The sequence below is a fragment of the Frieseomelitta varia genome, unplaced genomic scaffold (genome assembly GCF_011392965.1).
Source record: "Frieseomelitta varia isolate USP_RPSP 00005682 unplaced genomic scaffold, Fvar_1.2 scaffold_236, whole genome shotgun sequence".
In the NCBI taxonomy this organism is placed as follows: Eukaryota; Metazoa; Arthropoda; class Insecta; order Hymenoptera; family Apidae; genus Frieseomelitta; species Frieseomelitta varia.
Genome location: NW_025109964.1, coordinates 503,195 through 575,283, shown reverse-complemented (window position 1 = coordinate 575,283; position 72,089 = coordinate 503,195). Strand labels below are relative to the sequence as shown.

Here is a 72,089-nt window from a genome sequence, read left to right as displayed (position 1 = left end):
TGAATTGCTGTGAATATGAATTGTTCAAACTATGAAATAATGCTTGGAAGTCATGATTGAATTGCTATAAATAAATAGTTAATTTGTTAAATAATATACAAAATATCATCAAAGTGCATTATTTTACAATTTGAATAATTCATTTGAAACAGTTAAGTTATTTATTTCTACATTTCTAGACACTATTTTATAATTTCCATAATTTATATTACGATTAAACAATTATATTAATTATTTCATTCAATAAGTCAACGTCATTTCTCTTAAGTACATTGTTCAAGATTCTTATAAATTATTAGTTAAATATTTTAAATAACACTTGGAAATATTAAAGAAGGGAATTTATTGTTTAATTGTTTAATTGCAAATAAATTATTGGAAATGTTAAACAATGTTTAAACAATTAGAATGTTCAGAAATATTATTTGAAAATTCACTTGGAATGTTTGATCGATGTACACGCGATGAAGGTTCAACTTATAATGACCTTTTTCGCTGCTCAACCATCAGATAAAGGTAAAGTCAGCGATGCACAACAGGTGGTAGTCTTTGTCAGTACTTCCAAAAACACTGTTTCTATTACAGTAATCAATAGTTTTACAGTTTTTATGTTTTATTTAGTTAAAATTTTTCAATTTATATTGTTTTATAGCCCCCGTTAATCTTAGGCAACAATAAATACTGTAATTTTAAGGGTGTGCGAGAACTTGAAAATATCGGGAACCCGATGGTCGGGACGAGTCGGAAAGAGGTCTAGTCAGGGCGAATCGGGTTTCTCAAAAAAGTCGAGATTCCCGAAAATTTCGAGAAGCCAGCTACCGTTTCTCGAGCTACTCTACAATGCTGTATAGCAGCCTACAAAATATATAAATACACAGTTCAATTTCTTCTGCCAGTGAAGTTATTGGAAAAACGGACTCTAAGAATCGTGTGACCTGATGTAAACGAACGTGTGCCTGCGTGCTTAGTACTTGGACACTATGTACGCTGTTGAGCAGTATCGCTGAGAAATTCGGGAAGCTCAGACGTATATTTCAAAATGTGTGTGAATTTAATAAAGATTAAAAATCTTTAAAAAGAATGTCGGAAGTAGTGCAGAAGATATCGTGTAAAAGAAGAAGGTAAACAGAAGCTCTGTTTGGGAACATTTTCAGGAAAAAGATGATATAAAGGTGGAAAGGATTACGCCATTTGTAGCATATGCATACAAACATAAGTACATGTACTAGAAAAGAAACTAAATGGATATAAAATTTGTCGAACGTACAAATTGATACGCGAAAGATTGTCAAACCAAAAGATATAACAGAAGGAATTGTTCAAATGACGGTTCTAGATCTGAGACCTTTCGATATAGTTGAAGGCGTGAGCTTTAACGAATTATTTATTCTTGTTACCAATTCTTTCCCAAATTCCAACTTTGTCGGGAACCCTGATTCTTTCGAGAATTTCGGCTCTTTCGAGAATCTCGAAATTTCCAGGTACTCGTTCCGATCCAGAAGAAATTTCGTGTTCCCGACCCGACCCGATATTCCGGGTTCTCGCACACCTCTATCGAATAGCTGGAACTTGCATTTATTTATTCTGGCGCCAAAGGAGCGCGAAACACACTGTCTTTTTGCCACAAAAACCAAATTTAATTATACGTACGCGAGTCGAGGCGTCGACTGAATTTGAAAATCGCAAGAATTGCGCGTCGTTTCCCGAGAAATTCTTCCTGCTCCTCCTTTCTTCTCGATTGCTCGGGAAGTAGTTGCACTGGTCGAGCCGGCGGAAGTCCCAGGGCAATCCAAACAGTCGGAAGTAACATTTGTTTGCCGACCAGTCGGACATGGTGTAAACGAGCGGCTCGTGGCGCTCGTTCGCCGGCAACAAAAATTTAATTAGAGAGACGCGATTCACTTTACAGCCGTGGGCGGCCTTTTCTTTTTCGCCGGATAATGAAGTAACGCCGGCAGCTAGGCACTTGTGGTTACTGTCTAAGGGTTGGAAAGGAGGGCGGAAAGTTCAACCGGGGTATACCTAACAACATTCCTCTATTTTTCCTTTTCTGCTAAGCGAACGAACTGCCGCTTTTTCGTCGGCTGCTCCATCGATTTGTTCCTTCACTTTTCTCTCTTCTTTCGTCTCGCTTCTCATCTTCTTCGTTTCTTCCCTCTGTTCTTTGATCTTCAGCTGGCCGAATCTTTCGTCTTTCTTTTTCCTCTGTCGTGTGTCCTTCCTCCTGTTTTTTTCCCCGATTTTCTTGGCTCTGGCCTTGTAAATACATTTCCGCATGGAAAGCGGCACTTTCAAACTTCGCGACCCTTTTCCAAGGCATTTGTCTTTTATCCTTGTAAATGCGGTTGCTTGTCACGTGCTTCGCTTGTCTTTGCTCGTCTCGCGTCATGCTGCCTCCTACTGCCTCGGAAGAATACAGACATTCACTCGTCTATCTCGTGGTACATACTGGGTTAACGTTGCTTCGGTTTTTTGGAACTGTTTTCAACAATGATGGCTTTTTGCTATGCTATCTTCGACGTACCTTGCGCTCCCTCCCTTGAATTTCGTACCGGTTTATTATGGTTTTCGACCCAAATGTATATTCGACGTTACGTACACCGAAGGAGAGAAGTTCCGTGAAATTGAAATTCTGTTTCATCAACTTTTACTGTTAATTTCATTAAATATTTGATTTGAATTACTAGTTCTATTTTAAACTGTGTTTTTCAATTGTCATTAAACTACGAATTTTTATGCATTTGTGAAAGACTTGGAAGAAATACACATTGGACAAAATACTGATGTAAATAATATATGTAATATATGTAATACAATATATTCAAAGTACAATCTTATAATATTTAGTAAGTAAAATAATCTCCTATCTAGATTCTATTTTTTTCAATTATCTTCACGAAAGTATAATATCAGATAGACATCCGCATTCTAATTATCACATCCTGAATAAAACTAAACGTATCGTGTGAGATTACAGTTCATTGGAAGTGGAAATTCACAGGAATAATTTGAATGCAAAGTATTCTTTTTCTCGTATCACCGGGTATAGAAAATTCATTATTTCTCTCATGTGTTATTCCAATCTTGGAGGGAAATGCGGTTTACTAACCGTGGATTTGTTACACAGGAAAGGTGGAAGAACAAACAAAATCTTGAGATTCCTTCTAATTAAAAATTTTTCCCTTTAACCCGTGAAGCACTGTTAGCCAACTCATGGATAAGTTTCGTACGATCAGCTTCATTTTCTTCCTTTTTCGCCTCTCTTCTTTCTGAACGCGTGATCGTCGTCGTCTTTTACGGTCGGCCCTTATATTTTCCAAGCCGCTTTATAATAGGTAGCGCCGAGTAATTAGGTACGTACGTGCCCATCGAACGTTGATCCTCACGATCGTCTTTCTCTTCTTTGCCTGGAACACATTTTCGAGCTGATTTTACCGGCGGTGAATGTTTCTCTCCTCTTTATTACAGCGGTGAATTTTTGTCGTCAAAGCTGGCAAAGCTTTTCCCTTGTTCACGGAGCTTCTCTGTTTCGCGTCTTCGCATCGGCGGGTTTAATACTGCTCCGGGGTTAACGGGCTGGGAAAATATTTCTTTCTAAAGGCACGGATGCGTTTCGCAAAAAAAAAAAAAAACCCGCTTTTTAGGCTTCTGTTTTGTCCCGTTTCTCGGATCATGCGACGCAAACGTTTAATTGTCAAACCCACGATGCTCCACTTTCCTCGATTATTTTACGCAAAAATGTAGAACGTTCGTAGAACTGTACTCCTATCTGGATGTGTGCGTGGAAGCATTGTCAGGTCCTTGTACCTAGGACGACGAGTTAACTCGTTAAATAATTTTAAAGATTTCCTCATTTTTCTTCTCGTTAGAGGATTAAGTTAGAAAAGTTAGAAAAAGGAAAACGGAAAACCAAGATTTTTTTATTAATTTTGGCGTCTTGTTACTATCTCTTAAAATTCCTGTCTGATTGTGTAATATGAATTATTGTCTATATGAATTATCGTGTGTGTACATTCTTCAAGAAATTAATTCGAGCGATGGTGAGAATAAGAGACTTAACGTTCTTAATGTATATGGAAACATAGGTTTTTTTGTCAAGTAGAGTATTTCTAAATGAAATATTTTATGGTGAGAACAATTTTTGTAAACTTTCTTTAAAAGTAGGACAGTATCCTCGTTAATAAGTTTAAACAAGAAAAAGAAATAGTAGTTTCGATTATAGAGTTTCTGTTGAAACTACTTGATCTCTCAACTCGTTCATTTCGGCTCATTAAGATGAATACGACTGCTTTTTATTTATTGTAATAATGTAGAAATGATATCGATGCGTTGAAATAAAGTCGTTCATAGACCATTCGACACAGAAGGAATAAATTTCAAAATTCTCAAAGTTTTCTTCGATTTTATTACGGTAGGCGGTTGACCCGGGGCAATTCCCTGTTCGTTTTTGTACGTGATCTTTGTGCAAATGTTGGAGCACAATGGTTCGGCAAACGGTGGAATAATTTTTGAATTCGTAAGAGTAAACTTCGCGGGAAGTTTCTCCTTCGGCGTTTTTTCATTTGATATGCAATACGTGTCTTGTGTAAATTTCCAGAGACGAATATTTCCCTCGGTCCTTTTCTTCTTTTTCTTTTTTTTTTTTTTAACAGTTCTCGTGCACTTTTTACGTTTTGAATAGTCGAGAAATGTTACATTGAAAAGAAAAAAGAAAAAATATTGGCAAAATTGTAGCTACGTAGTAAGTTGTGCAGCGTAGTTTTAAACGTTCGAATAACCAGTGTGCGTGTAAATCAGCTATCGCACAATGATTGTTCAGAATCAACAGAGACACTAGTTTTTGCAGATCTGGCTGCGGCATTTCGACGTCAATGTTCTCGCGGTTCAGTTCTATCTTTCATTTTCGAGGAAATTGTGAGACCAGACCTAATTACTTTGTTCTCCGTTGTGCAGGTAAAAGATAAATTCCTACCGCATTGTCCTGGAGTGATATGGGTCAAGGATAACTCTCTCTCTCTCTCTCTCTCTTTCTCTCTCGATGTAATAAAATATTCCATGCTTTCCTCTTATCGCTAGAATCGTCCACGAATTACAAAATCTTTGCTCGTAGAAATTCACAAAATCTCGTTCAGCCACTGCTTTTTATTGGAATTTCTGCGTACCGATCGATGGAAATTGATTTCGATTTTGACTCTACGTCGTCGTAGAAAAGAAAATGGAAGATGGAACGGGGCATCTGGCCGTGATGTCTTTCCTGGTTTCCAGTCGTCCATTCGTGGAACAATCGTGAGGAGAGATCTCATTACCTCTTACCCGGATATAACATCGTTCTCCTTTGACGCCATCGTTCGATGGGTTCACTTGGCGCAACCTCATAAATGATGAAAATAGGTCAGGGATAAAGTTATTTCAACGTTCGTAAGAGGATCGTTGCTTCCTTTGTGTCGCCGATATTGCACTCTTAATAACTTATGTCGCGAAATTCCAGCTTAATTTCCTTCGACTTCCTGCGAATAAGTTCACCCCGTTAGGGACCTATCGATGCCTTGAAACGTGTCGGACATTGGAAATTAACTGATATTAAAATACTTCAGTTATTCAATTCAATCATTGTTACACTATGGTCATTGTTCAATCATAGTTATATTATATTCATACAAAGTAATATAATACGTGTAATAATATTTCGCAGAACGTAGATGACTTTACATCCAAAGGCAAGTTGCGAAGAAAGGGTAAAATCTGTTCGTTTGAGGCTTCGTTTTCGAGAAGATTTAAATTTAAAAATTTACCAAGTACTGAGCGAGTCGATTCTTAATTAAACATTCAGATTCAATTTTCTTGAAAATGAAACCTTAAGCGGAAAATTTTATTCTACGTTGTTCGCTTGTTCTCGCGAACAGAATAGCTTCGTAGAAAATATTCATGTTGCCTGTCCAGTCCGGAATTAGCCAAATTCAAGTACGTGAGAAATTTTTGAACTTACTTTTGATGAAATGAAAAAATTTTGTTCTTCCTTTTTTGTACTCATTTTTATACCTCCGGTATAATGTGATGTTACCACAATATGACATCAAATAAGAATCAAATGAGAATTTGAAGAATCTTCAATGAAGATTTAAGTAAATTAAGAGGAGACATTTGATACTCAATGAAATTTAATTTTCTCCGTTTATTTTAGCTAGACGATCAGAATTTGAGAATTTTTGGAGAGTTTCGACTGATTTTCACGTCGACAGCTAATTTTCGGCTAAAGTTATAATCTAAATATTGAGTTATAGAGATATCGAGGTAGAAAGCGTTATATCACGCTTCGAGGTAATAAAACCACTAATTGTTTGAGGAGAAGCTTCATGTCGCACTATATTCGGGCACAGACTACTGAAGCAGCTGCGGTGGTGCGCCTAATCGAGTGTGTGAAATACGTGTACGAAAACGTAGCAAATTTTATCGTGTTGACTCTACCGACACGTAATTCTAAATATGCCTGTCGATCTATTTTCGATTAACATCTCTGTTAAAAAAGAAATATTAAAAAGAAGACTAACGTGTATTTTCTTAACTAATCTTATACTTTCTTAACTAATATTTTCTTTTTTTTTTTCGTGTTGCAGGTGAGTCTGAGCAGTTTTCGGGGTGCAACAACGTCGAAATCGTCACACATTTCGCGCCACGTACCACACGAAAACATGCAGGTAGGAAATGCATTAATAACTTATCATGCATAGGTAACTCGAACGAGAAGAAAGTTTAGCGAAAATCGTAAACGAAAATTGCTATCCGATTACTCACACACCGCGAATACATATTTATAAGGGTTTTTCCACGCGTATGTGTTTCGAAAATGTACTGCCTAGGTTAGAGAAATCATATGAACATTAGCTCGCGAAAGTAGTATAATTCAAGAAAGACAACTCTTGATCTTGGATGGGATCTCGTTGCTTGTTCGTTGGCTGAGATTTTTACGAGTGAAGAAAGGTAGGGTGGTAATGTTGGTAACTGGTCAAGCCGCATTGTGTTCTCCATTGCGGTAGGCGCATACGCGTACAAATCTCCATGTATGTGTGCCGTGCAAGTCGCGTTTTCTATGTGTGTATGTATACCGGGTACAACGATCGGAACGATAGCATCGTATGAGAAATGGCGCTATTAAATTTGACTGCAGTTGCATCGTGTGGCTTTACACTTCCTCTTGCGGCATACGCAACAAATCAGAAACACGGTTGGTCAATGCACTTACGTGTTTCCATGGAATGTGCGTTACGATTTTATTATTTAACACAGGAAAATGTCGAATTACGTATTGCATATATTTCGAGAAAGAAACTATACGATCGAGTATTTATACGACTTTACACTCTTCTGGGCTGGTCATTTTTGTTATTTCTTTGGAAATTTAACAACGTAGTCATATTTAGAAGGTTCTTGGAGAAATATAGAAGATTTCTCGTTTATTAATATAGTTGTTCAATTTTTATCGTTATATATTTATTATGTAGCAATTCGTTATTTATAAGAATTTTCTATGGATCTTTTTTTTCCATTTTTTGAAAATAGAAAACTGAAACTGAAAAAAGAATCGTGGCCTAGTTTGCGAGACGAAGTTTGTAACATAATTTTCATTGTATCAAATTATTCGATACAATGAAACTTAATTTGTAGGATCACTCTTTACTCGAGAACTTCATTTAGATTAGATCTTTGACTCGATACACTTGATAACGATTTAATGATGAATTGTTCTTAATGTTATATCATTTTAGAATTAGTTTAGAATTTCTTTCTACCAAAATACGTCAAATATCCCTTCATGAGCAACCACTTTCTCACTTCTCATAGCTAACGTTTTCAAACTGAAGAAATGGAATAAAAAATAATTTTTTTATTAGTGCTTTCTCGTGAATTACCCTCGAATGCAGATATATGTACGTTGCAGTAGTCGTAGAAAGTGAGATGCATAGCCTTGATTTCGAGGGAACGATAATGCTGGTCTCTCCCGTGACAAGAGGAAACAGCGAGGAAGTTCGCTCAGTTATAGATACGAATAAGGTCGTAAAAAGGAAACTAGGAAACGTAACACTGGGATATTTCCAATTCACTTTTCGATTTGCTTCAGTTTCCTGTAGCAGCGATAACAATCGACGTCAAAGATTTGGTTTTGTCATCTTTGCGAAACGATATCTCATTGGAAGAACGATGATTTGCCAAGTCAGCAGAGATCCTCGCCTTTATTCGTTCAAAGAATCGATAAATTTTCCTCCTATTTTTCTCCCTTCATATTCTCGACTCCCCTATCTATTTTCTTTTCGAACTATTTGTCTGAGAGAATGATTTAGAAGATACTTGATTCTAAATTATTTTTAACAGATTGAGCTTGCTGTAGAACGAATTTAAGTCCAATGAAAATTTAATCTTCAGCTGATAAAATCATTTTTGTTGGAACAACCACTTTCGTTAATTTTGTGTAATGTAGTTTGAAATATAAAGTCCAAAAGCGTAATATATACATTTTGGTATCATTCATATTTTTCGAGATATTTGAGCATTTCTTTCTAGTTAAATACTCTACAAGGATTTTATTTGTAAAATTTAAAAACCTATTTAAAAATCATTTTAGACCAATGGATCTGTAAAAATTTCATATTCTATTTTCATATTCTACACATGTAGATTGTATTGTTACACGTAAATTTTTTTGCCAAAGAAATCCATTATTTTTATAAAAAAAATTCGTTCTGAAGGCGAGTCAAAATTGGAAATTACTGTTATAATTTGAAATCACTATTAAAATTTGTGACGTTGTTTAAATGAGCGTTATCACTTATCATGTGGGAATTTCATTTAGGCCAGAACTTTGTATCTTCGATTTAACGCAGTTAATTTGCGGGAAATGGGGTGAGAGGTGTAGAAATTGCAGGGTGCGCCAGCTCGTTAAGTTAAATACACGCGTGTAAACGTGAAACGCTTGTAGCGAGACGCAATTGGTGTTCCTTTGACGCGTTGCATCCTCATGTTCATGAATATTTATCTCTTCTGTTTCTTACGAACGTTGTAAACAAACACCCATGGTTCTTTTATTTCTCAGTTTCAATTTTTCTATTTTCAGGATTTCGTAAACGTCAAAAATCAAACGATATCTCGTCGACAGAATACATATATAAAATAAATTCAATTTAATCGGCAATTCTCTTTTCGCAGAGACAGGAACGATATGTAAGAAGTTTCGAAAGCTTCGAATCGGAACGGTCAACAGAACGAAATAGTTAATCTGGAAGAATTCCAATAATTTTGCCAAAGACAGAATTCCTTTTAACTTGGCCAATTTTTGTGCTACGTTTCATTAAGTTTTCATATTCCAGTTCGATGCATTCTCGATGGTACCTGTAGTTCTTGAATAGAAATTGAAATAAATTCTCAATGAATTAAAGACGAAGATCATCAGGATATTATATAGTTTAAAATTATAGGTTTAGTATTAAATTTTCCACGATTAGTCCCTGTGACTGTCATAATCTCTTATAATTTTTAATCCTGAAGAGTTTACTATCTGACGAGTGAAAGGAGGATTGGTAATTACTTCTCGTCAATTGTTGAATCATTGTTTAGTCAACTCGAAGATGTTCTCCACAGTCTTCTTTTACGAAACTGTTTTAACCAAATAGTTTGGTTGCTCGAAAGTGTAAGTGTCGCGATTCGCGTTGAATTTACATCGCAGCTTTAGACAAGGGGCTACCCGCTCGATGCAGCGCGAGTGTGGCGCGTTGCAGAATTTTTCGCGAAGTTCGAAAGCGCATGATGATAAACGTATTTTTGAACGCGTGGAAAGGGGCAAAGTGGTGCTAAGCAAGCGCGCGACAAAGACGAGAGAAACGAGAGAAGGCGGCAAGTGTTTCGTGTGAAACGAATTTAAGAGCTTCAACTTTCTTGAGTTTGGTTGTAGTTGCCGCGGCTACAGAGCGAAACTTGAATAAGTTAGCAACTTTATTATAACGCCGTGACTAAAGCAACGCGATTCTACGGCAGTTAAATAACCAGGCTAGTTAACTCGCCTCCTTAAATGAGCGAGCTACATTCGATCTAGAAATCAGAAATTATCGTCGTTACCTCTTATTGTTCTACGTTTCTGCGACAATTAGTGCATGATCGAGCGAGCATTCTGCGTCGTTTAATTCTTGCTACTGTGGAAACTTGCGTACGAAAATTTATCATACGAGACACGATAGATTCCCAGTTTTCTGTTCATGTGTGTTGCCTTTGTCTTTCATATATAGATTAGATTTTACGAGGCTAAAGTTAAAATTAAATCTATTTAATTAATGGTTTATTGATATATTGAAATTTGTAGGAAATCATTGGTTAGTATATTAAATGTTATACGATTTTGTTTAACCCTTCCGCTACTGTTATATAGAGATTTATATGTTCCAAGCTACGGTTGTTTTCCGGTTTAAAAGAAGAATACGTAGAGCCATTTGCAGAAATATCAAAATTGACCCAAAATTGAATTCTTAAAGTTCTTTCTGTTTTTAAAATTTCAACTTTCGAGTTTGACGATTCAATAGAATGTTTCGGTCATTATTCCCGTAGAAGTATCGTTGCAACGAAAAGATATTACGCCTTAGAAAATTTTGGATCAAGTAACTATAAAAAGAGTTCTAAACTAATAAATTACACTTCGATTAAAAACAAAAAAAAAGAATTTCTAATATCTATAAACAGTAACGAATTTAATAACGAAAGGGTCAAGGATTGGCAGATGATTCTGGCAATGAAATGGAAAATCCCGATGGTGAATGAAGTAATCTCGGTGTTGGATCGGTTAATTTCGCGTGCAGCAGGTTCGCTGAATTAATTTCAGGTGTCTCTCACCTGTCGTGTCACTGTTCCCATAGGTGGTCCTTTTGCTTTGTGTTGAAGCGTCCGATGACAATACGCCTACTTAGTTATGCCGCGGTACGAGACTCCGTTCGTTTGTAGTTGGTAGCCAAAGGAGGTATTGCGATACCGATTACGGGTTCATGGTTCATTGGTGTGGGAACAGTCTGTTCGTTTACCATAATTCACGAGCATCGGTGTTGCAGCAATTACACCAACGTTAATTTCGTTTGTGTCCCATTATACCACTGTTCCGTGGATTAGATTAATAGTTTAGAGAATTACGAATAAACTCCGCGATTTATGTGGTAAAATCTTTACACGCGAAATCTTTTTACAAATATTTTTAGACGGGTATTACAGTGATTCTCGATGAAGGGTGTGATCGAGCATGGATTCAGTGCCGATCAAAAATTTGATTTAATATTTCGCGCATTAATTTCTTCATATTTTTTGTCTACGCAACAACAGACATGTTCATTTTCTAAATACAATAGTATACTGCCAAGTATCCTAGCCAAGGAAATTAAATTTTTGACTGACAGTGTACGTATCCTTTTACAGGAGGAATTCATTTGTTATCAGAGCCTAAATCTGTTTTATCACTTATAGATTAGTTAAAAGTATAAAATATAAACGATCTGCATCATGTTTGAGCTTTTTATAAACTTCCAGCCAATTGCAACAAACAAACTCGCGATTGCTATTCTGGAATGTACGTTGCGAGACATTCTTATCGCTTCACATTCCATGAGGACTAAAATAATCTTTAATTCGGATCCATTTTTAAAAAAGAATTTCGTTTGAATTCACGTCACAGCCTAAAACTACATATCAAAATTACGTAATTAAGGCAGATAGGAGAATTTACGTTGGACAGTTGCATCAGCGGCGTCAACGGGACATCACATCAATAATAAGTTTCTGCGATTAACGTTATTTTCATACGTTTGAGGTTTAATCACGAATATCTCTCTAGACTAATACCGAAACGTTCCCTGATACATATTTGATTTAACGTTGGAGCACGGTAAGCACGCCGCACCTGCACTCCCACTGCACTGCTGTATCGCTGCAGCTTTCTGTACAAATTACTCTCCGCCAGGATGTAAATGGTACCGACGTATTACGCGTAAATCATAAGCATCGCCACTGAGCGCGGTAAAGAGTGTCCTATTCATTTATATTATAGTCAGGATGCGGCGCGGTTGAGCCTTGGTCGTGCGAGAAGCCATCCAAATAAAACATCCAAGAACGAAAAAAACTCGTGAAAAACGAATCTTCCATACGTGCACGTAGCTATGCCATGCAGGATGTCACAAAATATGCTAATATTAGCATTTATAGGATCGATTTGAGACATTAATCAATTCGTTGACGAGTTTTCCTTTCTATCTCACTCACGTGAGAAATTTGAAAGCTCTGTTTGCAGCGGCTAAAGTTTTCGGCCAGAATACGATTTCAATCTAAATTATGCAATAAAATGTTTCTTTCCAGAAGTTTTCACAACATTGTTTAATATTCTTTAAGATGCTTTCATATATATGTGTGTGTATATGAAACAGGATTTTCAGAAACTCAGAATAAAATTATTCCTTAGACCACTTTATATTTTTTACGTCATTCGCTTTTGCTCGTGCAAGTTAAATTTGAAATCATTTAAGAATAGCTGGTGGAGTGATTAAGATTGAAAATATTTTGATATTTGTGACATTGCAAGAAACAACATTTTTAAAGGATATGGATGGAAAGGAAAATATAAAAATAAGATTGATTAACTGAATTTTAAAACTGTACTTTCATAAAGAATCTAACGTTCCTTCTCATGGATCTTTATTCTCCGTAGTGTGAACGATGAAATTGTTTAAAAAAGGGAATAATCAATGTCGAGTTGAAAATTGATCTGATAGAATATATCCCCTGTATACTTACATATTTTGTGATATTCTGTACACAGTCCGTTCTTTGCGCATTTTGCTTAATGATACCACGACTGAATGGTACATTAGTCCGAGCAATGCTTTCTCTTTTTCAATTAACAGGCAGAAATAAATGGTAGTGAGACCAGGAGAAACTCGTTACTCGCGTTGCGTAAAAATAGGTGTTCTCTGAACAGGGGTTTATGTTGTAGCGATGGTCATTCGTTGCCAAACAAATTGTACAAGGGTTAGAGGGTGGCGACTGTAACAAAAGGGAGGGCGAGCTGGAGAATATCGTTCTAAAGTGCCGTGGATGCAATTTGCTAGCCACGAGGCACCCGTGTGCTATTTACTTCGAAACAATTTAGGTTCTGGCCACCGTGGTGCAGTTCGTACACGTCATTGTCAGACTAAAGCCACGTTGAATCTCGTTACCTACCGTCCTGGGAGATTTTTGCCTCTCCTAGTTTTTTCTCCGTCGTCTTTGCGATCTTTTCTCTGCAAGACTATGGTTCTGTAAAACCACCATCGCGAGATTTTTCTCTGTAGTTTCAGCGTATCCTGAATCATTCTTACGAGTCTTTCATTGACCTTTGAATATATAATGTACAACGTTGAATGTCCCTGAATAATTTTGTACAGTCCTTCGTGGCCATAGAAAATCCTCTTCTTGTGTCAAATGGCTTTAATACGATCTTAAACGATCATTTTTCAGACGAAATTTATTTTCTCGTAATCTGAAAATTACATCTTGCTGCTTTTCATTCACGTTTATTCTCAAATGTTTTCTTATTTATTTCTTTTGTAAGTATCTGCTCGTTGTTGTAATAAATTCGATGATAAATTATTCAGACAGTTACTGGAGAAGAATAAAATGTTATACAAAACAACACAAATTTCATTAACATGTACAAGTTACAAACTATTTATTTCAAACATATATTCAACAAAAATTAGATGCAACGTTTTAAGAATATAATAATTGTTAAAGATGATAGATGTTTAAATATTTATGTGATGTCTATCGTATAAAATATAATTTCTTATAATTTCTATTTTAAATTTATTTCAAATCTGACCGATATTATCACGACAGTCATGTTTTGTCACTGCAATGTTTATGAAATTTCAAAACATTCTATATAACGTGTAACGTCTGTACCATTTTCAGTGAGTAACTGCATTTGCTGTCTTTCTGCGATATTACTTCGTCAGATATATCACTAACGTCATTGAGAATCAGTCTAAAAAGTCAATTCGCCGGTTGGGCGAAAAATGTAATTTTTCCCGATATTCCTTGAACGAATTGCGAATGATAAGATTGTGCGATTTCCTCTGACCGTCTACTTTCGTGTTTTACAACCCCATCGTTTTTATTTCTGACTTACGAGCAGAATGCAAGCTGACTCATTTATGAGGGAAAGGAGAGCGGCTCGGTGAAATGTCGAACCGTCTAGGCGCGCAACGACTGGCAGGAAATCGATTTCATCTTACGAGACCTTTAAATATCGTTTCGTTTCTTCCGTTATTTCTGCGTGGATCCGAGAGATTTTCGCTGCTCTAGAGATCCCTCAGTGAAAACAAGATTGGGGAGGTGGAGGCGATCGCGTAACACCTCACGAACGAAGGAAAAATAGAAAAATCATTCGAAAAACGTACGCTGATATCCTGAAAAATATTTGCCTTTTATTACCATTTCTATAAATCAATGTTCCAAAGATATTTATTTTCGAAGCGAAAAATATTAGTTCCTTTTTATTTTATTTTATTTTGTTTTCTCTCTTTTTTCTCTATATTGTTTTGTTTTTTATCGCGCTATTATTGTTTTAGAGAGATTCGAGCGGGACTCATATTGAATTTCGCATATCTGCAATGTCGTATATCGATGTCATTCGAGTTCGATTTGTTTTTTTCACCATATCGTGGAAGCTCATTACATTGTATTCACGCTGGCGCCTAAACAAATTGACAACGTGTATTTACCGAGTTACACTGTGTATTATTCCCCATTCTGACGAAATCATATATCCATCGGCTTATTAATAGAATCACGAGATTCGCGCAGATAATCGGTAATTTCTCAGATTCGTCGTTTTGCAATTGAATATAAACGTAACGTATTACAAATGTACTCAACGTTGATGCTCGATGACGAAAAAGTTATTTAAATAACACGAAAGATAATTGTCATCGATATTAATGAACGATCAATTGGATGATTTTTTACGAATTATTCTGACCATTGAATCGGAGAAATTTAACCGGGCCACATGTATCATTATAAAATCGAATGTATCGATGAAGGTTCCGTTGTTTGTTCGTAGAAAACTAGAAACAAAAGAGGTCAGAAAAAAGAACGATTGGTTGAATATACTGATCGGAATTTTCGCTATTATAAATCAAACGATAGAGCGTGTGTTTACGTGATTTTATCTTGTCGATAATGATGACGTTGAACATTCGACGTGCGACGTATGAAATTACAATATTGATTTATTAATATTATAATTTATATCGCTCACGAATATGGAATTCTCCCTAATTCGAATGTATTCTTGACTCTCGAATGGTATTGTTGGGCCATATCAATATCTGTAGTAATTTGTTATTAAAATTTTGAGTGTATGTATGTTTCCATCTGATAGATAATAGTAACAAAGTTAAATTAGATTAAAAATTCGTAAGTTAAGCAATGTAAAGCTAATAACCATAATTGTTACGGTTTTCGATACTTAACTCGAGTTAACTAAGAGTTCTACAATCATAAAATTAATGATAAATAGACAAAATTCATTCGGATTTGGTCAACGTTAGTTCTTTGTAAATGCAACTATGACAATTTTTAATGGAAATAATTTAACGACTTAAGAAAATGATAAATCCACAGCTAAAGAAATTATGCAGAAGATATTAAGAAATAAAATATTACATTAGGATGATTAAAGAGTAGTCCCCCGTTGAGTTTTAACGATATCGTTAAACACATAGACACTCTGATATTCACATTTTCTACTTTTCATGCGTAAAACCGTGTCGTTAATTAAGAATAGAGCTCGGCGTTTAGTCGCTCAGACGCTCAGGTATTCAGATCCAGGCACGCGGATAAAACTTTTCGACGATTACGAGTTTCATTCGAGGATGCCCGAAATCTATGCTAATTCGGGGGGATAAAATATTTGCTTCGACCGATTGCATGTACCCGAGTCCGCTTCGAAGCTCGTGACTATACAATAGCACCGGTTGATTTATGCCACGCGTCTGACTCAGTAGGGACAAATTCTACGCTCGCCATCGTTGTATTACAGTTGCAGTTCGGTGAAATTTTATGGATTACGTTGCCCTTGTAGCTGCCCGTTCGATCGTGCAGGTAAGATCGATGCGTTCACCGTCTCATAAACCTTCAGATCTGAATAAAAAATTGATGACGATTTTTCTTTCGAACATATTCACCGAAAAGATGTATTACAAAGCAGGAATATTTATTTTGCCAACCTGTAATCAAATCAATCGTTACTTGATATTTGGAGGAATTTAAGAAATATTGAATTTAATGAACATTAAATAGATATAAATCATTAATGCTTTAATAATTCTTTAAATAAAGAATTGGTGACATGGTTGAGTCGGTTTTTTTTTCAAACATTCACCGAAGAGACGCATTGCGATTTGAAATTATTCTCTTCGACGTGTAGTTCAATAACACCACGCATCGGTAAATAATCACATGAAACGTTATATACGAAATATTTGGGGGCATTTGAGAAATATTAAGAGACTTTTGAAAGGAAAATGATTTCTGCAAGTTTCTTGGGGAATGTCTATGGAGAATGTCCATGGAGTTGAGAGAGATTTTGCAAACTCTGCTCTCGACTTCACCGCATTTACTTGGGTGGCTTGGGTCGCTGTTCGACTCCCTTCCGTCCCCGCTGTTAGCCGTATAGATCGCTGTATTCATTATTCTGGCGCTAAATCGTTTGTGAATAATGGACTCCATGAATCTTTTCTCGGTTCGTGGCTGCAGCGAGGAACTCGTGTGCCCACGTAAGTCCTCTCGCATCTAAGGAGCACCTAATAAATAACACAGACGATGAAGATTTCTTTCAACGCCGAGAGATTCATGAAACCGGCATTGAAATTAAACGTAACTCCGAAACATTTATTTCTGCTGTGTTTGAAACTTGTTAAATCGCGAGGAACGAAACCACGCGCGATTGACCTCAATGGGTTAGGCAATCTCGACTTCGTGTGAAATTTATGTCTCTTTTTTTAGAATTTGTTTCCTGTGAAAGAACGAAATGAGAGGAAAGCCTTGTAAGCCTTGAATAATTTTCTTTTTCACAAAATTGCTGACTTGCAATCAACAAAAAATCAAATATTTTTAATGTTCACGTTTACCAGCGAAGGATTTTCAAAAAATACTGATTTCTAAATTGCACGACTTTCGAACAAAAAATTTCTTTTCTTTTGGGGTTTCTTTAAAGGATTCTTTATAAAAATGTCTGTAACAAAAAACAATTTTAAGCTCGAATTCAAATTTCATTTCTTTGTAAGAAAAAATGACAGAAGAGTGCTCAAGATGGTTCAGCCGCTTAATATGAAACAAAGCTTTTGCACGATTTTACGTGCGACGGAAATATGAAATTTCGGTATTTTTCATCATACTTGCGTGCATTCCAGCTGGTTTTTGATGTTCTCGCGAATATTTTTTCGGTTTATTCCGTTTATTCCGTTTTATGTCGTTGAGAGTCGATGTCAACGCGGAGAATCGGGAAATGTCAAACGATAGTTTTGTCGTCGACGGAAGATATAATCGCGGATGCTTTGTGAAAGTCACGCGATTATGTCCGCGAAGAATCGCAAGTTTTCTTTTTTTTCTTTTTTCTTTTTTTTGGAAATGCTCCAGGCGTATACGTGAAACTGACGCGAATAGTCGGCCAGCATTGTTGCCAGAGTTCTTTGTATCGGATACAAAAGGCAACCGGATAAAGTACTCGATACATTTGGTTCCGCCGGTCCGAAATCAAGAGGGAAAAGTAAGAATTATCCCGGGAAACCGTTTCTCTGTTGAAATAATTGTTTTCGTGTGATGCCTCGGTCAGTCGATCCGCAGATGCTTCTCAAGAGATATTCGATTTTTCGCTTCAGATACTTGCAATGCGTTTGTCCTGTCTCTCGATAGACAAGATACACACTGTACAAAAATAAGATAAATAAAATTGAAAACCCAATTGAAAAAATTTTACTATCTACCATACAGTATCTATACTACAGATGCCGAGTATTAAAAACAAAAAATATTCTAAAACTTTCGAGCAAGAGTGGATGTATTTTGTAGCGGCGTTTGGAGTTTGGCTTTTAAAGTGAACGCAACGATGAAAAAATCCGTAGAGAGATAAAATGACCGACGACCTTTATTCGGGAAAGAAATATTACTATTGCTAGAGTTGATGGAAGAAGTATGTAAAATAATTTATGGCAGGTGTATATAGAGGAAAGAAAGTGGGAAAGAACCGTAAAGAGACAAAGAACGCCGACAGAAATTCGAAGTCCATGAATACATTCGCCGCAAAGATTGGAAATAAGTAAAAAAGCTACGTAGAATAATTTTTCTCGCCTACCTTTTTCTGTCACCGTTTCGTGCGAATGGAAGCGGAGAACAGAGCAACGCGCTTTCTAACGGCACTACGAAACAGTGAAAAAGGAATAACACACATGAGTGTCACTGTAAATTGCAATACTATAGAAATAAATTCTCGAGAAATTATTTTACGGTGCTAAAAACGATGACAGAGATGTACAAATTCATTCATTGCGTGCGAGCGTATAAATGGCCGTTCATGCTGTTTCGCCTTTAATAAAAAATGGAATTGATGGTTGTCCCGGTAACCACGAGTAACAACCTATGGCGAACAGCAATATGGTACTATAATACAGATGATATGATCCCAGATCCACATAAAACAACGAACAAACAATGTACGAACGTACAATAATATTTTAAAGACTGCCTGAAGTTGGCGAGCTTTCGAATCTGGCAGATTCCTTGGCCATAAATTTAAAAGAAATAGGGTACAACTATATCGCGTGGGTGAGCCTTCCATCTAAGGCCCGCCGTGTACTGATCTCTTAAGCCCTCGAGGCTGTAACGTTCACCAATCTCTGGACTGTTTTCTTTTGTTATTCCCTCGCTGCATCATCCAAGAATATCTTCCGGCGGGAAATAACTGAATAACGTCTATAAATAAAGCGCGTAATCCCGCTCGATTACCGAGCGCCGCGCCTCAGGATCATAGAGCCTGTCTTTGATGCACGTGGAGATCTTCGGAACTCGAACTCGAAGTTTCTGGGATCGCGAGACCAGCCACAAATCACTCTGGAATCCTGAAATCTTGAACTTCAACACCGTGGTTGCTTCCCCGATTCTGCGGTTGTTTGAAGTGTCTGCCATTGCTTCGAGCTAGTTTGCAGTTAGTCTCGCAACATTGAGGCTCATCTTGTTAGTCCCAGTTTCCCACGGCTGATTTTTATGGACATCACGCTGCTAGGGGTTTGCGCCGATTGATTGCTTTTTTGTGTTTCGTTAGGTTGTGCGCTATTTGTAGATATGTATTTGTATTTGTTCGCGTTTATTGGGCTCGATCGTGTAATTATCGTGTTATTCTGATGTGAAATTGGATTTTTCATGAAATTCTATATTATCTGCATCCAATTTTGATTGTGCAATGCCACCGATGTGCAATCGTATTGTATTGTCCGAGGAAACTGAGAAACCGTGGTCATACTGATCAGTCATTCTGATTAACTCTGTAAATCGAAACGAAGGAAAAGGACCAACAATTGTGAATATTGCCTTCTTCATTTATCTCGGAATGAATCATGGTTATTCACACCGTCGCTGATAAATTCGCGAAATCCTAGTCATCGTAAATCGGAGTCAACTGCAGATGAGTGAATCTTGGATTCATAGATACGGTCCTATTATTACTTGTATGTACAACGTTGGCACTTTCTACCTGTTCAAAAATATCTGATCCAAAGTTTGCGTTGCTCTAGGTTCTCGATTACTCCGAGCTGCGCTACAGAGGCTTGAAAGAAAATTATTCTTCTAAATTTTTTGACGAGTCGACGAGTTCAAACTCTCGGTCACGCGGCGAATGTTTTTCCATCTTTGTTCCGGGATATTTTCCACTTGCTAGAAGTTGGTGACACGCCAGGGAGACAGAAATTACGTGTTTGCGACATTCGTCATACACTGCGATTGGCTAGGAGAAAGAATGCGGCGACCCGGAGTTCTTTCATTCCAACTTTCTTCCCGGTTCTCCTCCTTTCCCGGTTTTCTCAGTTTAATCTCTGCGCGACGAGGGCCGCGCCGCGTGCCAGCAGAACTATGGGAAAAAATGGCAATGCGGATGAATAGCACGCTCTCATACGTCGAATCCGGCGTCTTTGCGGTTTACTTTTCCTCGAGGTGTACAGCCAATACTTGGCACTGCGTCACCGCCGTTTCACCACAAGTAAATATTTCATGCTCTCGAACAATCCTCGATTAACTGTATCGCGCGAAATTCTCGTCGCATTGGCAAGCGTCAAAGCTAATCGCAATGCCGAGTTTAGAACAGAATCTCGTATAGCGTAAAATTTCCATCGAACATGAAATTCCACCGTTTTGAATTCCCGATTCCCGTGATTTCGACTGAATATTGTTTAATCGAATAATCATTTGAATATACTAGTGTTAAATCGATCAATTTGCAACTTTTCGTAAAAATATTTTACATTTATAATACCATACGATTTTAGAGATTTTTCGTAAAATCGAGCTTGTTTTACCAGAGATGTTCGGAAATCTCGCTGATGAATTAGAAGCGCAGAGAAATAACACAAATGGTGCTTGTTAAAATTCACGGAGAAAATTTTAGATTATGCGTGTAGATATCACTTCATAAGAAATATAAATAATTAAGGAACAATGAAATTGAGAATTTTGTAAAAAGTGAAGTTGGCTTCTGAAAAATTTACTTTCATTTCTTTGATGTAATTTTATATTTAGCGTTCGCACACATAAACACATAAAATGATTTCGTTTAATTATCTACTTTAAATGTTTACGTATTTTATAATGATACAAAGATACCGACACTGCAGTATTTCTTCCTACGCTTTTAACCAATTATCTAGCCACATTTCTTATGCAATCCGAGCTAATTCGGTCCATGATTTAAGACGGCCTTTCAAAACAACACCGCGTTCACGCTTTTGCTACCGATGTTTTCTTTTACTACGTAATCCATCAAACGTCTACCCACCAGAAAACAATAATCTTTAGGTCTTACGAAAATCTGTAGTTGGTTGAGTAAGGAGTATTTGAGTTATTATATGCACTATATAGAACATTTATTTCAAGATATTACAAGAAATTGCAAATATATGTGCTCAGAAAGATAGTCAGACACTCACAAATCCTTTTCATAAATATTTTTGATTATATCAATCAAATTTGAAATAGAAATGACAAGATATTTGATCTTTTGACAGAGAAATTAATTTTCGCGTTCACAAAGAATAACTCATTTCGCAAAATCTATTGTACTGTATAACGAGATTTAATATTCACATTTAACATTTTCTTATATGCTTAAGACCAATCTTTCACTAATGTGCAATACATATCTTGTAACTCTTCTGCATATACATTCCAAAGACTGGTTTCGAAGTTTAGAACTATAATCGTAATAATTGTCTCTCAGTGAAATCTCAAAGTGTTTTATACGACGCTTGATTTTCATATAAAAATTCTTCTATGATAGGTGTTTGAATATTTTCAATATCGTTTCTCACACGAGGAGAAAGAGAGAGAGAGAGAGAGAGAGAGAAAAACTCGTTTATTTCCTCGTTTCTATACTTCATTGTATAATCACCTCTGGGACATCGTTTCCTGGATTTTCTTTCGAAAGATGCTTAAAGGAAAAAAAAAAAGGAGAAGAAAAGAAAAAAAGAAGATAAGAGCAACGTACATCGCATTTTCCGCCCATCTTGCCTCGTTTCTAACCGCTTTTTCGAGGCCCCAATCCCCCAGTCTCGTTCTCGTTTCGGAATATCTCGTTTCACGCGATCCACCCCCTTCTTCCTCCGCCGTATTTCACCTCCCCAGCGAACCTCTTGAGGTAGATACTTCTGCCTAATCTGGAGTGTGGATCGATAGGGAGGGACAGCGGCGGGCCTCGAAGTCCGCCTTTCAAGGATTTCATTCAAAGATTTCGACGACCTCAACTGCTGACCGAAATAGCGCGCGGAAGCTACCTGAGAACGACGCGACACGAGTGCACTGGTCGAAAAGGATTCGAACGTATCTCGCCTCGAATAAAGACGTTGCTTTCTCGAGCTTTCCTCCAGCCGCAAAGAGAGATTGTGTGACGTGTGCGCGAAAGGAAAAGAAGAGCGAAGTCGACTGCACGGCGCTGAAGAGCGTCGGCGGGTGGAAATCGCCGGTGAATAAGGGGAAGGGAGACGGAGGAAGCAACGCGGAAGAACGGTCGAAGATAATCAGCTGAAAGTGTGGCCCGACTTGCGAAAATAATGGGGCGAGTTGGCGAGCGAGGCTGACGCTCGGATTTCAAGCGTAAGCGGTGGGAATTTCACCTGTTCGCCCCGGGAACGATCGTATCTTTCGGACTTTTCCGCGAGAGGCGCCGGAGTTTTCTCGAGATCGAGGATGAGGGAAGGAAGGAGAGAAGCGTCGAATAAGATTGTTTGGGAAAGAGGCGGTACAGAGGTATGGAACGGAAGGCGGTTTTCTGAAAATGTCGAAATATTCAGAGTGTTCGGGACAAGTAATTCGAGTAGAATCAGCGAAATAGAAACAAGTACGAATAATAACGAAAAATGTTACTTTCTTAATATATTTCGGATTTTTGACAGGGAGGGACGTCTATTGCGACGCGACGATCGCGACGAAGTGTTATAGTGACGCTATAGTATGGGTCATGTAATTTTTATCATAATGTAATCATTGAAAAATATATTATGTACATTTGTACAAGCTCTGTCCGAGGAATAACTGAACTTTTTCAAGATATCAAAAAATAAATAATTTTTTTGCGGAAGATAGGTTATTTTATTCGAGAAACGAGCTCCTTCTATAAAAATTTCGTAGACGTTAGTTAGAAACGCTTTTCGTAGCTATTTTGATTCTTTGTAGTGAGAAACATGACGAATATGATGAAACATATATAACAGAATTTAATTTGTTTCTTTGTGAGAAAAATCAGTAATAGTAGACGCACAATATGAAGCTCATTTTATAATTTGTATACAAAAATTAGAGTCGCTATATAATATATTCTAAATAACTAAAATACTATAAAATTTGGACGAAAAACGAATTAATGATGCAATGATTCTTCGATGACAAAATTTTGTTATATATATTGCTATTAATTTCTCTCTCTCTCCTTTTCTAGGAAGCTTGGTTATTTTTATAGCTAGACTTTTAATATCTTTTACTTTTTACAGATTTATAGTTGGTAATTAGCTCTTTGTAGTCAAACAAAGATATCTAAAAATCAGATATCAGATATAATGCAACAATTTCTAATAAAACCTGCTCGAACATTGATGAAAATTACTAGTGAAAGTAACCGGTCTGCAAGGAAGTAATTACCAATGGATAATCGAATTGGAAGTTTAATCGACGTATCCCGTGATATTGATTTATCGGGTTTTTCTGCCTTTGAATGAAATTTGACGGGAGTTGATCGAATTGGGGGAACGGAAAGTGAAACGAGGAAAGAAAAAACCGCTGAAAACGGTGAAAGAGACGTCGATCGTTTAAAAATCTAGGACGCAGCCACAGCATCACTATTCGCTCGAACGTTATAGCTTGTCCACGTTTTATGACGTGTCTTGCTTCATTGAGTATAAAATCTTCCTGTAGCCTCGTCATTGTGTATCTCTGGTCAAAATAGACGAATACGTATAAACAGGATACACGTACATATATAGCATTTATTACATCAATGATTAAACTACGCTTACAAAAATAATCGAACGTCTATAGAAACTTTTTGTATATACGTGTCGTATATTATGCATGCACGTTAAAATAAAACATAAAATAAATATTCAAAATACAATAATTGTTAAAATATTCAATAGGTGGAACAAACTATTGCCTAGATCCTATTTTTTAAGTTATTTTCATAAAGAAAATATCACTTTTGTGATAAAAGTCCACAGTTAATATTAACAAAATTTCAGAATGTTTTATATAACACACATAATAGGTAAATGTACAAAGTACATAAATAATTTTGTGAGCCTCCGTAGCTGGTTTTCTTGTGCAAGTATACAATATACGATTAAATTCGTTAAAATTTCTTCGTTATCAAACATTCTATCTCGACGCGTCATGAAATTCACGTTTTCCTTTAGTAGAGTAAGGGGCATCGCGTGTGTACGACAATTCGTTCGGTTCGTTTCGTTTCTAACCAGGAGAAAATTAATCTCGAAAATTCGAGCATTTCGCGATATTGGCATTCGAGTGGAGCAATCGGTCAGAGAGCGTGATCGATCGTTACCGACCAACGCGAAACGGCGAAAGTTGAACGCTATTTGCTCCGTTGGATCCGGAAAACTTCGTAATTTTTCGCACAGATCGGGAGGGGAGTGGGTGGATGGAGGAGGAGGAGGGAGGAACCGGCGTCTCTGGGTAGCCACACGTGTAACGAAACTTAAGATACCACTTTGCTCGACGTCTCACCGCCCCGATGTCAAGAGAATTTTCCCCGGTTGGAAGCTCGCGCGCGGGGCATACGAATTTCCGGGATTTATAAAAAATTCATGTCGACCTTTTTTAGAAGTTCGTGTCGAGAATAACGGGAAGTTCCGCTTCGCGTCCGCGGACGTACAAACGTGCGAAAAAATGTATTCGCCGGTACTTTTATTTTCGTTGCCTCCTCGCCCGATCCTCCACCGCCAGTTTTCGCGGCAACTTTCCGTGACACTCTCCCTCCTTTTTTTTTTTTTACCCAAGAACGAAGCTTTTTAACGAAAGAGCGAATTTCCCGTGAAGCGTGCCTCCGTCCAGATACTAACTCGATTCCTGCCGCGCCGCCGAGCAGATTTCGAGAGAATCGAGATTAAACGTACCTACATCGACGCGGAACGTAGGATCGTTAATTATCCTGACGTATTGTCGGCGATTCTCTCGAGCTGGAGAGCGTGTTCCGTAAAATTGTCCTTAACTGATTTGCGCATTAACGAGCGTTATCCCGATAACTCGTGGAACACGCCGCGATTCCGTTCGATAAGCTTGTAATGATACCCTCCTCTGTTCACCGTTATCTTTCATAATGGAATCTATCTTTGGCGTTATCATCGCTCTTTCTTTTTTCTTTCTTTCTTTCTTTACCCACGACAATGGATGCACTCCATTAAGGTAGATTAAATTTTTCAATGAAATCGGAAACTTGGTCGATCCTGTCTCTCTCTCTCTCTCTCTCTCCCTCTCTCTCCTTATTGTTCCAAGTGCGTCGTTCGAACGGCGCATTTGCGAAATCACGCGCAACCGCGAACAAAGACGCGTAAATCGCGGCGAACCACTTTAGGCGATATGCTCGATCGTTGTCCCTTTCCCGACAACGTAATTAAAGGCAGTCTTCGGCGGCCATTAAGGCGCGGGAATCCTCGAAATTTCAATGCCGCTTTTATCGCGTGCGCGTTCGACTTCCGTTCGAAAGACGCGAGGCCTTTTCGTCGTTCGAGCAGCCGCGATAATAACGACGAAGCGATATAACATCGTTTCTTGCTCATCTCATCTCACAATTTTCAATTCAAGATCGGCGGACTTTTGGATTTTTGGGAGAACTGTACACCAATAGCCGACGATAGTTTTTCATTTGTAGTAGAATCAGTAGCAATCAAACTAGCGTTGAAAAGTTACCTTTACCCGTCGTTGTTAATAAATCGCAAAGCCATCTGCACTGTTTTAAACGCACTCCAGACACGCCGTATTGAGAAACGGTCGTCAAGGGATTCAATTTTCAACGGTTTAAAAATATTCTCGCGCGAAATTTAGAGCCGTGTATATTTCCTCGTTGAAGGGATCTCGATAGAGACACTGGATGGGGGTCGGTTTATAACGGAGCACCTTTCGTTAGTCGATTCGCGAATTACGATCGTTCAGTTCTCGTAAATTTAATCTTCGGGACTTGCCGCTGTCTTTTTTACCGGGGCGCTGTAAAAATCTACGATCGCCGATAAATACTCGCGGGAAGAGATTTTCAAAGTTTCGATGCGGCCGAGCATATCAGGGACATTTAATGTTGAAAAACTTCTCTGAAAGCAAAGTTCGAGAGACGAAAGTGGCTAAGTGCGCACACCCAGGGGGATTATTGAACATTTCTAAGAATTTTTAACTTGTATTCGTACTGCAGAAATCGAAGAATACATTGCAAATAAATACAGTAGAGTCTTTCATGTTAGAATCCCCATTATCCGAAAAGTCTAACGTTCTACTATTCACTTTGTCATTCAAACAGTCAACAATATTTCTTACTAACAAATGTTTTTTTCTTGTATTAAATTGTTTTATATGTATCACTACATACGTTTGACGGAATTTTCGTTATTACGAAAAGAATTTATTAAAATATGAGATGATTTTGCTAACAACAAATGAATAATATTGTGTTTAATTCCGTGACGAGTCAATATTTCATTTCTGACAATGAGCAACATAAGACATAAACGTAAATTTTTCCATTATCTGAAATAACAAAGACTATCTCTTCTTACGTGTGAAGCACAAAAAAAAAAAAAAAAAAAAATAGATATCGAAACAAACAACTTGCAATTTAATGTCAGAAAAGTGGTTGTTCTCTATTATTCGAAAATTTCATTAGCGTCTTTTGTCCTCCTGTTAATTCGGTTATGCGAGGCTCTGCTGCGCGTGAGACACGAGTAGTTGTATAGTAAATATACGATTCAATTGTGAGTGCAGGGATTGAAAAAGTCGTATGACGCGAAACCGCGATACGGAAAGATAGCAACGCACCTCGGGTTATGATATGTGGCTCTTTCTGAAATCTGGACACGGAGTGGCCGCGTTTGGTGAATAGAGTTGAGTAGACTCTTGGCCCAAGGGCTTCGAGTGATTTCGTAGCCGAGCGGAAAGTTAAACGTGTTTCTGCAATCTACAGACTCAGTTCGAAACACGAACACCCGCAGTTCTATTGAAACTTCTCTTTGAAATACCATATGCAATTTGTATAATCTGTACTCGTCGAACGCAACGAACAATTTTCCCTTCTTTTTTGTCCCCCCCCCCCCCAAACCTCCTTTCTTTCTTTCTTTTCAGCTTTGCAATTTCGTTCGAATCGAACGAACTGCGTTAGCTTAATGAGTTGTTCTCCTTTCGTTTTCATTTTTGTTTTTCGTTCTTCGCGGTAACAAGTGACGGCAAAGTAGAGACCCGAGGAATATACGCCGAGTAAAAATTCGAAAACTGAAAGGCTCACTGCCTTTTACCTTATTGTTTTCTCCCGTAGAATTACCGTCTGTTAAACGAGTGCTCGAGAGTTCTAGAGACAAGCAAAGCTCTCGAGGTGCAAGTGGCGAACCGTGGAGTCTCTTCAGACTCCATCCAGCAGAGAACCACGGTGCTTTCATCAGTTCAGAGCTCTCTAAAGTCGCCGAATCTTTCCCTCTCGCCGTTGTATCAGCCTGGTCAGGTTGTTCTCCGCGAGCTCTGTCATCTTCAAGCAATATTAGGACGACTCGTCGAGCTTATTTCGCAAGCACGAGTCGAGATTCAATGTCAGAAAATTTCCTTTGCTCTGAGAGATACTCGAAGGTCGACTAACACCTTCTCGCTTCTCATTTTCATTCTAAACATCTCGAGAGATATTTCCTATTTTTCTGTCCTTTGTTTTTAAGGTAGGCGAACTGATATTTTTGTTAACCTATTTGCGAAGAGACTAGAACTGGAGTTGGTTATTTTTTCTGTCGGAATTAAAAAATTCCTGAAGAAACGTCTAAAAATACGTGACCTACTTACGATCTAACGAAAGATTCGAAGTCTTACTCTTAAAGTTTGTAATTCTTTCTCGTTTCATCTGAAATTTCAATTAAACGTCAAAGCTTAGTTCATTCGATCAATTAAAACTTTTTATCACCGGTGGTGGTCATTGTAATCGTCCTACAATGAGTTATCGTCGGGATAAAGGAATTCAAATGTAGTTCTCGATCAAACGATCGTGAAAAAAAAGAGCGTGGATTAACTCTCATTGAAAATACTGCAGAATTTTCAATTCCTAAGGGCGCAGCCAATTCGAATTCGGGAGCGAAGTGATTAAAGGGAAACATCGCGTTTGTTTTTCACGAAAACTGAATTTCGTGCAATGGGGTTGCGCAACTTGATTTGCCAAACACGTATCGAATGCGATTCTTCCTCGATTGTTCGTCGAACGAGGCGGGATAATACCGAGCGTTCGTTTATGAAATATCAAGCTGCAAATCCGCGAATCCTTCGCTGTAACACTATCCCCTCCATCCGCGAATTGTTACGGATACTTTGTTTCGCCGAAGTTCTGTCACTCCGAAAGTTATTGTTCGTTTAATGGCCACTTCAGCCACCATCGATATATTTGTTTCCCTGGATTTCCAACTGCAAACGCGCCCGTAATTATTCCCGGTAGGCATTGCACCGGGAAACGGGCGGTGGGTTTGGAGGTTTACCTGACGTTTGTCCTGTTTTTGAACCCTTTGCTGTTACGCTGATCGATCGTGACCGACGTTCGACGCGTTATCGCTGCGACTCGGTGCGTTTGATACCCGCAAAAATAAAACGCGGGGGCTGTCTTTCTGTTTGACGCGAGACACTTTAGAGATCTGCACGGACACAGTAAACAGAATCGTTACATTCGCGGGTCTATGCATGTTATGCATATTCATGGGTCACAGTGATAGTACACAGTCGATTAACATTCAATCTGTATAGGTCTGCGGTTTGTACTATCGCTCTGTAATCAATCTCTATTGATGATTATGTAGACAGCGTTTAAGCCTACAATGCTTCTAATTGTCCAACTTATTCTCGCGTGTTCTTGAAAAAGTAATTCACATCGGCTTTTCGTAACATTGTGTAACTTGAGCCTTACATATTCATGTGTCTGAATTTCGAAAAGTTTATTTTGCGTACTTGTTGTTTCATCGTGTTTCCTCAGTACGACATCATTGTGCCGTAGATTTTCACGCATTTGTAGAAGATTCAGAAGGTGTAGAAATGCACGTGATCTAAGAAAATATATACAAAACGTCGAAAATCCAGTAGTTTCTGCAATATTCGATGCACGAAGTTTAAAGTTTTCAAATTTACATAAAATTTCGCAAATTAATCGTTAGAAAACTATCAAGAACAAGTGAAGTTGTTCGTGACAACTGTTTCAAATCGGAATAAACACGGCTATTCAATACTCTTTTCCTCTCGCAAGCAAATGAAATTCTAGTTACAGAATGTAGAGCGTTAACAAACTGCGAAAGCAGAATAGTTCGTATCACTTGGCGCGATCTTTCGAGGCTCGATTTTACAAATTTTTAAATAGAGTTGCTTGGCACAGAAATTGCAAACTCTGAGAGACGAGAGAGAGACGGAAAATGGGACGAGCTAGCTTCCGTTCGCATTTTTATCCTGGCTTTCGCTCCCCGCTAAAAAATTCTGTTCGAGTACCAACTGTGGCGCGAGCCACTGTCCATGAAAATTTCAAAACAATCCCCGCTGCGTAGATCGGGAAATCGAACGTTCGAACGATGGGATGATCAAATATAGATCGAGAGAATTTTCGTCGTTTAAAATTCGCCCCCCGTTCGATCAGCTTCCGATGATGTAGAGGAAGAGGATGTCTGCGCTCGAGTTTAACGTGGGAATCTCCAGAGGTTCGGGCATATTTCATTTTTCGCGGTGGTAGACGATGCACGCGAGGAGAAAGTCCAAAAGGCAAAAAGATGAAGAAAAGTTACGATAGCCAAAGGAATATTCTCGCAGGTATCGTAACGTGTTCTCTGACCGCTTTTCGCTGGAGTAATCATATATGTAGGGTACGTAGTGTACAGGCCGCGGAATCGACGTGCCAGGACTAACATACTGTTGTTCGAGTCTTTTTAAACGTTACCTTATTTATCTTTTTCTCGCTAGCATCCATTTGTTTCTGAAAATTATTGTAATTTTACACTGGTATACAGTGATTCGTGGAGAATCTTTGAACACAGAAGATTTTATATTTTATTACCTCTTTTATCGTAAATGAATATCTTTATTTATATTTATTATATAAGACTCTCGATTGTCATGTCTTGGCCAAGGTTTGTGGTTTTAATGAAAGTAAAATTATACGTCTAATTTTCAAGATAATGTTCTTTACATATCTGAACGTATTCATTCACTAATCTTGAAAAAACTCCTTGGAAAAGATTTTAATCAGTTATTGATTTTTCGGTAGTATTTATATTCTTAAAAATATTTTAAAAAATATTTTTGCATCATCACAGCTCGAAAAAATATTTAGGTGGCCTCATTCAAATGGACTCTGTATACATGTCACGTATGTTATATATGAGATACTTTGAAATTTTATTAACAATGAAGCGAGATGAGGCACCACTGTTGTGATGACATTTTACGAAGAAAGATTTAGTCATTTTCTCCTAGTTGATGATTCCGTGAAATGCTTTTCTTAATTCATGAGAACGATGTAATTTATGGAAACAGCAAAGACAACTGGGTCAGAAGCAAGAAGAAATAAAGACCGAGAAGTAATGTCGGCGTACCTGAAGCAAGATACGAAGACGCAGGTCTGGCAAGCAATCCCTTGCGAGTCCTTGCTTCTACTTGCTTCCTGTATCTTCATTTTATTCGTGTAAATATTCAGACGAGGTGGCTGAAACTGCGTGCGCGTCTGCGCTGTTTTCTCGCGTCCTTTCGCAAGCGTTCGTTATCTGTGGGGGATTGTCATTAAAAATTATTAAATTGTGAAATTCGTGGGGGCATCAATGGCAGTCGAAACGACGCGAAGAATTTCAGGTCGCATCAGTCGAACAATTAAATTATGTAAAATATAGGACCAAGAACGCATTCGTTAAATCAATAAACTGAACGCGAGACAAAATGACTATGACACGATTAACAATAAAAAAAAAAAAAAAAAGAACAAATCAATCATTTTAGCCTGTCGGTACAAAGTGTTTCACCGATTCGTAGAAATAAATTCCTCATCGTCAGGTACGACATTCATCGGATTGACAGTGAATTTTCGCTCGATATTCTTCGTTGGCGACAACAAAAGGCATCTGAATTTTTCGCCATACGCCGTATGAAACGAGAGAAATCGGTTCAACTTCGCTCTCAGCTACGTTATTTGGATTAATTCGTGGGCTTTGTCGGGCGTGCTCTGTGGAGCCAGACAGAGGATATTTCCGTATGAGTGTTTTTTTGTTCGAACTGTTCGGAACGTAAAGCAGTCGCGAACGGCCACGGCGGGGCACGGTTTCCGCGTATCAGAGACGGTCTATCGCGATGCAACATTGTGTACAGTTAACCACGGGTATCATTGATCCAACAGGGAAGCGGTACAGGCTGCTTCAAAGAGATGGTCGCGAGTCCGCGCTACGCGAGAATTTAGGTTACAGAGCCAGTGGTTCGTTCCTTTCCCATCTTCGTTCCATTGACTATCCGCGACTTGGCGGCCAACCAATTCCGGCGTTCTCGTGACATACTGCTAGCCTACATTTTGTCCGGTCGATGCTTCGGTACATCGAACTTTTCCGCTTGTGAAACGTACCGATAACGCCATACCAGCGGCTCCGTGTTAAAATTTGGTTCCATAGTTCGAAATCCAATCGATTTTGATGACTTTTAACGTTTCAAGATCATTGCCATTTGAATTTGAAGATGTTGAAACTATTTGTTTAAGACGTTGACGGTGCGGCGTGATTCGTAACTGATGATACAATTGAGCCCGATTGGGTCGATTCTAAGAGAGAAAATAAGGCAATAACAATCCCTTTCCCTAATAGGAATTTTTCAGGATCTTATATTCTGTTACAATAACGTGATAACTGCTAATTTGCAAGTCACTTTGGTGTTAATTTAATGATGTACAACTATTGAATCGCAGTACAGTTTTGTTTTTTACTTATTAAGCATACGTTTTTTTTTTCTTTATTATATTACAAACTTTTTCCTGTTACTTGCACTTTCATTTCTTCTATTACGAGTTTTGTACTTTAATCGCCAGCAATTTTAGTATTAATTGATTTCGACGTTAATAGACGATTAAGTTACGAATTAAAGCGTACAGTATTTAAGACGATATTTAAGTCGCGACAATATTTGGAGTTTCATATCAAGAGAGATTTCACATTTGGCAATTTCATCGGGGAACGGAACAAGACGGAATTCGAAGTTGTGAAGAAAAATTACATCGATTCGAAATTCGATTTCTCTCAAACGAACCGGTATCCGCTTCTTTTGCACTTGTTCCCTTCGTTTTATTTTTCATCAAGAACATTTTCACGTGGGAACGAGAAAACACGATGCGACGTGACACACAGGAGCAAATGGCCCGTGAACGCGCAATTAAAAACGTTTGCGACTGAAATTATACATTCAATCAACTATTTTCATTTTATCAATTATCAATTAATCAATTATTTTCATTTTAGAAATGAAATTTATGTCATTCGTAAAGTCGATTAACTCCGTAAAACAAAGAGATTGCGTTTTTAAAATTCCTTTTCTGAATCGCTTTGAAGTCAAATGTAGAGCGTATTATCGAGACGTATAAAATGTATGAAATAGTCCGTTTCAGGGATAATCATTTTGCCTTTCGAAATAAATTACTTGTTAATTCCACGGTTGAAAAAGTTTTGGTCATTTAGTGATATAGCCAATTATTAACGAATTGTATCTGAAATAAAACAGTTGAGGATATCGATCATGAGCTTTGGTAGATAGTAAAATTTGAAAAAATTTCTACAGTAGTTGAGTTAATCATTTTAGTTTATGAACCGTTCATCTGAGCGTAGAATCTTTTGTCAAACTAAAATTTGTTTTTTAATTTAGTAATTATGAACAAATTGTTGCAGAATATAGGATTATTTTGAATCTGTTATACAAAAGTATAACACAGTTATAAAATCTTGCTTTAATATAATAAATATTTACAATATTTTTACAAAATCGTTTAGAAAGAGCGAGAGACGTGATTGCAGCGCCAACGCATTCAAACTTGTTGTTAGGCGATTCCAATCGTGAGCGGCAATGGCGAGCACTGCGTTTGATTTTTATGACTGATCAAACTCGGCCGTGCACGAAACGATTCGAAGAGGCAAACATCAGCAGGGAAATCTCTGTTCGCAAGTGGGAAAGCGATCCTTCCCCCTTCCCTCCTACTCCTCCTCCTCCTGAGGAGATTCGTTGAATTTTAAGATTGTCGGGTAGGTGAACGCGGGAAAAGCTAGGCTTCACGAGGGAAACTTTGTCGATTGCCGCGTCGCGAGGGGTTATTGCATTGCAAAATTGTTCTCGGAACTTCTTTATTGACCGAAAGTTGGAGGCATTCCATTATTGCAGCTCGTATGCATGATTTTTCTTTACGCCTCGTGTTCCAGCGAACTTCGCAGCCTCGAGGAATCTTAGCTGCCGGTTCGATTCTCTCTCCGCCGTGAATAATTATATTTCTCTAGAATCGTACTGAAGTGTGGTTAAATGTTCTCGAGTTGAGAAGCGAATTTTTGGGAAGAATTAATTTCTAAAATTATTGCGCGTTTATTTACAAAGCATAATGAAGTGTCGACATAATTATTGCGTTTTATGCAGATTCATTTGTTCTTTTGAATCTAATGCAAGAAATGGGGAATCTAAATAAAAATTTATTTCATCCATTAAATATTAAATATACTTTGTACGTTTTGTATATTATCCTATATTATGCACGGTTTTGCAATTTTTAATAAAAATTCGCACTAATTAAGTTCATGGAAAAAATGCGTAAATATTTGCTGGCTAATAGCCAGCATTTTATCGCGTGAACAATGCAATGAAATTGAGGATTATGTAGGAAAATTAACGTTTAAAACGCTACAGACAATGGAAAAGGGATAAAAACAGTCAGATAGGTCGTATCTCTCAATTTATTTGAAAGCAAATTAAGCTGCGCATATGCTGATTAAAAGGATAACGTTGATATCGTGAAACGCCTCAAAAAGAATGTATGTGAATATTACGATGACAATGAAAATTTCACAGGTAAAAATTTTCAGTAAGACTGCACGTTAATAATTGCAAATCAATTGCGGATAATTTTTGAAACGTGAATATTGTAATCGTGGTCTTCAATTCGAAGAACAAAGAACCGTGCTCCAACACGTATTTCGTAATATTTTTTCGAATCTGATTGCTTCCTCTCTGCAGTTTCGGCAATGTAGTCTACAATTAAGATTAAACAGCGTTGTCGAGTAAATCTACTTACGTTCGACTACGACGAAACGATAATAATTTCCGTCGTTAGCTTTCCGTGCGTGCTTTTGTGTTTGTCTCCCTGCAAGACCGCCTGTCGAGATAAATTAAACCACTGTGTCGGGTCTGGCGAGCGAAATAAATGGTTCCACCGTTTCGTTTTTGGCGTGACGAACGGAAGTACGCTTTTTCATCGATGTCTGGACATCGATCGAAGTGAATTAGCTTCTGAAGTTAGATTTACGAAACGATAAAAATTTGTCTCGTTGGCTTTAAAGATGAATCTAAAATGAATTATACAAATGTATCAACAGTTGAAATAAATTCCGACGGCTTCTCGGAATGTTTGGAGAAACCATTAAGTGTTCACTTAAGTTTCACGAGGCTTTTTGTGTCGGAAACAAATGGTTCTTTCTTCAATATGTCATTCTACTTTCTATCCTGATTTTTACAAATAAGTTCACAAGTTTCGAAAAAGAATTTTTACTTCTGTACGCGTTAGAGAAACTTAATATTATGGTTGAGACCTCAATTGTATAGATATATGGATTTTTTTTTTTACCTTTTCCGAGTGTTTTACGAAATTGAAAATTTAGAAACAGTTACCTCGCTCGGTGTTACCAAATGTAGCGCTATAATTTCCATCAGGTAAGAGGATTCAGAGTAGAGAGTTGACAGGATAATTGACTCGGTTTAGTTGTAGACAGCTTTAAAGCGATTAGGAGTTCTGAAATGAATACAGATACGACCTGTACATAGGAGAACGATTGAGTTAGTGTTCGTAGCAGCCGTTACATGCTCAAGACATTATATGCAGCACGAAAATCTCCCTGTAATTGAAATAATCGTGCAGATTAATTAAAACGATGCAATTTTGTCTAGTTCCGAGCAATAAAATAAAATTTTATCAATTAGCTGCGTTATTTGCAGACGAATCAGAATAATTTAAACGAATTTTAACTTTGTCCTTTTTTAACACGTACAGACAGACAGGCCGAAAGTAAATGTGCGAGTTTGCTTCGAAACCACGGACCGTGTAGAACTCGAAGAAAGCCAGTAACGTACAGTGCTTGCCTTTAAGCGTACAATTTCCGCGACTCTGTCGAGAGAAGCGTTTATATCCGCGCGGCGATAAACTATCTTGTTTGTTCTCGAGAAAGGTTTAAGGTGGCATCAAACATCTCCGTATTTTCTTCGCTGAAACGAAGAAACGCAAGTCACTCGATTGCGTTAGCTCTTGTTGCAGTCTTCCGCCTCGTTGCGAGTCGACGAGATACGCACTTTAGATATTAATTTTATCAATGAATTATATCAAGGAAGCTTCTACAACGTACGTTCGGCGTTAAATTCAGTTTTATCCAAATATTAGTATTTAGATATCATCATCTGCAAACATTTTTGCTGAAACGAAGAAACGTGAATCGCTCGATTGCATCAGTCGTTTGTCGCATTTTTCTGCCTTGGTGCAGTTGATTTTACATATACAGTCAATTTTATTCGATCATACATTTACAACTCAGATGTTAACTTTGTGAGTTTTGTGCGAATGCGTGCATGTCGTCGTCATCTTCAAATATCTCTGTATTTTTTCCACTTCTGACGAAGAGACGTCAGGCATTCGATATTACTGCAGTTTACTGTCTCGTTGCTTTTATTAATTTTCCGTTCAGACGGTTCATCTCAGACATTAACTTCGCCAGCAGTTGTCAGTCGTATCAGGCTAGCTGCAGTTTCGGAAATAAGTACTCTTACTACGTTAACTCGTTCGTTAAATCTATCTATATTCGTACAATAATATCCAGATACACGTCGAAGCTTATTACAATTCGTAGCGAGGTTTACCCGTTCACCGAGCCCGATCCAATTTTCAACTTTTCCGAAGGTATAAATTGAGTAGGATCGAGCGTGATCGAGAATCATCAAATCGTCAGGCTGTGGCATCTTATTTCCGGTCGAACGTGTCCAACGTTCAACATTTAAACTTCCATTCTCCAGCATGAATATTCCGCCTCAGCGAATACGAACATCGTAATCGCCCTTTTTACGATGTGTCTCCTCGTTTCCTTTCTTTTTTATGTTTTTTTGCATCCACTAAACTGCAACGATCGAACTTTTTAACTGAGGGAATAAAAAAAAAAAAAAGAAAAGAAAAAAAAAGAAAAGAAAAAAAGGGAAAAGGAGGAAGAGAAACAGAGGGAGGAAAGTTCGTGAAATGGTAATCGAAAGAAAAAGTGAATATTTATGAATATTTCATGAAGCGGACGGACAACAGCGTGGCTGTTAAAAGCTTGATGCACCTTGCAAATGTTGGAATGGACGTTGCATTAATTGCATATTGCGTGGTATGATTCTTACCGATCTTTTATTCCGCGGAATGTTCCCGATCGTTGGAAATCGGTTTATCGCGAGTCCGATTCCGAGCTAGACAGCAATAACTTAACAGCATTGGTGCGTGTCAGAGAGCGAAGTTGGCCCGTGCGACCATTATCCCGCCGTTGGATGAAGCAAAGAGTTATTGGTTCGTGCGACTCTCCGAACCCGCGCAATTGGGTTGCACGGTAATGAATTTAAAATGATAACCGGCCGCGTACGGCCCGGAGGAACGGTGGATGCGCGCGCGATACGTGAAACATTTATTATGAAATAACGGTGACGTTTAAGTAATTAATTCGCCGCGTTGACGTTCGATTCGTCGTCACGGAAATATAACGTAGTATAATGTTGCGTGTACGTATTCTAGCTAGTGTCGTTGTTGCGCAGCCTGTGACCAATCATTCTTTCGTATCGTGTAATATAATATCGTGCAATTTCGTATTTCGACCAGTCGCTTGTTTTAATCGTACCCCGTCACTTTTTGTTCCACCATTATTGTTCAAAATAGTTCTCGCGTTGTTCATAGCGTTTTGAAAAAAAAAAAAAAATGAAACGTCCCGGCGTAGTCGGCGGCAGTTTCTCGTACTCGATGATATTTCTCTGGCGCACGAGTTAAATTTTAAAACGAGTCGAAGTAATGCAGATCATTATTTTTGAAAAAATGATAAACGTCTTGAACGGATCCGCGCTTGAAAGTCTCAGGACAAGTGTAGACTATAATACGTGTGTTTCAAATTTAGGAAAATGAAACGATACTTTGCTGTGAAGAATCTGTAAAGCATTTATATATTATTAGATTTTTATTAAGATTCACGTTTTTGTAAAAATGGAATCTAGCCAGACATATTATTTGTGTCTTTTACATTTATTAATACATTTATGAAATGTCCAAAATACACACATAGTTATAATACATTGTTATATATGATAATATATTATATTTACATACATCCAAGTTTGTATATTTTATATATATTTGTATATCACGTGTGCACATTCGCGTCATTTTTGCATCTTGGAATTTTCCATGAATGCATAAATATCAACTTCCATTTACCAAAATCTTACACCTGATGTAACATCATGCTTTAAATTTAAACAGCCTGCGAGTGCCTTTCTCCAGAACCAATAATTCCGACTTACATTCCTTTGCCCGCCCACGAGAAATTTATTATTAGAGTTTCTCTTTGTGCTACGCGCGTGTATAATTTAACAACGAAGAAAAATCGTGTCGTAAATTCGTTATTGACGCTCTCTGGCGTTTATAAGGTCATCAAGGATAGTCATCGTGCAATGACCCGGGTGAGATAAGGCAGCGTCCAATTTTCAGCCACTGCCACCATGGGACCGTGTGGCACCTTTAACGGTGCCATGGCGTAGCCAGCGCGGCTGAAATATCGTCTTGTAAAATATGAAACTGGCCGAGTTCCATCGTCGACGTTACGGCGGCGTGTGTCCGCCCCAAAGAGAAATAGCTACATCGTTTCTCGGTTAAAGGAAGAATGGGAGGTAAAAGAACAACAGGCATCGCGACCTTTTCTTCTATTATCCGAGCCTTCGTTCGTCGTTTCTGGATTTACTGGCGAATTCTTTGAGATGCGCTTTCATCGGTTCCAGCGAAATATTTCCTCGACTGAGAGACAATTTCTCGCGAGGGAGATAACCACGCGGTGATACCATATCAAGATTTCCTGATTTCAGAATCAATCAGAATTTACCTTCATCAAAGTTTCAAGAGTGTATCGTTATTTGTTGAAAATGTTCAACGCGAATTAGGATAGCAAAATGAATAAATATAAATTCATGGAGCTTGCTTTTAACCAGTAGTCTTAGTTATTACGTCGAATTACCACGATGAATTATTATGACTAATAAAGATAACGAAAGGTAATTTTTATTTATGTATCGTTCGATTAATACATTTATTAAGAAATGGTATCGAAACTCTTGGATTGCTATATAGAACAAAGTTATGGAAAGTCTGATTATAAAATAATAATTTCACTTTCCTTTTAGTGATATTAATATCACAGCCGATATTGAGAAAACAAAAAGAAGAAGAATTACATTTAAAAGGAAATATTTAAATATTTTCGCAATCACGCTGTTTGTATCTACAATCTCGCGTGATAACTTAATTGGCACAGATAACAAATACTTCCGCGTTTTGTTCGTTAGAGAGTTTCGTTTTATTGACATTGGATGTACTTTGAGATTTATTCTTCCCTTTCAATTGTTCCTGAATCTCCTGCAAGGACATCCCCTTCGTCTCGGGCACAAAGATCAATGTAAACGGTATAGCCGTGGCCATTAACAGACCATAGAAGAAAAACAGATATCGTTCGGTCATGAAATTAAGCAGTGGCACGTAAGTGGCGGTCGAGATGAAAGAAACGATGGCTGCGAAGCTGCTGATAACGAACGACGCGACGGGTTTCAGATGAAGTGGGAAAAGTTCGCCCAGCATGGCTGTTGGTACGAGCGTAGTGCCTAAGAAAACTGTCACGTAAAAGGCAATCAATCCGACGATCGGCAAGAATTCCACTGTTTCCGGATCGAAACCGAAATCCAACAGTTGAAACTCGATCGATAGCAAACTCAGCGACAACGCGACACCGGTGCACGACATTATTTCGAGAATCCTTCTTCCAAATCTGTCCATCAGAAACACCGATAAACAAGGCCCGATGAGGCCGGATCCCATCACTATGATCACCACTATCGCTGGATCAATCACACTGACTTTCGCCGACACTAGAATCGACTGCATGTAGAATGAAATGTTGTTAATCCCGCTTATTTGACTGTACACCATGAGAACTATAACGATGAGTATCGATTTGCGGAAATGAACGGCCTTCAGCTCCTTGACAGTGTCCGAGAACGACTGTTTGTTCAGATTCTCCACGAACTGCTGTAAATCCGTGAACTGCGATTCCACGTCGCAGCCTCTGTGATACCATTGGATCGACGACCTGGCATTCTCGTCCAGCTTCTTCTTGATCAGGTAATGAGGAGAGTCTGGCAGCCAGAGGAAAAGGGCCATCAGCAGAAAGCAAGGAGCCAGGGCTATCGCGGCTGACACGGACATTGGCAAATACGCTCCCATGACGCTCATTATAAAATTCCCAGTCACTAGTCCGCCTGTGCCGAATGCTATCAATGCCCCTCGGATACTCGGATCTGCGATCTCTCCCAGATATATGGAGTAGCAGCCGTGCAGCATTCCCAGGCTAATGCCGGCGGAAAATCTCGAGACGTACAGCCATTCAACACTGTTGGCCAGGATGATGAAGAGCCAGCCTAACGAGATGGGCACGCAGGTGAGAAAGACGGTCGTTTTGCTGCCGAAATACTGGATGCATATCCCGCCACCGACGGCGCCGAAAAACCGTCCGAAGTTCAGCAACGACACCACCCATGACAATTCCGACAGCGTGGTCGGAAACGGAGCGTCTGGTGACATTAAATAGTCGATGTACGGAGAGGACCATGATCCCATTAATCCCACTTCTGTCACCAGTAGCCACACTGTAAACGTTTTGGAAAAAAATTTGGAAATCATGCTTTCCATATGATTTGTAACATTACGTTATGTAGATAAAATTAATCAACTCGCGGACTCTTGCGCAAACTCGCAAATTCAAAGTGTAGAAATATTATATTTTGGATATTTTATAGAGCTTTCCGTAAATTGCATTTTACGCACTTTATTACTCTTTAATTCCCCATAAATCTTTAATTAAGATTTCCCCCCAAAAAGAGTTTAGTTGCGGTCTTACCTCCAGAAGCAGCAATCCATTGCGGCCAAAACCTTAATTTTTCACGTCTCTCGGTCATGATGAGTTTTCTGGTGACAGTGAGTGGTTGGCAGATGTGTCGGTTTCATTAAAATGATATATCTTTGAATACGGATTGCATTGAGTATAGATAAGATAACGTATGCACGAATTATTCTACAATATTTCCTCGAGAATATTCTTTTTACTGTTTCCTTCTCCTCCATACGGGGAAGCTCTTGTCGAAGTGAAGTTGATCGTTTTCGCAGTAAAACAGGTTTCTTTTTTTAACGAATATTGCTGCGAATCATATGCACTTTACGACGTTCATTTGTTCTACCTCCAAAGTAGTTTAGTTTACAATAATAACACGTTCTACTTCCAAAGTAGTTTAGTTTACAATAACACGATTAATAGTCTGCAAATATTCAAAAACTGAATTACTGTTTACGAGTAAATGTTGCTTTTATTTTTATCAGCAATATCATCATTTGTCTGACACGTGCACAATTTTACAGCAAACATGGCCGGGTTGCGTGATAATATCTTATTTTTAAATAAAATATGAGACGTTTTTTTTTGTATCAACAAGTTAAACAGGTGAATTTTTATTTCGATTTCGTACAATCGTGCAAACGATGTGTTTACAGATTTAAGCGATTGAAATAAAGTGTATTATGAAGTGTATAGATATTTTAGAGGTCAGTGTCAATTTAACTTTAGTCTCGAACTTGAAGATCTTTTATGTGTTAATATGTCTGACATTAGTATATTTTCGTGCATGTATTTTTGGAATCCAATATGTTTAACGCGTTTGACTGTGACGCGAAATTTACACGTTCTGTTTATGGGATATTTCAAATGAAAAATACGCTTTCTTTGTACTTTTATTGTAACATTATACAGAAGTTTTAGTATCGTCTAGTTATTTAAAGATTGTTCATTGGACTATCTTATTTTAATCGTTCTGAAATATTTATTTCTGAAATAAAAATGCTGATCACCGGTGATCACCGGTATGGTAATTAACATGCCAACTGCAATGTTCTTCGCGTTTTCGCAGAATATAAGTAACTATTTTCCAAATACTGTTTGCTTTTCATGATAAGATAAGATACGTGTAATTATCTACAGTTTGCTTTAAAGTTGTAGCAAAATTTCTGTCATTTTCATCTTTTTTTATGGGATAAGTATGTGTGACAGGAGTAGTTGAAATATCTGTTTTTTTTTTTTTATAAAAGCATTATTTATTTTTATCAAGATTACTTTTACGTTACATTTTATTCGGACATAGTCTGCTTTCGTACCGTCTTTATTATCTCCGAGCTCCTCCCACCCTTTTTGCTCTCGCTGGCCAACATGTCTTGTATTTCCTGCCGACATTATATCGATTATTTAATACTACGTCAAGGGGAAACTGAACAATGACTGATTCGTCTATTGCTTGTACAACAAGAACTGGCTACTACATCATTCTGTCATTATTCACATTCTCGCCGCGAGAAGTCAACTCCAACACCTTTCCTATTAAATTCCAATTGGCAAACTTTCGACTCGAGACTAACATCACGACTATATTCATCACGCACTTGTGCTTCAAGTACGTATCAACTCGTTTTCATTCCTCGATAGAAAGTAAATTAATAAGAAAAAACTTTCACTCGAGTCAATTGGAAATTGTTTCAAAGGGACGAAGATTCTACTTTTTCAATATGCACAATGTGGAATACTTATAAAGTAAAAATGAAATGGAATATGTCGTAAGGACAAAATGTAGAACAGAAGTGTTCTGGGATATTTTCAACAATCGAACGATGTCAGAAAATTTACCTGCAATGTCTTCCCTTTGGTCTCGGGCATTTCGATGATCGAGTATACCAGGCAAAGGATCATGATGAACGCGTACACCCAGAATACGTATTTTTCGGACATGAGATCGACGAGAGGTTGATAGGTTCTGCTGCTCATGAACGAAAATAACGCGGACGTGATGCTGGCGGTGAAACCGGCGAGGCTCTTTAAATCGTCCGGGAAGAGCTCGCTGAGCATGGTAGTCGGAACCGGTACAATACCGATGGACATCAACATGAACAGTATCATGGCCACGATCGGCAGCCATTCCAGATCTTTTGGATCGAAATTTTGCTCGAGCAGCATAAAGTGCAGTCCCAGAAGCATCAGCGAGGCGATCACGCAGCCGCATGACACCGCCATGAGAATCCTTCTCCCGTACCGATCGATTAGATACACACTGATCCAACCGACCACTATAGCTGAAATGCGTAATATCGCGTCTTGGAAACGATTCGAGAATTCTCGGAGTAGAAGAGGAGATATAAAAAGGAGCGACAGCAAAAGAATTTCTTCCTTCTTTGATATCTTGAGATGTCTTATCTGTGAGTTATACTTATAGCGTGTTCTGACAAACAATCGTAGTATTTAGCATTGCATATATTTTCGTTTTTCTACTTTTTTCGTACGTATAGAATGTTATTAAAGGAATGCAGCGAAATACGTGATTATATTATATGATTAATCGAACTTTGGTTTCGTTGGTCTGCTATTGGTTACAAAATACTAAGCACGAAACTACAAACAAATTACAGATTCTCTTTCTGAAATAAGTAACGAGTAACAGAGAGTAAATGAAATAAAAAAAATTTCATACGATATGTAGTTGAACACGGGAGAAATCTATTAGATCCAGAGATAGAGTATTTAAATCAAACCATGATTAGCATTATGATAGAAATATTATAAATTACGCTAAAAATTCAATATTCTAAATATAAAGACAATATTCTAAAAATAAAGACAATGGAAAATCTCATATTTGTGTTTTGCTAACAGAGACTCGATTAAATTGCAAAGTTCCTCGTAAAATATAAAAAGTTTAACTTATTTATAATCGTTCTTCGTGTTTCATCGCCTTGACTTACTCGTCGCAGTGATAGTTTGTCAGAACACGTGTCCAGTGTAACCATAACCTTAGAAAGAAAATTCGGTTGTATCGGAAAATTCACGGATTATAACAGAATAAACGGAAACGTCTACACTGTCTCGAGAGACACATATAAGAATTATTCGCTTCGTGTAAAATTCGTACCAATTCCACCGGAAATGATTACAACGGTCGCTGGCTTCAGCAACGTCACTTTCGCACTTCTGATGATTATTTCCATGTAGAACGTCACGGTGTTTATCCCACTGAGTTGCATGAAAATGAACAATAGTATGATTATGGAGAACGCGCGCCTATTCTTCCTCTCTGTAATCTGAGCAATTTTGTCGCGCAAGCTGCTCGGCTTGGAGGATCGTACAAAGTTCTCGATCACTTCCAACTCGACGTTCACGTTCGACTTTCGACGATACCATTGAATGGTTTTCTTCGCCTCGATGGCGTTATTGTCCCGCACGTAATAGTAGGGCGACTGCGGTAGCAACGGGAAGATCATCATAAAGCAGACGGTCAGGATTAGACTCACGAGTCCGAAACACATCATCGACACGTAACTGCCCATTACGTTGCCGATCAACGATCCGAGTGGCATTCCGTTTACTATTGTGCTGACCAACGCGCCACGGATGTTGCTCGCTGCTATTTCGCCGATGTAAAGAGCGAAGCAGCTGTAGAACATCCCGAAAGTGATACCTGAAAAAAAAAAAATCACGTCAGAAGCTCGAAATAATCGTACGACAGAGCCTCCCAAATCTGAACTTGCACCGTCCGCATGCTCCAAAAATGTCTTATTATGTATTATTATATGTGCGAAATGTTTCACAACTGCGAAAAGAACTTACCAGAATATAAGATTTTACTGATTATGGATGTATCCACTCGACGTTTTGAACTATTATAGCTTACATTATACATAATATAATAGGTTTTATTATAGCGAGAGAAAATCGTAGAAAAATCCAATTGAGCTCAGTTTAAAGCATGAAACTTCTACTTTTGCAGTATATTGTATATATTTTTCTCAAAGTTGCGAAAGTGAACGACTTCTGTGTAGGTACTTGTATCTCTGTGCCACAAAGTAACATAACATTTCGTAAGAGAAATATATCAAATTGACACAAGAGGCGAGCGAAGCTCAACTGAACAGTTTTATCTCATTGTTAGTTCGGATGTGGGAGGATATTTTACTGTATCCGAAGTGACAAGATAGAGCCCGAAGAAAGCCACGAAGAATAGAAAATAGGTTACCTGCGCAAATTCTAGACATGTAAAGCCAAAAGGCCGAGTCGGCAAATATTATGCAAATCCAGCTTATCATGATAGGTATTCCAGATATTAACAAAGATCTTTTGCTGCCGTAATACTCCATGATGATGGAACCGGCGGTGGCACCGAATAAACGTCCAAATGGGAACAAAGAAACGACCCATGACGCCTCGTCGTCGGTTATACGTAGCTCAGCGTCTTCCGCGGTCAATCGTGCTAGGTAAGGTGACGTCCAACCGATCATCAGCCCGATGCTCGTAGCAATCAGAGCCACTATGGTGAAATCCTTGATTGATGTTTTGGAAATTCGCGTGAAACGTGCGACGATCACGTAATATATCTTTGTAACGTCGATATCTGTATCCGACTGACGAGGAAAGTTTGACGATTGAAAGAATAAAAAAAAAAAAAAAAAGAAAAGAATTTGAAACTTTGCGCAAAAGTATTTCACGTGGTGCTAACGAGGAAAGAATTTTTACGAAATTGTATGAGAAGAAATAAAAAATTAAAATTGTTTTCTATGAAAATGGAGGATGGACAAAAGCAAATGACAAATAGAAGAAAACGAACGAATTGCTACAAATTTTCTTTTTATAATAAAAGTCGGACTATTTCACAAAAATGAAAATCAGTTTTCATAAAAATATTGCGAATATTTCTGATCGTGCCTAATGCGAATGCAAGATTTGGCAATCACATACAAAAAAAAAAAAAACCGGAATATGCGTCGTTCAGTGAAAAATTCTTGACATACAAATTGAGACACTGATACTTGTAGGAAAACGATAATGTATGGAAAGACGAGATTTATTTCACTCCTCGGGCAGGTTTCTGAGCAGAAACAAGAAATTTTTCTATTAGCACACTGCACTACACTTGCGCGAAGTTCTAAATTTCTTTGAATATTCCAGTTCCGAACTTCCCTTATAGTATGCCGCGTAGAAAAAAGATGGAATTTCTACTAACCTGTGAGACAAGTGGCCCATTGCGGCCACACGCGGGAGAAAGTTTCTATTACCTTTAGTTTCATGTGTGTAGCGAGCGAGATAAAGCGCGAGAATGGTTCTAACAACTCTGCCGTCTCGTCACTATCGCGGATTCATTCCTCTAATTGATTTATATTTTCTTGTTTTCACACTCCACCTTCTCGTAAATATTCAGCGCTCAGCATACGAGCCGCGTGAGACGTGTCTTGTCACGTAGCTCGTATCAGCGGCTATCAGTGGTATGATGCACGCGCATCAGCCTGTAATATTTCAATCGAATTTTGTATCCAAACGTGACTCTTTAATGATTTTTTTGTCTACTGTTACGAAAGAATTTCTTGTTGGGTCCTAAGCAAAAGTCTCAAGATGCTCCGAGTCTTCGTTTTATTTTCAAAGTTTACTCAGTTGCAGCATATTGTTTAAATCATCGTTCATCAACTGATTGTTTTATTCCCTTAGTGGTGTACATACTTTCTCCAAACATTAATCAACTTGAATTTAGTACGATTTATATTGTACGAATTCGATGCAATATGTATAAACATACGGTATGTATTTATCTGATTTTAACAATATTAAATTGAACAAACTAATTATTCAAATCTCTTGAATAAATAAATGTTTATTCGGTGCATCTAATTGCGGAAAATTAAATGACAATTTCGTGATAGTTATTGTTAAGCATGGAGGTCATTCTATAATAGTGTGGAGGGGTATTTTGGAGAGATTTATAGAATTTGAACAAAGTTGTAAGAGCAGTTGTATAAACTAATGGTGGATGTACAGATGAGTAGGAGATTATTGTCGGTGAAGTACTTAATGAACTATTGGAAAAATAATACTTGTGCAAAGTAGAACACTCAAAACTCATTTATCAATGATTTTATATCTTCTTTTCAAGTAAATATAAAGTGTGAAAAAAGTATCCACATAGTATTGTGTCTGTATATTTTTGTCCACGGCAAAAAGCTGCAATAGGACGACTTTAAATGCAGTGAATGGTTCTAATTACGAATGCGACATGTATTTTTGTACGTCGATATCGATTTTCACGTGAAAATGCGGTTTCTCGCGATATTGATTGAAACAAAGATTGAATATCTCGTCCGAAATACAGTCGAACGTGCAATTACATTAGACGTAATATTATATTTACGCTTACGCGCTGATCAATTTTCGAAATTGCGCGATCGCCAGCGAGGTGCATAATTAAACGCGCGCGGGAATTTTCTTGGCTTTAATGAACGAAATAAACGAATAGAAATAAATGTTTTCAACTTTATTAAATTCAGGTTTTCATTTTTGCGCCGGCCGGCCGGATTGTAACGCGTTCGCGGAAAGAACGGTTTATATGGAATAAATTTCTGATGCTGGCACGATTACTTTCATTTATTGTGCTGTTGATTTTATCATAAATTTCCACGTTCTGCGCCATTCCTGAAATTTCATTTGCATATAAAGCAACAATTACTCGAAAAATAAGCGTAGTTTTTAGATTGTATTTTTAAGGTTCGATGAGATTGATTGGGATTAATATTTAATTTGATGTGTTGATCGATGGAAGTTCGGCATATTCGCGGAATTTGCCTGCCCATTTCTGGAAATCATTGAAGTAAAATTTAAAATGCAATATAGTATAGTATAGTATAATCACTAAAGTGAATAGAACTGTAACCAATATAAATATTTTATTATTTATTATATGCATGCTTATGTACACTGTGTACTTATTACACAAGTATAGATGAATTTATTTTAACCATTTAACCATGAAAATATTGATATATCTTCGAATATCTCGATTGAGAACAATCTTTAAATTTTTAAATAATTCGGATGGAACCCCAGAACAGTAGTTTTAAATAAAGTGAAATTACTAGAGAAATTTGAAAGTTTAGAGTCGCGTATGATCTCCCCGAAAGTCATGTTTAAAGTAAAAGAAATTTTTGCTATTAAAGTTCCAATCGAAATAGAAAGCCCAATACAAGAAACAGAATTATGAATAATAATCAATCAACCAACAAACAATTTCTTATTCTCATCCATTATATTAAATCATTGACCATGATATTTTCTTTTAAATTTGAATGCTAGTTATCTGCAATCGATTTTCTGCTCTCGAGGACGTTGAATCGTACAGGTATGGTCTATGGATGAAGTGGCATTGTAAATTGGAAAAATTTGCCAGTGTAGCAAGGGTAACCCGATTCAGCAAATTGATGAACGCTATTCGAAACGGTGATTCGAAATCTTATGTCTGTTCATGCAGATTAGAGTTAACTACAAACCACAATTCGACAAGGGCTTGTCAGTTATTTGGTATCCCTAAGGGCAGTCCAGCGCAATCTAGGAACTTCAATATTTGATACATGTGGTCGGTTGTATGCCTCGCTCTTCGAACTAGTTTCACCGCGTGACTTGATGACGTGCAAATTAGATTACTTGCCCTCGGGAATCGTATAATTGAATTTGACCGGGTTTGCTTATTATCGAATGTATCTTGTGATTTTATCTGTCTGGAAGTTTCAGTGCCAAGTAAAAAAGAAGTTTCAATCTTAGCCCCTTGTATCAATCCGTACAACGCCAATGTTCACGTTACAACGGATTGAGATTGTCGTGCATGTTTTTGCAAATTACACCTGTATCTTCTTTTTTCTTTTTTACATGTTACACAACGCATCGAATTTTCATTTTTATATTGAATTTATTGGCTCTCGATGAACATAGTACGTAGTACCTTGAAAATTATTCAGTTATGTATACATATATAAATATCAAAAAATTAAAATATAAATATAAATATTAAAATTTTTAAAATTCTATTTTATATGCATTTGCAGCTTTGCTGTTTTAGAAAAAACTGCTGTTCAAAATACTGTCAAATAACAGTTCTAATCAAAACAAAATCGTCAATTTTGAATTTAGAGTAAATTTCTGCTATTAATTGATAATCGTTTCCTCCTATAAATAAATTTTAGTTATAGAGGGCTTCTACAAAAGATCTTCGTTAAAAACCACGATGAATACTGTACATTAGGAACGAAAGTGTTTCAAGATCTTTGAGCGAGAGTATAAAATCCAATGGTCACGATGTTTTTAATAAATTGGGGGAAAAAATTTCAACATTCTTCGATGAAGATTTCCCAGCTCTCATCTTTTTGCCGATTTACGAAAGAAAGTCGCAACTTGTTTGTCAATTGCCCGGTTAATTCAAACGATCGTATTTCGTTCCCAATGACCCGAGTTGGTTCGCCAAAGATCCAAGGGCTTGCCCGCGCTTTTACTGCAGGGAGAAAAGCTGTTCCGCCGTCGTACACGAATTACTACTTCCTTTATTCACTTTACGCAGAAAGTTCCGTGTAATTTCATAAGATTATGCTTAGTGGTGTCGCTCTATTCGTTTCCTCGAACTGCACTTCTCATCTTTTACGACGTTCCTTGAACTTTCAAGCATCGGGGACGAACGATCCTGTACAACACGTTTCCACGAGAAAATGTATTTCGCGAGTTGTCCAATTTAGAAGTCTCTCGACGACTTGCGATTTATTAAGAGTAGTGTTACCAAGATGAGTATCATTATGAGTAAACGCGCACGACTCGCTTTGAGTGAAATTCCTCAAAAATTCTCAAAACTCTTTCAATACGACGAGTTTTTTGAAAATATTTTGAAGGCCGAAAGATATGACGCAGCTGGAAGTATCTTGAACATCCAGAATCTTTATTTCCGCGAAGAAGGAGAGGCTGCCAGTGCGAGTGGCTGGATTATAGTTTACTTTCAAGGAAATGACGAAACATATGACGCCGGGAAACGTGGACGTAGACGTGCAAGAAGGTAGAATTTCGTAAAATGTAGATACGGTAGAGCCTCTGAAAACAAATACGGAGATAAAATTGTGGCGTATCACTTTGACTATTGAAACAACTAACTTTTTGAAACAACAAGCGTAAAGAACTACATTCTTTCTCTGACCCATTGTTTGTTTCAGCGTGCGAAAACGCACTCTCACTATTTTTGTTTGTTATTTCAATTTGTAGAAAAATTGTTCTTATGACATTTTATGTACGAAACATTGTTTCCTCACGGAATTAGACGCAATAAACGTGTGTATGAAGCATAAAAATCACATTACACAATATATGAAACGTAATAAATACATTATTATTCATGTTTATCTTTTTTTCAAATTTTGTATCTTATATTTTAGTAAATTCTTTCTACAATTATGAAAAATTACAAACATGCAATAACATATAAAATAATTTGGTACAAGGAAAGACATTTATTATTATTAAATATATATTCTGTTCAAATGATAAAGTGTTTATACGTTAGAGTAATCGTATAATGAGATTTTAGATGAGAGGATCTACATATATGTATATGCATACGTATATTATACATACTGCATACTCTGCTTTTTTCAGATATTTTTCTTACATTTTTCTTCTTGCCCTTCTCTTCCTCCCTTTCCTTTTTGCTCTTTTTTTCTTGCCCTTTCATCCTGAATCATCTCTTTGCTCTGGTCGTTTTTTCCCTCTTTTTCTTTTCCTCCTTCGACTTCCTTACCCATCCTTCTGCTCGTTCTCTCTTTATCCGGCGACCAAAGGAGACAAAGATGAACCGGTGTACCAGCGAAAGGAGTTCCTGGTGTATAATGTAACGTTTCGAAAGCTATCACTCTCTGAGGTAAAAGGAAGGGGTTGAACCGTGGTTGAAAAGGGTTGAAAGTAAAACCTGACCGTGGAATAGCTAATGTTGAGAAGAGGGAACCACCCCGACTGGAAAGAGATATTCTTTCACATCACATACGTCGTTGCGTTTTGGTCGAATTTTTATGGTTTCGACGGCGTCGATCTGCTTGTGTACAGTTTCACGATTTCTTATAGACATTACTTTATTACTAAAAGAATATGAACTACTATAAAATACAATAATTATTTAACTTTACTAATTTAATATAAATTAACGTGCATTTACAATGCAACGATATCATTTGAGGGTTAAAATCGGCACAGTTATGATAAATGAGCATCAGGATTATCGGATCATCAAAAATAGTTAATGCTGCTAATAATAAAATGTAACGAAAAATATTCTTACTTCCCTTTATTACCTCAAATACGAGGTGTTTCCTCTTTTTTCTACCAAGATTTTAGTATGTGTAATCCGATGCATTGCGAATACTTGCAACAACGAAAGATGGATTAAATAAAATCCCTTGGAAATTAGTTTTCTATTTTATGTACAGATCGATTAGGAATCCACTTCCGCATGGTCTTTGCGATGGAACTATTTTACTTTTTTCTCGCGCGTCGCTATCCGATTAAAGGAATATTTATTTTATTTAGAGGCTCGCGTCGCGTGTTTCGTGACATTTCCATTTTTCCCCAGAATTTCATTTATATGAAAATTATTGTTTTCAAGATTATTCAAATTTTGTTATTCTCCCATGTTCAAGAGAGATTGTTGTTATTTTCATGTACGAGAGTATCCTGTTTTAAGAAAAGCAGGATATTTATAATTTTTATTGAAAATTAAACACTATACAATAACAACGTAATTTTAACGTTAAATCTATCGGAATTGTAATTTCTAGCAAACATTATGTACGTTTAACTACATACACTCGGAGAAACAGTAGCAAGTTGATCTTTCGCGTTTCGGGCGTTTAGGATACTTTTGATCTGCGTTCAGTTTCCCGTTGTTCGGTAACATTCACTCGAATATGTTCCATCAATTTGTGATTGGTGAAATAGGTCAGTGAAAAAATTTTTAATTTTCTAATACAAAGAGGAATCGTTTGATGTTAGACTCTCTGAACGAATCGTAATAGTAATGAAATCTATGTTCGTACAATAACATTTATATCAGGCCTGTGGAGCGTCAGTGGCAAAAATTGACTGCCTTTTCTTCTTTTATCACTTAGTTTTTCTTGTTATTTTCTAACGGTGATAGAGAACTCTTCTTGTACATAGTAATTTGATCCTTATTTTTCATTTATTTTCTATCTAACGAATCATAAGCTCCTTCTTCTTTTTTCTTTCTCTGGATAACAATAGATTCAGCAGTTCTTCGTTTCATTTCAATGTGACATTGCTGTAATTTTTGATCCCGAGGTGAAGGCAAGCTGTTCGACGCATCATTACATAATTCATCCTTGTAGGAGTTTATCCCTCGCTAACTACCCAATTAGTAGCGTAATTACACATACTAGAGAAGAATCAAATCGATCCTCTCTGTAAACTAAATCCTATATGTTATAGAAACGGGGCTTAAAGTTCAGGTAATTAACGATGTTTGTAATTAAACTCATAATTAAATTACGACACGTTGATCGTCGCCGGTAGAATCATAAGCGGATTCGCTCGGAGCTAGTCGGAGTTAAGATTGAGTTTCAATCCTGAATGCTGGAATTTGAAAATTTCCTATCATTCTTCAATAATTAACGCGTGGATCGTTTCGACGAAAATTAACGGCGTAATGAGAAATCGCTTCGAGATCATTACCCAAACAATCTCGTAATTATCGTAGAATAATTGGGCCAAACCTTCGAAATGCTTTTAACCTTTTTGCTTATGAAATGTTTTGAAATGATTTTGAAATCCAGCCCTGATCATAGAATTAGGTTTAGCTCGTGATTTTGAATGTTTTAAACGTTTTCAACACGTTCTCTCGCCTTCACAAAATTGAATAGTTTGTACGAATCGTAATTACTATTACAGAATTAGATGCACATGTACGTATTGATATTACTATATATGATATTTTATTGTTCGTTATTACTAACTGTATATTGTGAGAATGATAAAACTTTTACACTAGAATATCAGATCAAAAAATACTCTATTTGGATCTTTTTCTAGTACAAAAGAAACTAATTTTCTAATATAAAAGTCACGTTAATTATCATCTTAAATCTGTGATTATTTATTCGTTATAAGGTGGAATCTTTCGTTGTAAAAAGTGTATAAATATACTTCAATAATTATTTCTCTGCCTTTACAATTAGATGTACTCGGAAGTACTCGTTTATAAAACGCTCGTTTATAACGAAGAAAGCATAAGCGACACAGCGAAATAAAATATTACTGTCACCTAAATATTACCACTATGAGAACAGCAAAACGAAATATCACTGTCATCCGCATACGTGAACGTGTTAAAAATGCATTATTGTTTTTATATCGTGAAAAAAGGGAAAACAGCAGAGAGGAAGCGCAGATTATTAATGCATATGCTTTGTGTATTTTACATTTACGCTTACAAGTGCATGTAACTTGTATATGTTGTATGTTTGTATGTACTCTAACAGTCGATAAAACGTATGAAATCTGTTATAAAAAATTTACCATATTAATTTCTACTGAAATTATATTAAACTAAAATTTTTATTTTACTAAGGACTTGTAAGACCTGTTGAAAATTGTGAGTGATTCTTAATTCAATGGTCAGAAACTCTACAATCGAGAGAAAGCACAATGGACGAGTAGATCTTTTCTTTCTCTCTTGCCATTTCATTTCCAGTTTGTCTATAAATGTTTTTTAGTTTGTGCTCGGTTAGAAGAGCAACAGATTCGTTTCCTTTACAATGGGGTACCGTGGTCCCTTTGTTTCTCTTACGCAGAATCTCGCAAAAACGTCGACGAAAACTAGATTTTCTCCGGTCGTCAAACGTCAAGGAGCAAAGCAGGGCAAAACTCATAACCCATTAGAAATTCGACGCTTTGCAGAGACGCGCAATCGATTTATCCCACTCGAGAATCGAGATTCCCGTCGAGCGTTCGAGTGATCCTCGAAATCGGTTCATTTTTTTCGTTTTCCGTCTTTGTTCTCCTCTTCCCTTCGTTTTTTCCTTTTTTTTTTTCTGTTTCAGCGAGAAAATTGCTTAGCTACAGTTGTATAAAACTGGGGCGCAATTTCGTTGATTTGAATTGTTCCCTTTGTCATTCACAAAGGACACGAATTATGCACATGCACAGGACATTCGATTTTACGGTGTATTTTTATTAGGAGTCACTGATTTTTAAATGATTTATCGAGGAAAAAATTGCTAGCTTATTGAAATTAATACGACTGCGAGTCGAGTCGCTTTGGGCCAAGTGTTTCGATGAAAAACGAATGCGTTTGTAGAATCTTTACCTTGCAACTCAATTGTATAACGTGTTTATTATATTTGCCGAAGAGCGGATCCGTGTGTGTGTTCTAAGATTAGCGTTATTTGCGCTGTAAGTGTCGCCACTGTTCGGTAACTGTTTGCCAACTTTAGACTGATTTTAACACGTAAAACGATCGGATGGTATTCTCTGTTGGCGTTGTATCTTTGCTGCTCCTGAAATCAACAATGGCTAAGAGATTAAAGAAGCTTAGTCAGACTAAGGCAAATACCGTTGTCCAGATACCCTGCTTTATGATATTCGATTATACACCAAACGTACTAAAATCTTCGTGGTTTTCTCGTGTTCTGTTTAGTACGCGCGTAATTCTTTTTGCGACAAGACAGTTCGACAAATTCTCATTTTTTTCGACGTACAATCAGAGACAAAATTAAGCGAATAGACAGTGAAGCTAACAGGAATCAGTGAAGTTTAAATAAACTTCCAGTACTAGTGTTACATAAATTTAATTTATTGTGTATCTTCATAGTGCTATTTCGTGAATGGTTGAAATTGATATTTATGCTTTTGTACAAGCATATAAATGAATGTTTGATGGAAAAGTCACCCATTTTGTCAAAAATAAGTGGACAGGTATCGAAACACGTAAGAAATAAAACATACGCATCCTTCTATTGTATTAGACCAACAACTAAGAGCATTGACATACATATCGCATCTTGTATTTTTATTATAATTTTTTAATTAAATTCTCTGTGGACTTTTTGCTATGCGACATTTTAGTTTTCAATACTATGTATCCGAATATTGTGCGTGGAAGAACAAGTGATTTTACAAACGATTATATCATCATGAAATTTCCTCAAAACGACGATAAGAACGATAACTAGCGATTCGTACAAACGATAAATTCAGAAAGAGATGAATTCTTTCCTTAAAGCAAAACTAGAGTAGCACGAAGATACGTGAGATTAAGGGAAGAGTTAAGCAAAGAACGAGATGAAATCCGAGCATCGATAATCGCGCGATCGTATCTAGCTGGTACAATACTTCTTTCATAGGTCGATCGTTTTCTCGCCAACCGTAATGATAAGTAATAAGGCGTAAAAAGCTATTAGAGTCCCCGAAGGATATTCTCCACCCCCGTGCCGGCTCTTTTTCTCCTTCACCCTCGTTAAGAAGACTTCCGACGTGAAAGCGGGATTCTTCGGGCCGAGTCAACGAAAGACGTAAATCCGAAGCGAGGAGATGTCGGCTTCGCGGATGGCTTTCTTCCATCGTCTTCTCGTTTCATGGGGTTTTATCTCGTTTTCTTCATCCGCTTTTCCATCCGCGGCAAAGGGAGAAAAAAAATTGCGTGAAAGAGAGAGAGAGAGAGAGAGAGAGAGAGAGAGAGAGAGAGAGAGAGAAAGGAGGTGAGAATCGAAAAAGAAACAAGAAAAAGAAAAGACCACCGACAGTGGTTTCTCTTTTCCACGGCGTTTTATCGCATTATACGCGTGCGCTCGATCAACGATCGCATCAAACCGTCGAGGACGATTAAGGCGTAAGCGAGCACCGGTTATAAAGCGTTTTCCAATTTTTGGAAGTGAATCCGCTCGATGAATTTTTCTTTTTTTTCTTTTTTTTTTTTTTTTGTTTCCCCGTTCCACGAAACGGACCAACCTGGGCCCATTTTGTCGTATTCGTTCGCACGAAACGTTCGTACAAAAACGTTCACCGTCTTTGTAATTGCTCGCTCGCAAACTGCTTCTTCCCTCGGTTCTAACGAAGTTACTTTTGTCGTTGCGAAAACCTTTGTTTTATTTCGTGGCGCGCGTGCAGCTTCGGAACATAAAAGGCCCTGTTTCGCCGGCAGAACGACAGGAGGAAAGAATCTTCCCAGCCGCGGCAGCGTAAAATCTACCTGTTCATATTTGAACCGGACCGTAAAAATGCTATCTATTATGCGGCGGAAATCTGAAGTAACAACCGGAGCTGAGGGAAATAAAAGAAAAAAAAAAGAAAAAAAAGAAGAAGAAAGAACCGAGATTCGAATGTTTCGCCTCGGCGACTTTCCTTGTCGCTTAATGTCTGACCAAGTACCGTGTAATACTACTTGTCGTTGAGATTAAATTCAAATTTCGCGTACTCTCGCGTCTAAAAACAATAAAAACACGACGAAATTTCCGTTGAACCCTTGCATTTTACAAAAAATTTCTAGAAAATCTGAAAATTTTATGAAATAGTACTTCGCAGCATACTTCAAAATATTCGTGAAATTATTTGTAAAATAACATCGGCGAATTGTTTTCTCTGTCTGCTTATTATTTAAATCCTATTACATCACAAAGAAAAGAAACCTATCTAGTTTCTCTACTTTGTAAATCCACCTAAAGAGTCTGAAAATTTTCTAAAATACCTGCAAAAGAGTAGGAGACGATAAACGCACGCCGTTCTTCCTATCCTTATTATCCGTTTATACGAGTTAAATCTCTCAATTATTAAAGACGCAAGAGAAGCTCGTCGAATTTCCACTGTATACCTCGAAAAACTCTCCGAGAAAATGAAAAATTCCTTTCGAAATATTTCCACACGCGCGCGACAAGTGCACGCCGTTCTTCTCGTCTCTCCGATATCCCTCTGCCGCATGTATCTTCCAGCGACGCTAAATCTCCTAATTATTCCAAGCGCCATATTTAAAGCATAGCCGTCAAGTCGCAATTTCTTTCCCGGAGGGCCCCGCGTTATTAATGGGAGAAATGAAAAGGCTGGCGAATACTTGGCACCAGTGGGCGAGCGTGTGTATACGTACGTGGCCGGAGGAGGAAAGGATTTCGCGAAGGTAGAGGTCGTTGATGAAGCTGGCGGGACGAAGGAGGAGGACAGGGTGGTGGGTTTGGGGAGGGAGGGCAGTCCGGGACGAGTCAAGGGGTTGGAAAAGGGGCGACTCTGGCAGTCAGCGGGTTAAAGCCGCTCCGAGCGGGCGTTCCATGTGCGTTGCCTCCGTTCTCTCTCTGAAATTCCGACGGAACGTCGCGCGAAGTATGCTGTCAACGACACACGTTCGTTTTCACATGTGTGCTATAAACTTCTCGGTTAAGCTCGCGCGGTTGCGTCTGCCATCACACGAGAGAGAGTGATGATTTTGCCTTGACGATCCTCGAATCGGTGCCCTCGAACGCGGTGTGTTTGCCTCGGACTGGTTCTTTCGATCGAGAAACCAACTGGCACTGCGATATCCGAGTGTCTCGCTCGATCGTTCCTCAGTCAGTGACACGTGTTAATCAACGAAAGTACCGTGATCGTGACGTGTTCTTTGGATGAGTGAATCGAGAGAGAAAATCGAAGACAATCTTCCAGGAATCAAAGTGCACACCACCAGTGATAAGAGAAATAGTTCTCGTGATTGTGATGATGTTCCTCCGGCAGTGAGTGTTCGCCGTGGTACTTCGATCGAGACCTGTCGTTCGTCAAACATTTTCGTCTATTTCCAATCTCAGTTTTTTTTGGGTAACATTGCTTCGAAGTTGTTCGAAGTTACGCATTATAACGAATATTGAAAATATATGGGGGAAACGGTTCTCACCCGCGGCGAGACTTACACCGAACAGGCGTTGTGCTTGTTGGAAATAAATTTCGAACTTAACAACTTTCTGGACACATTGTGATGTAAACGCGCTCGGGAAAGGCGATGCGTCCGTTATTAGCTGAATGTTTGCACTTTCGCGAACGTCGTCGTCACATGGGCCAGCGTCAATATCCCCCGACACACGGCTAATGCGTTAACGCCGTCTCTACCTCCTGCGGGGAGAAAAAATTGCCGATCGTGTGTTCGTTCGCGAAAGCACTTCGTAAATAACGAGTGAGTCACCGTGCCACCATTACGTTCGATAACACGTACGCAGCCGCTATGTTTATCAAACCTCGTCTCTTCGTGGAGACGTGAATTGCTCGCATCGCCGCCTGTGGCCTTCGAGGACGATTTGTCGCGAAAACAACGAACCCAAAACACAAGTAATTGATCGTACTTTCCGTCACAGTCGGCGGGGATCGCGAAATCCTGTTATTTGCGCGAAAGATGAAACTATTAGCGGGTGTTTATCCTGCGAGAAATCCGTACCGGCGGTGGAAATCGTATTCATAGAGATCGAACTAGATTTATGGCATAAATTTTCTACGTGTGTGTGATATATATATATATATGGGGCGGGATTTATGCGTCAATCGTCTATCATCGTTCGATCGAACGATCGAATCTTTTTTCGAACGATACTCGAATCGAAGGGCTCGACGTGGCTTTGAGAGGAAATCGAGCGCGATCCGAGTGAAATTTGTATCCGCGCGTTCGACGGTATTGCGGGGCTCCGGTGTGTCATTGTCCTTGCGTGATTAACGGCCGTGAGTTTGTAATGGTTAATTGCGGGTCCGTGCATCGGGATCGGCGAGCAATGCCTCGTCGAATAAGTTTGTCTTAACGGAAACTAATATTTACGAGACGGAAGTTCTGGAAGGACTGGACGTTCCGATACGGCCCGGATGACAATTGAACTCGCGCGGGGCTCGATCGAGATCTGGCCTTTAAACAGCCTCTCGTGATTACGATTGGTCCTTCACCGAAACGAAAGAACTTTTTCAATTTCGCCCGACTACTTTCTACAATGTGCCGGATCGGGTGAAAATCACTCGCTAATTAGCTCTGTTGCAAAACTCCTCGTGTCGCTGTTTCGACGAAAGCGAAATAAAGTAGGAGAGAAAAGACAGAGGGAAAGAGAAATGGAGAAAAGAAATGAACGATATCATCGAAAAATTGCGTTGTGATCGACGAGATATAACAAATTGAGCGAAACGCTCGCGCGACATTAACAATCGATGCTTCTCGATTAATTACGAACTAGTACGCGCTGCGAAATCGTCGAGTTTCGATATTATAAATGGACGATGAGTAAATCCCGGACAGGACCTCGTGTCGTGAAATTCGAACTGACGCGTGTAATTTCGTCGCTGTAACGTATCATTTCGGTGTCGGCGAATCGAGCAACGACGTGGAGGGGGGAAAATAAACGGGGAAAAGGGGGAAAACGAAAGACGGTATAAAAGAGAAAGAAAAAAAAAAAGAAGGTAAAAAAAAAAAAAAAAAAAAAAAAAAAAAAAAAAAACGCGAAGGAGGGCAGAGGGAAACGGAATCGCCATAAACGGTGCAATTAACTCGTTGACAGGTGTTCACCTCGCAAATCAATCGCGTGTCTGGTTCAGGCGGATCGGTCACGTGCGCGTGTTTGGCGCAATCACGAATGCACTTGACTGCAACCATTTTCCGTGCAGTTGCATAACCAGCCTCTCGGGAAAATCGCGTTAACTGTAGCTCGAGTTCACCGCGTATCGATTTCTATTTCCCATTTTCACGCTGATGAAGCTGTTTAATCGTTGCGTCGAAGGCGCGCGCCAGCCTCGTGAATTATCGTCCTTGGTACGGCGAGCGAAAGGAGCGATCAGAAAGGCGGATTGGACGTTACGTTTCGATCGAACGCTTGTGTCATTCGTCAACTCGAGAGAAGTTGTTTGTTAATGTTGTCGGCCGATCATTTAACAACGTCGTCGAATTGCATCGCGGCACGATAACGAAACGATGTTTTACACGGGCTTGTTAGACTCGGGATAGGACAAAAGTTGCAGCGAAATTATCGATCCGCGTTTGAAAAAGTTGGTCGGACGCCCGACGTTTCGACGTTTGGCAAATAAACAGAGTCTCTCCTGGCCCTGGCCCTGGTGGAGAGATTGAAACGAGACGACCCGGGCGGTGCATTTGTGTATTGCCACGAGTACATTGAAAACTGGGTAGGTTAAAAACGGCGGAGTTTGACACTGTCGCGTCGCGTGTAATTTCGAAGTTGCTGATAATAGAGGGAATATAGTCGTAGTAATAAAGCGGATAGACGGTGCACTTGGTAAACACGTCATTTTTCACCCCGCTGTTTCGTCCAATGTTTCCCCTCGAAAGTAGATTTAATCCCCCGCCGACGAATTTACCCGACGAGACGTCGGTCTGCCGCTGCACTCGCGAGCGGAACTGGTGTACAGGGTGGAACTGGCACGAACTACGTCTTTACGTCCATGGCTCGCCGGTTGGTTGAATTCGTGTTCGTGAAACATCCGTGGTCTGTGTGTGAAGGAAGCTCTCTCTCTCTCTCTCTCTCTCTCTCTTTCCCTCTCTTTCTGTGTCGATGGTTGTAAAAGTTCCGCGCGGCTCGTCGGGATCAAACCCTCGAATTCGCAATTAAAATCGCCCGGCGAAATTCCACCGGTCGACAGACACAGTCGGGACCACGTACTTAACCGTGTTCTTCGTTAGTGATTAGAAGGGACAGGAGAGGCGGGGAAGGGTGAAAGGGACCGGAATCGGGGCTCGCGGGAGAACACCAGAACAGGGAACAGAGAGAGAGAGAAAAAAAAGGTGATTTTAACGAGCGGACTGAGACGCCGGTTCGGCTCTTGGCGATCGATCCGTGTTATTTGCGGCGTATAATAGCGACGGCAGTGTGCTCGCGCGTCAATTTGTCTTGCTTCGGTGCGAGAGGAGTTGCCGATCGACAACGAGGATTCATCGAGGATCGATCGATTGCGGCCCGGCGTGGACCGCGCGCCTGTAGATCGCTTGTTCACGCGGACGATACCCGCTCGCAGCTCGCTGTTGCTGCTCTCCCCGTCACCGGCCATGCGTCCCCCGTCACCCGGATGCAGTTGTTCCGGCATCGGTAAAGGATCGTCGAGTGGATCGCCGAATTGACAGAGAAGGCTTGCTCTGTTAAGCATCGGAGGCCGCGGCAACACTCCCGTACACTCGCGTACGCGTTACCGCCGGTCGGAGGGTGTTAATTAGCAGACATGTATGCCCACGTGCACGGTGATAACGGCATGTGCTGTTACCTGCCAACGGTGCTCTACCTCGAAAGATATCGTAAGTTCTATGCTTCGTCGCTATCCTTGTTAGCTAAGCTGAGAAGTTGCAGTGTGTTTAATAAGAACATGCACGCCGTTCCTCTGAAAAGAAATGTCCCTTTCTGTAAAAGATTTTGCACAGATCAGAAAGTACAGCGCTAAAAATTACGCACTGAAGAGTATGTTCAACCTACACTATTAGCAACGAGATATTTTTTTTCCACCAATTTTTCAGCATCATTATGAGACGAATTTTATGACTTCGAGAGGTTTTTCGTTCTTAACGACAATTGGTGATTGAAATATATCGAAATATATGTTAAGATATGCGCAAATGTGTTGAGAAATATCACGAGCTCTTTGCTCGTGGTTCTAAGGATCCTCGGATTTGTTTATTCACCTGTTCGTTGGTAATTAACGAGCATTGAGGAGGAAAGGAGCCAAAAGAGAACTTAAAGGTTAGGAGCCGCACAGCTAAATGTAAAATTAAAAGCCCACTTGAGGATTAATATCATATAGACGAACATTCACTTTCAAACATTCTTTCATTCACCGTTGTACCCTGCAAAACGACGAATCGGATACATTGTCGATTCATTACATGCCGAGCGTGTCTTTGTACTTGCACAAGCAACAATTCTTACGATTCTGAGCAAACGCACCTTTGTCTTTTATTCATCCGTTTCTTTTTCCGCCACGTTCTGTGGTAATGTGAGCTCGCGAAACTCGGCAAGTTGGTTTGCGATACTTTATGCAAAGAGGGCGGGAGGGGGAGGGGGCAGGAGGCTGCATTGCCGTGAATCCATTTCACGTAAAATACGTTTTCGTAGTTTAACGTAAACGATCGCTGGCTCGGGTAGCAAGTTTCCTTAAGCGGCCGAGTATATTCCTGGCCGTATTAGTTTGGCGAATGGTGAGATTAGCGTTATTTTAAGGCGGCCGGAGCTCCGAACAAGCAACGAGCTCCGGGAGCGGTAGGGAACGGACGTTAACACCGGGCCCCGAAACTTATTTAGGGAAAAGATAGCGAGAGCTTTTGCATAATGAAGCAGTTGGAATACTGGTTTTCGTTAACGCGAAGACGTCAGCCAATGCTAACGCGCGAGGTAAACGTTCCAGCGAGATAGTCGAATGAGCGAGCAACGAACCAAGATTGTTCATGCCTCCGTAAATTTTCGGGAATTTATTTTCTCGTCGCGGCTTTCTTGCCGCCAACATCCCACTGCACGGGGTCACGTGCAAATTGTTTGGTAATTTACTTGGAACACGTCGTTTATTTTTCACGCAGTTTACGCTTCGATAGAGTCTTCTCGAACGAGCTGCGATTGCTTTCGAGTTTCTGAATAAATCGTGTAACACACTCGAGACCGACAACAAAAGTAATCGTTGCGTCATTTGATGACTCTGTTCAATAGCCAAAGACGCAACACGCGCATCAGTTCACTGACTGAGATCGATCTTGGATCGCAATCGAGAAATCATTCTGTCGCGTGACGTCGTTGTACAATATAGTTCCTAAAGCATTATACAGGATACAAAAGAAAAATTATTACTATCTCAGATATCTCGGTTATTTCTGGAGATGTGAGAAAACTTTGTGATACATCTGCACAATATGGTAGTAATGATTTTCTTTTTTACGGATAGAGGCATTTGAGAGATTTCAAAGTAACGACCGTGTCGAAAAATTATTAATTTAACAGAGGTATTTTAACTTTAATTTTGTAAAATTTGTCGCACGAGAAACGAGGACAAACTGAACGCGTCTTTCATACGATCGATTAATTTTGGAAAATTAAAGTTAAAATATCATAAAAGCGCACTTACGAAAGCTACGATGGATAATGAAATCAACGGCTTTCAATTTCTTTCAGTTCGTCGATGACCTTCCCTTTTTCCTTTTTTTTCTTTCTTTTTTTTTTTTTATTCATTTTTCACCGAACTAGCGCTTCCGACGTTTAACGGGAGGGGAGGGACGAGAAGTGATGTATATCGGATTTTGTCGACTCGCTGGAATCCTCGTTTTGGCGCTCGATGATTTATTTGGGAGTGGGGCGTGATCAGTGGTACACGTTAAAACAACGTTTAAAAACATCGAAATTCAATTCTGAAATTTAATTCCAGCCAATTCAACCAGAAACGCGTACACATGTTGTGTCTGTAGAAAAAAATATGATATTGAGCGAAACATAGATTTCACAATAGATCGTACATTCTCAGCTGAAGTAAAGAAATATTTCGCATCTATCGTTTACATGGTGTTACAATGCAATTAAATCAATTTTTCGTGTATTGTCGAATTAACAGAAACACGAGATCTCCCCATACAATTAGATCATTTGTAATTTTAATTTTGGATCGAACAAACGAGAAATTATTTGGAAATGATTTATTGGAATCTTTCGTATCTCTGAAATAATAAATTAGCTGAAATAATTCACCCGAAGCTGTTCCACATATATTCAGCTCCGATTCTTTCGAGGCTCGTTTGGCAATTAGAGAGGAAATATACTTCTAATCGCCGGTGGAACGAAGAAAGTTGCGGAAACGCTTGGTAATTATACTTGCATTTTGCCCGGCTCGTTCGAAACGCAGCCGAGGATACTTTCGAAACGAGTTTAGTTTCGCGTTAACGTTCCCGTCCACTTGACTTGACGATTAAACGCGCAAATTATTTTTCGATGGCGTGAAAAAAAACGAAACGGAGGATAAGAGATAATATTACGTTTACGAGACGATATTACACGAGAGATCGCGGCAAGGGTCAGGGCGTTCGTTTTTTACGGGATTTTCAATGAGCGACAGCGGGATCGAGGCAAATGGACATTGAGATTATCGCGGTTTCACGCTATGGTTGCCTCAGACGACTGTTCCGGTGGGCGGAGCAGGTCGTTTCAGCTGTCGCGCGCAGAATGGAGATTAAATTGGCACTGTTTGTACGATCGCCTTCGGTGCCCACTTGGCGACTGTTCTTCACTATCGATCGGCTATATTTGAGAATAGCCGCGCGGAGGAAATTAATCTGCAAATTGCCGGGTACGTGCGAATTTTCCGGTCGCCGGCAAGTTTGCCCAAAAATATGGATGAAATTCGTACTTCTGTTAGTTATTGCATCGTTGCAACAGACCAGTGTTGACAAAGTCTCAATTTTTTTATTAGGATAGAAAACTATCTTTATAATCGTGTAATCGGTTAATTTAGGATAATGATTTTAAGTGAGTATTATATAAACGCACTCTCGAAACACAATAGTTTCTAATAAAAGTTATGAATTCGTCGTAATTTTCCCGAGATTGACGAGAAATATTCGGGTGAATTGTGATATTTCATGCGACACAACTTATGATAAATGAAGCGATGACTCGTAAATCGCACTTAATATCGATCGTAACCTCTTAAACTTCGTTTAGAATATATGAAAATCGTAATTTCTCGTGAGAGTTGCAAGAGCGTTTCAATTTTAAACAAAACACAATTCGCACGATACTAAATTGTAATTTATGATACTCGCTTCAATCGATAAAGTTTCTTAAATTCTAAACGATTAATTTCGCGCTGAAACACGTTCGGAAGAATTCCCATTTTTTTCTTTTTCTTTTATCAATCACTGTACTTTCTCGGTCGCAGAAAGAGGTCAGCGATTTTTTTCTCCGTTGGTCGGAACTGTGATTTTTGAGTAAGGAGCTTACGGAAAGGATATCGGGTATCAGAGAATTTCTGTCATAGGTAGAAACACGAGGGAATATCGAGCGTAAAAATAATTAAACGACAAATGTGCGATAAGACTGGTTCGTATATTATTCAAATACAATTGCTCATGATTCGTTATTCATATCCGTTCGTATCCCTCGATAAAACTTTTTACGAAATGGCGGAGATTATCGTTACCTACTTTTTCATCGCGTTATCTATCGGACGGAGGAAAAATCGATTCGGGAAACATTCTACTGGCAATCACGATGTTATGGCCTGTACATTATCCTGGAAACGTTCCTGATCCACCGATCCCTTTGATCAGATCATTCACTGGAACGGTGATATTACGTAAAGACTAGATCCTAGAAAATTAATAATTTGTCACCGTGTCATAAACGGTGCTTCTCAGCTGGCTTTTAGAACGAACTGAAGCGAATCGGTTGCATCTCGATTTAATTTGATCGTGCAAATGATTTATTAAATACGACGAGAAGCGTGTTTCGCGTTGCTCTTCCAATTAATCGTTTCGTCACCGTGATAAATGGCGGCTATTTATCGTAATAAAGAACATCTGATACTTGTTCCCTTCCTACGTGTATTCTTCATGGCAAGCAATTTACGATTCTCAGCGGAGAATTGCGCGACATTTTTCCTCTTTACCATCGTGAAAAAAATTGCATGAATCAAGATCGCGATTTGTTGTATAAGAATTTAGATTTTCTAGAATTCGCTGTGGTCACTCACCGTACGAAATTAGTACATTTAATCGCCATCTTCATTTTCATAACTTTGACGTCGGTTTTAACTTGTAATGATGGTAATCAGACTGTGGAAGAAATTCTAAAGCGCAAAGCTGTACGAAATGCATATAATATAAAAAAAATATTTAAAGAAATCTAAAATATACTGCTTCCTATAACATGTAGCTCGTGAAAAACAATCTTTGACCAAGCTTCTTGTTGTCTAAGAGTACATTTCACGAAAATCTGCATTCCAATGATCGTAATCGAGTCGCGTATATTCATGCGTTTGTGAAAAATTTCAATGGATGTGACGAAAGTAATAAAATATCCAAACGAATTCCTGCGTTTCAGTCTGGGAAACTAATCTGTACTTAGCTTGAATTTTTCCGAATCACGTTCGCAGAACGTGTAAATTTGCGTAAACGTTCGCAATTCAGCGATAATATCGGAAACGCGCGCAGTTGCGTAAATCTATTATTTGACGTACCGAGTAATTCTCAGGACCTCAAATATTGACTGAAATATGGACTTAAACATTGAGATGCGCGGGCATGGCGCGGTAACTGGCGTTTAGCGCGATATATTTATTCATCGCAACGTGTACGTATAATTTATGCCCGAATGGTATGAAACTTCTGATACTAAATTACGGGTATGTAAATTGAACATGGTCGGGGGCTGGCGGATGCAAATGTATCGCCCCGCGAACGTACATCGTATGCGTGCCGAACAAATGAGTTAGATAATAGCATGAGAAAAGTCGACGTACAGAGAGAGAGAGAGAGAGAGAGAGAACAGGGAGGAATAGGGAGGAAGGCATCAAGTGGAAAAGCCGACTAGATGTCACGAATTCGTTTTCTTTCCCCGGCAGCGGTAACGTCGCGCAACTTCGCCGAGAGAGGAACGTGAAATTTCTCCCTCACGAAACGCGCAGAACGCTTCGTACCAAGGGATTTCTTTCTTCCCCCCTGTTTCTCTCACATTGATTATTTTCTTTCGCGTTGAAGCTTCACGTTAAATTGATTACGTTATTAAGTTCCGTTGCGCGCGTTTCATTCTGGAGTCGTGTTAATTAGAAAACTGGCAAAACCGCGCGAAACTTTGTTACTGCGCGAAAGAAAAATTTAAGACACGACGTGATACTCTCCTTCTCTCTCTCTTTTTTTCTTTTTTTGTTGCTCGGCGAGAATAATCGTCGGTGCTTCATGTTTGCATTATGTTCCTTCCTAATGGAAATTCTCGTGAAACTCTTCGTCTCTCTGTATATACTTCTTCTTCCTTTTTCCGTACTTTTTGGTTTTCGAGTATTCGTAAGATTTTTGTGTCATTCAGTCAGGCGCGAGAAATATAGGAGAAAAACCGGCACGGAATATTAAGAGGAGTGGAATTACTTCTTTTTATGTCGATATAACGACGCCAGCCTATCGACCCCTGTGAAAATTTATTACCTTTAATTTTTTTCTGTTTTTTTCCCCCCCTCCTTGAGCCAAGGCTGAAAGGTTTGATATTTTCTTGCGATTTTCATCCCGGTTCAGCCGGCAAAGAATTATTTTCCGCTCAATGAAGATGAAGGTTTATCAAATGGATCTTCTCAGTAATGCATGAAGAAGGATTCTCCGACGCTTTAATATCGAGGCGTAGTTTGACACATTGATAAGAACGGGCAAAAAAGAAGAGAAAAAGAGCGACGTGAAAGACAGTTTGAACGCTTAATTCGAAACTGATGCTCATCGTGCCTGTATATTGCTCGAAGACATTCGATTCGCCGTTCGATTTGAGCTTTCTTTCATTTCCTCGCGAATATTTAAGATTATTATCCTGCCATCTTCGTTCGTACATCGAAATTTTCTCTTCCTTTTGCTGTCGTGTTCGTGTGTAACAACGTGTTAACATGGATGCAAAATAAGGAATTAATGAAACGCGCCAGCAACCAGCGAACCGTACAATATTAAGAGGATTATATAAGCATTGCACAACTATCCAAGGGATACGATTTCACTGATATTCGCTCGTTTATTCGTGTAATCTTATATATTTCTCTTATAATCATATAATTAATCTTATATTTCTCATTTTTTATATATTTATTAATATTATATTATATAAAATTAAAACGAGCAATCTATACTTTTCCATTGATATCCTATTTGAGCGTGGATTCCGAAATAAAATGATTTAATGCAGTAGCAAATAATTTAGAATTCGTAGGTAATTTAAAACTAAAAAATTGAAAATAAATTTATTACATTGTTATGAAATGATCTTTACGTACTTATATAATCGTATTATCATTAAAAATTCTACGAAGAGAGAACCTTATACGTGTTGATACTTTATGCAGCTTTATTCTTTTATTCTAAAATTTCTGATTCCAAATTTCTTCCTAATGCAGATGAAATATTTGCAAATATTGGTTCTCCGAGATTACACTTTCCCTTTTGACAAAAAATGCGAGCGCAATTTCCCATTCTGTGAAACCATTTCTTTCAGGGCGTGCATTTCTTCTCCCGCCCCTTCCTTCCCTCCCCGCCGGCCGGTGTAAAATATTTCCATCATGTGAAGCAGTTCCTCTGCCTCGAAGAAAAACGAATTTCCCGGATTTCGATGCATCTCCCAGTCACGTTCAGCTGCATTTGTCTCACGCCGGTGTGTTTTCGCGACACGGGAGGAGGCGGGATCCAATTATTCGAAATTTCCATAATTCTGGAGAGCTACAGGCCCCGTATTCCTGTAGCCCGTAAATTCCGAAAATCTGTATTCCGCTGTTCCCTTGTTTATCTTACGCGCCAGACGCCAGTGCTGGTAATATGATGGTCGGGATTAAACGTTGTCTGTGAATTCTCGCCCAACTTCCAATTGATTCGCGTCTAAACTCACCGCTTTTCACGTATCGCGTTTGATCTCGACCAGCAACGGATTTAAACATTGTTGCTGAAGGGCCCTCAGGCGAACAGTCATCCCGCGATGTCTTTCCAGTTCTCGAAGTTCACTCTACGAAATCTTTGTTGCAGCATTTTTTACAGATGACACTGTATCTGTGATGCAATGCCACAAAACAGGACATAGTCATTGACTGCAAGGACGTAAATACATGTTGAAATTCTGAATTTCGTGAATTTCGTGTACGCAACTTACTTTATTGCTTCATTTTTGATAATTACATGATGGTCTAGCTGTATATAATTTGTGGTTGACAGAAGAGATTCTCCTTAAGAGGTTTCGAAAATAGTAATGGACATTATTAAAAATATGTCGAGCCAGTGAACGTTGTTTCGATTACGTAAAAACTTTCATTCCGATTTTTGCATATCGATGAATATATTTTATATAGCAATGTTTGTTTAAAACTTTGATGCAACAAAAAGTGAACGAATGTTACAACGCTTTCTTGCTAGCGAAAAGCAATGTATTTTTTCGAAGACAGATTTGTTCTTAATTTAGACAAGTAAAGAATTCGTATTTTCTATTTTTTTCAATTAATATTCGGAACTCTGATAATCAAGGATGCTATAGAAACCAACTAACGAAGTGATGTTCTAATCTGAACAATGAGTAACTAATGAAAATGAAATTTTGAACCTCAACAATAGCAACATACGTCTCTAACATTGTTAATTGTTCATTCATTTCTTTGAGGACCATTTTTGGGACCATTTCTGGGATAGAATTCTGTTCAAAGCTCCGAGCTTCGTAACGTCATTAGCGTCAAGATAAATCCACCTATGGCCTCTATTCCATTACGTCTCGAATCGAATCACGTTCGTCAAAGATTACTCACGATCACATCCGGAACAATAATTCAGGCTGTCACTCTGCGAGCCGGTTAACGCTTGCTCGTTTTCCACGCTTGCTCGTCCGGATTTACGACGCACGTAGCCATTTAAAGGGCGTAGCTCCTTCGTTGCGTGTTACGGATATCCGGCCAGCGGGATGACGTCATGGATCATCGGTCAGAGGGGACGTTCTCGTCCTGCTATTTTTCACGGGGTTTCGAAACGACAAGCGCCGTTCCATTTACGTTTCGCGCACGCTTTCATAAAGCATGATAGATGTTGCAGTTCGTGCGGTTCCGCATGTATCCCGTTTGCATAAACTTAGCCGGAAGAATATTTTCGTTGCGCAATATTGCGGACGTACGTAAGGAATTTGCGTGATCTTTTCGGATTATGACGGTGGGGGGAAGCCGGTACGTCAGACAACAAACTTTCAATCAGCGAATCCGTTAATTGATTTTGAGAAGACCGCGGGTAAGCGTGAAAATATACGAGATTTATCGCGACGATTGATGCTCGTTATAAATTATTATTATTAGATAATTACACGAACAAGTTAATGACCAATTTCAAATATACCGGATTATCGTCGTTGTTTGAATTATTTAAGAGCGCGATTCTGTAGTAATATATTATAGTAGTCATTATATTTCGTTGACATTCGTTCGCAGATAAGAATTCGTTCAGATTTATTGTAGTTTAACTGAACAATTTGTTGCAAAATCTTCTTTCTAATAAACTAAAAATATATAAAATCAAACGCACGAAATGAAAGTAGAAAAAAGTTTTCATTTTACTAAAAGGACTTGCTCGAATTTAGTACCGAAGTCTACAATTCAATTAGAAGTCCATCTGAACACGATGTTCTCAGATCATTTACAATTTAGTGTATCTTTATACACTCTTCATTAATTGGTGCAAAAATCAGGTACTTTGCAGTGTGACAGCTAGCCTATCTGTTATTGTTTTATTACCATTACTGAAACAGCTATTTATTTCTAATACAACTTGGTATATCTCTTATCAAGAAACAAATTGAAACTCAATGATCTAAGCGTTTGGTGAAGAGATATGTACCTGTTGCTGATCGGTAGTACTATAATTAGAGAGATCACAAATCATAAATAATAAAACTCTTCAGTTCAGATCCAAATATCTACATTTTATGTGTCTGAAATTTTTCATTGCTTTCCGGTAGTTTGGTGCAAGAACTATGACTCTGATCCAAATATTGAACTCAATATTTGCTGGATATTTCATATTTTTCAGAAATGTAAAAAGTATCATATCCCTTGAGCAAGTTGTTCCGATTTCCTACAACTTTTCAAATCCGAACTTACTTATACAGTTTTTTGCGTCAGGAAACTTTGATTTCACAAAGAATGAAATTTTTATACCGCAGCGAATCAAGTACTGACTGTTCCGACGACAGATTCCAGTTTCAGTGGATTAAATCGTAGTAACCGTGTCTTTCTTTTCGTATCGAACAAACTTTTGAAATAAAAGTAAGGCACGTTGAAGAGCAGGGTTCAGAATGGTTTAAACGTTTCATCGTCGTGATGATTGTGGGAAACGTCGCCGAGACATGGGCGTCGTAATTCACTTCGATAATTAGCATGCTTTAATTAGACGCACGTCGGCGAAGAAGGACGGCTGTCCTTTAATTATTGCGTGCGAACTGTGTCACCGGCGCACGTGCTAATGAACGACGAAAATAATAGCGGCCGTCTTCGTTCGTCTGTTTCCGTTCTTACGGTCGTGTCTGTCGTTTTAATCCAGATCCTGAATCAACGTTCCAAGGAGAGCCTAAATTAGTTTCCACTCTCTCTGGACGTTTCTGTCAAATTTCTGCTTCGCGTTCCTGACGAATGTTTGCTTAGTTCAACTTTGACAGCAAAAGTTCATCGTTTATTTAAGCGTCGTTGCGGTTTTACTGCAAATTCGACAAATTGTTTTATAACACGAAAGTTTGTACGAAACAAATTCTAACAATGAGTAAACGCAATGATCGAAGAAAATCGTCTGATGTTTGAAGCTGAATTTGGTAATCAAATGGCAATCAATTTTCAGGTCGAGACGACAATTAATTCCTGAGATGTAAGAGATCAAGTGCTTCATCATCTCTTTGATGTATAAATTTTTATAGCAAGTAAGCTATCTCAAGTTGCGTAGAAATTTGGTTTTAATAGAATATGTGTACAAGTCGGATTGTTTCAATTGTTAAACGTGCAAAATGATGCAAACGATAAAAACTAAAAAAAAAAATAGATTATATTGTTGTATATTTATATATATTATATAGTATATAATATATTTCCAGTTGATTTTCTTTTTCAATATGAGTCGAAAGACATTTAAAAAATTGTTCCTAGGGAGATTTGAACTTCAACTTGGAAATCTTCTGTATCATAAAAGCTGTCGTTTGATGGCAAGTTCAGTTTCACAATCGAGAAACCAAATACAGATGAGAAAATAGTTGTTTTCACAATTTATTTAACGTTATTCTAAAACAGTTCTTCCTGGAGAACCTTTTTCCCCCCCGGTTTTGATGAAAAACCCATTTCTGGTTTCGAAAACAACTCCTGTTCCAAACAACAAGAGCCGCTTCGTAGAAAAAGTGTTTTGGATTTTGCCGTATGTAGTATTAAAGATCGACACTTGTTTCGTGGCTCGACATAGAAACGTTTCGCGAGTCGTGTTTGCAGTCTCGTCCGGGCAATCCTCGTGCGAACTTGTAAAATTGTGCTCGCGAGATAGAAAAGAATTAATTATATCGAAGATATCGTGCAAGGAACGATGCTTCAGGGATGAACAGCCGCGTTCGCTCGAATCATAAAGGTGAGATAAACAGTCGTGCTTGTATTAGCAATACAAATTGTTGGGAATTGGAAATAGAATCTTTCCTGGCCAAAGAAGAGAAAAAAGAAAATAGTAGGTGGTGGGTAGTTTGTACAAGAAAATGATATTTATAAGTTTATGCGTGTTTCGGCGTACATTCAACCGGGCTTATGTAAATCTCGCGTGCTAACTTTATCGACACCATGACGCGATTTAACTTTTATAGTGTGCGTATAGTTTTATAACCTGTACCGCGAAATGTGTATACGTACGTTCTTGTAAAGGGGTATCCATATTTGTCTGGTTTTTTCCCGTTTACACGCGGAGTGGTTTTTCCA

At 38.4% G+C, this 72,089-nt stretch overlaps 2 protein-coding genes and 1 long non-coding RNA gene across 7 annotated transcripts in view; 1 reads left to right on the top strand and 2 right to left on the bottom strand.

Annotated features, from left to right (window-relative positions):
• Window positions 1-33,019: 33,019 nt before the first annotated feature.
• On the bottom strand, window positions 33,020-36,906 carry LOC122527890. 5 transcript variants are annotated; one of them, XR_006306437.1, is made up of 5 exons: window positions 36,661-36,884; window positions 35,289-36,401; window positions 34,912-35,032; window positions 34,319-34,589; window positions 33,020-33,251 (listed from the first exon to the last, which is right to left on the bottom strand). It is a non-coding gene; the product is annotated as an uncharacterized LOC122527890 (long non-coding RNA). The 5 variants fall into 5 exon arrangements; XR_006306438.1 differs by lacking the exon at window positions 33,020-33,251 and adding an exon at window positions 33,370-33,529; XR_006306439.1 differs by lacking the exon at window positions 33,020-33,251 and adding an exon at window positions 34,676-34,746 and having other exon boundaries at window positions 33,963-34,589; window positions 36,661-36,906.
• Window positions 36,907-38,601: 1,695 nt separating this feature from the next.
• On the bottom strand, window positions 38,602-45,832 carry LOC122527896 (facilitated trehalose transporter Tret1-like). The gene is made up of 7 exons (XM_043652470.1): window positions 45,649-45,832; window positions 44,665-44,955; window positions 43,564-44,109; window positions 42,288-42,730; window positions 41,739-41,830; window positions 40,461-40,561; window positions 38,602-40,209 (listed from the first exon to the last, which is right to left on the bottom strand). The coding sequence occupies exons 1-7, from the start codon at window positions 45,710-45,712 to the stop codon at window positions 38,813-38,815; spliced, it is 2,934 nt and encodes a 977-aa protein (XP_043508405.1). The 5' UTR covers window positions 45,713-45,832; the 3' UTR covers window positions 38,602-38,812.
• A 13,849-nt stretch (window positions 45,833-59,681) lies between these two features.
• LOC122527895 (disks large 1 tumor suppressor protein-like) overlaps window positions 59,682-72,089 on the top strand; it is a 17,466-nt gene continuing 5,058 nt past the window's right edge. Inside the window, exon 1 of the mRNA XM_043652469.1 lies at window positions 59,682-60,720. Coding sequence (XP_043508404.1) covers window positions 60,648-60,720 — 73 coding nt within the window. The 5' untranslated portion in view covers window positions 59,682-60,647. The remainder of the gene's footprint in view (window positions 60,721-72,089) is intronic.

What these genes read in the sequence shown, in the direction of transcription:
- LOC122527896 (XM_043652470.1), bottom strand. Translation starts at nt 45,712, where the DNA reads ATGAAACTAAAGGTAATAGAAACTTTCTCCCGCGTGTGGCCGCAATGG. An exon ending in CCAAAGGGAAGACATTGCAG is followed by an intron (nt 41,831 to 42,287) that starts GTAAATTTTCTG and finishes TAATGTCGGCAG; the next exon opens with GAAATACAAGACATGTTGGC. An exon ending in AAGCAGACTATGTCCGAATA is followed by an intron (nt 40,562 to 41,738) that starts AAATGTAACGTA and finishes ATTTTAATGAAA; the next exon opens with CCGACACATCTGCCAACCAC.